The 72,089-nt window shown below is 41.4% G+C and overlaps 1 protein-coding gene and 1 long non-coding RNA gene across 9 annotated transcripts; both read right to left on the reverse strand.

Moving 5' to 3' along the window:
* Positions 1-10,666: 10,666 nt before the first annotated feature.
* IL20RA (interleukin 20 receptor subunit alpha) lies at positions 10,667-46,223 on the reverse strand. Of its 5 annotated transcripts, none has more exons than XM_023254438.2 (7): positions 45,993-46,223; positions 25,685-25,820; positions 19,513-19,691; positions 17,901-18,040; positions 17,196-17,340; positions 14,040-14,179; positions 10,667-11,562 (listed from the first exon to the last, which is right to left on the reverse strand). In XM_023254438.2, exons 1-7 carry the CDS (start codon positions 46,117-46,119, stop codon positions 10,768-10,770), a joined length of 1,662 nt encoding a protein of 553 aa, XP_023110206.2. In that variant the 5' UTR covers positions 46,120-46,223; the 3' UTR covers positions 10,667-10,767. The 5 variants fall into 5 exon arrangements, with proteins under 5 accessions (XP_023110206.2, XP_023110205.2, XP_019686845.2 ...); XM_023254437.2 differs by having other exon boundaries at positions 17,901-18,076; positions 45,993-46,222; XM_019831286.3 differs by lacking the exon at positions 45,993-46,223 and adding an exon at positions 45,479-45,639 and having other exon boundaries at positions 17,901-18,076.
* A 6,150-nt stretch (positions 46,224-52,373) lies between these two features.
* On the reverse strand, positions 52,374-63,891 carry LOC111560531. Of its 4 annotated transcripts, none has more exons than XR_006598326.1 (5): positions 63,500-63,891; positions 59,999-62,131; positions 59,651-59,901; positions 55,020-55,055; positions 52,374-53,887 (listed from the first exon to the last, which is right to left on the reverse strand). It is a non-coding gene; the product is annotated as an uncharacterized LOC111560531 (long non-coding RNA). The 4 variants fall into 4 exon arrangements; XR_006598324.1 differs by having other exon boundaries at positions 60,354-62,131; positions 63,500-63,889; XR_006598325.1 differs by having other exon boundaries at positions 59,651-60,581; positions 62,002-62,131; positions 63,500-63,887.
* Positions 63,892-72,089: the final 8,198 nt, after the last annotated feature.

The following is a 72,089-nucleotide window of genomic DNA, read 5'->3' on the forward strand; positions in this document are numbered from 1 at the left end:
TGCTCGAGTATTTTTGGAGGATAAATGGACCCTAATTTTCTTTTTGATCACACTCCCCTCATGGCCTTAACTTGTCCCCTTTCAATGGGACCTGATTGTGCCAACACAGAAGATAGTACTGCCTCTACTGGATTCTTCATATTAGTTCCTTGACCTTGATTCTTCATTTTAGTTGCTTTATCTCCAGAAATGTCTCATTTTGGGTTTTTTATTCCTTTGCTAGAGATTATATGGAGCTTGGTCAAAGTTATAGTTAAAATTTCTCTGTTGCCTCCTGTCTCTCAACATTGTTCCTCTGCTCTCTATTTCTTTTAAGTTTACTTATTTTCGAAAAGAGGGAGAGAGAGAAAGAGTATGAACGAGGGAAGGGCAGAGAGAGAGAGGGAGAGAGAGAATCCCAAGCAGGCTCCGTGCTGCCAGTGCGGAGCCCTGTGTGTGGCTCGAACCCACGGACCGTGAGATCATAACCTGAACTGAAACCAAGAGTCAGATGCTTAACTGACTCTTGCCACCCAGGTGTCCCCCTCTGCTCTAAGTGCCCGCATTTCCCAAGATTCTATCCTTGGTTTCCCTTTGCAGTCCACACACCTCCTCAGCCAATTCTTCCTCTCATTCTAATTTGTGAGAATGGTTAATTCTTGAGTTCTAGCCTTTCCCCCAATTCTTCAACATATACTTCCAACCACCACCTTGGCATCTCCATATGTACAGGTATCTTAAAATTAGTATTCCCCAGACTAAACTCATGCTTTACTCCAAAATCCTAGCAAAACGAAAACAAATACAAAATAAAAAATAAAAGCAGCCTCTCCCCTCTAAAACCCAAACAACTCACTTTCTCCTTCCATGCTCTCTCTTTTAAAGTAAAGGTGCCCCTGGGCGCCTGGGTGGCGCAGTCGGTTAAGCATCCGACTTCAGCCAGGTCACGATCTCGCAGTCCGTGAGTTCGAGCCCCGCGTCGGGCTCTGGGCTGATGGCTCAGAGCCTGGAGCCTGTTTCCGATTCTGTGTCTCCCTCTCTCTCTGCCCCTTGCCCGTTCATGCTCTGTCTCTCTCTGTCCCAAAAATAAATAAACGTTGAAAAAAAAAATTTTTAAAAATAAATAAATAAAGTAAAGGTGCCCCTTATTCACCATCACACAGTCATCCAGATTCAGTCAATTGGCACTTATTGGTTGCATCAAATCATGTCACTCTCCTGCATAAAACTCTCTAGCGGCTTCCCACTGTCATTAAAATGTTCCCCAAACTCCTTACGGCCACCACAAGGCTCCTGGTCTTTACCTGCCCCCGCCCTCATCTCCTTCCAGGCCCCTCCAGGTTCACTACACCCTGGCTGCCTTCTTTTTGACCTTCCCTTCCAAGTGCAAGTGTTTGTACATCTCAGAGACTTAGCACTTGCCCTTCCCTCCACCAAGAACTCCTTTCTGTATTGTGCCATTCGTGTTATAACTAAAAGCTTATTGCTAAACCCAAGATCACCTATTCTATGTTTTCTTCCGGAAGTTTTATAGTTTTGCATTTTTAAAGTTAGGTCCATGATCCATTTTAATTTTTGTGAAGATCTCTGTCTAGAATCTTTTTTTTTTTTTTTTTGCATACAAATATCTAATTGTTTCAATGCCATTTGTTGAATATATTATCCTTTCTCCATTGATCACCTTTATGTCTTGATCAAAGATCCGTTGATATATTTGAATGGGTCTTTTTGGGGCACTAATTCATATAATTCTTTAAAAAAAATTTTTTTTTAATGTTTATTTATTTTTGCGACAGAGAGAGACAGAGCATGAGCAGGGGAGGGGCAGAGAGAAAGGGAGACACAGAATCTGAAGCGGGCTCCAGGCTCTGAGCTGTCAGCACAGAGCCCGACACGGGGCTCGAACTCACGAACTGGGAGATCATGACCTGAGCTGAAGTCGGACGCTTAACCGACTGAGCCACCCAGGCGCCCCACTAATTCATATAATTCTTAAGATTCATATGTCCCATCAGGAAATATTTATTGAGCAACTGTTATATGATAGACACTGTTGTAGGTGCTGGAAGCATATCAGTAAAAATTAAATAAATAAATAAATAAATATCCTTGCATTAAAAAAAATCCCTGCCTTCATGGAGTTTGTATTCTAGAAGTCAAGTAATATATAACATATGAGAATATTTTTATTTTATTTATTTAATTTTTTAAGTTTTTTATTTCATTATTTATTTTTAAGTTTGTTTATTTTGAGAGAGGGTGACAGAGCAAGAGAGAGAAAGAGAGAGAGCATGTGCCTGTGGGAAAGGGCAGAGAGAGAGAGAGGAGGAGAGAGAATCCCAAGCAGTCTCCACACCATCAGCATGGAGTCCACTGAGGGCTCAGCCCCACAAACCCATGAGATCATGACCTGAGCTGAAATCAAGAGTCGGACACTCAACTGACTGAGCCCCCGGGGGGGCCCCCGAGAATAGTTTTAGTTATTCACATTTCTTTCCCAAGTAAGTACAGCACGCGCTTAAATGCCTGTATCTCCGTTTATGTTTCTCAAAGCGTTTGTTCATCACAAATTTGAGCTAAGTGCTGCTCCCTGTGCAAGGTGCTGGGTATTTGCAGATGTGCCCTTCCCTCCCGCCACTCATTCTGTGTTCATTTCTTCTATCTGTTGAAAAAGCACAATGCAGTTGACCCTTGAACAACGCAAGTGTTAGGGGCACCAGCTCCCTGCACAGTCGAAAATCCAAGTACAACTTTTGATCCTCCCAAAATGTAACTGCTAATAGCCTACCATTGATTAGAGCCCTTACCAATTACATAAGCAGTTGATGAACACGTATTTTGTATGTTCTATGCGTTGCATACTGTATTCTTACAACAAAGTAAGCTAGAGGAAAGAAAATGTTATTAATATCACAAGGAAAATACATTTACACTACTGTACTCTATTTACTGAAAAAAATACGAATCTAAGTGGACTCATACAGTTCAGACCTGTGTTGTTCAAGGGTCAAATGTAATACAATTTTTAGATTTAGGCATATCTGAGATGTCGAGTGCAGTAAGACATGAAATACAGGCTGAATTATACTTCACAGCTCACTGTGATATTTCCAGCACAGAAACTCCATTCCAATGTTAATGGCCTTGGGGTTTTCTGGATAACTGGATGAGAACAGATAATATTTATTCAGATTGAAGGGTCATATAGACAATGTCTTCAAAATGTGAATTGCTCTTTCTTGATCACTTATTTGTACTTCGCGGATATATATTTGTCCTAGTAATATCTAGTCCTCGTCCAGAAGTCAGAAAGAGATTTACAGAAACAAGTTGCCTTCTAAGCCTTGTTTGTGTACAATAAGCTTCTGACAACCCAAAAACCTAAGAAAAAAAAAATAATGAAAGAGGCTTGCTAAGCAGGAGAGCAGTGAAAAGGGAAAATTAAAAAAAAGTTGACATTTTAGGCTCAACCTAATTTGGGGGAAAAGTGAAGGCTCAGAACCGTCTGTCTGGCTGAGAATTTCTAAGCTCCTATGTATCACATTGAAGGAAAGATTGGTTCCCCTTAGCTACACAAAAAAGGCACGTGTATGGCGATTTTTGGAAAAGAATGAGTTACTAGCTAGTGAACTACTTGGAAGAAAAAGGAGAAAAGAAATGGGGCAAATAAAGATGATTCTAAATATTGTTTTTTTCATAGTAGATATTTGGAAGGTGGAAGAGACCTTAGAGACCATCTCTTCCAAACCCTTAGTTCCACGGAGGAATTGCCTCTGCAGAAGTCTTAGCAGCAACGAGCCTGTGTTGGAACGTTTCCTGTAACAGGGAACTTAGTGCTTCATCTGGTCAAGAATTAAGAGCTGCCCATTAATTATGGAAAGCAGTGAACTGAGTTCTAACTTGTAGCAACTCCCAGATAGGTGTTTTAATTCCATTCTCTGAAGCAACAAATGCATGTCTAATGTCCTCATTCACAGGAGGTCCTTTGCATATGGCAGCAATCTAGGCTTCACTAAGTTCTGGATTCCCCCCACCCTTCCCCTTATGTCCTGCCTACTAGACCCTCTTTGAGATGTTTTCTGTTGGTTGAAGCCTTTGTTAAAATACGATGCTCGGAATGAGCATATGTTCCAGAATTTTGAGGGTTTAAACGATGGAGATTTCTAAGAAGAAAGATCAACAAATGTCTTTATTGTACTTCTGTTAAATTTTGGGGGGGAGTAAAGTTAAATGTTTAAAGTTTATCATTATGCCTGAATTAAAGGTGTTCCACTTATAGGTGTTGTTGAGCCTCTGACTCATGACCTCAGGGCGGAGAGTTCAAGCCCTGCACTGGGTTTGAAGATTACGGGAAAACAACAACAACAAACCGTCTGTAACTTCACAAATCTATCACTTTGGAAGCTGGTGGCAACAAGCTGGCAGGAAATATGGGACTTAGGAAAAGCAAACACACTCTATTTGCTAATGATCACTAAACATTTGTAACCAAGGTAAGCTTACTACAGAAAGGAGGAGTTGGCTCAAGTGTAAGGGCAGAGCGTTGAAAAATCCTAACCTTCTTTCTTGCATGCTAAAATCAGTTAACAGAGATCAACTATTAGCTGCTACAGAAGGAAGAGATTTGTTTACACTATGTGATTTTTGTCAGGGTGACTGCTTGACTGCCTGCCTGCCCGAGATTTTATTACTTATTAACTCGTGATTCCCAGTGAGTAGGAGAAGGCGCTTGGATTTCTAAAGTTTGCATGAAGCTGGTGTCCTCATTTTTCTGCCAGGGCTCTGGTATTCGCTCTTTGAATAATGGCAGTTCTCAGCAAAGCCAAGGTTTTCCACGCATGCCCTTCACTGTTCACACCCAATTAACGAACGGTTAATTTCTGGTTTCAGATTTTGGACATAATCAAAACGTTGGATACTGAGCAGCTTTGTAAACAGAATATGACCGTACGTGTACTTGTTTCTGACTTCCAAGGGAGGACGTCTAACAGCTCTCAGCTTCCAAATGCCTGGACCAATGGCACAAAGCTGACACTGATTATGGAACCCATGAGAATGCACAAAATTCAGGAACGCTGGGGCTCTGTTATTGGTTTTTTTTTTTTTTTTTAAACAAAATATTCATACATTAGTGTTTGTGGAACATATATACTCAGTTTAAAGGAGAATTACCAAAGAAATACCCAGTTTCTTCCCATGTTTAAAGAGAACATTGAACCAGTTCCACCAAAGCTCTGTGAGCCCCATGTGCACCCCCAGTCCGCGGGGGAACTGTGGTCCTGCACTTCCACGTTAATCATTTCCTTGCCTTTCTTTTCTTTTCTTTCCTTTCTTCCTTCCATCCTCCCTTCCTTCCTTCCTTTCTTTTTTTTAAGCCCTACCCCAACCTGGGGCTTGAACTCCCCTCCCTGAGATCAAGAGTCGCAGGCTTTCCCTGCTGAGCCAGCCAGCCTCGCCCCGTCTTTGCCTTTCTTTATATACTTTTTACCACATATATATGAATAGTGTTTAATTTTGTAAGTTTTGGGACTTTATATGTAGATGGATTTATCCTCTGTATAGTCTTCTAGGAATCACTGTTTTTTGTTTAAATTTTTTTTTAACATTTATTTATTTTTGAGACAGAGAGAGAGCATGAACAGGGGAGGGTCAGAGAAAGAGGGAGACACAGAATCTGAAACAGGCTCCAGGCTCTGAACTGTCAGCACAGAGCCCGACGCGGGGCTCGAACCCACCGACCGCGAGATCATGACCTGAGCCGAAGTCAGACGCTTAACCGACTGAGCCACCCAGGCGCCCCTAGGAATCACTGTTTTTGTTCAACATGTTTGTGAGAATCATTCATGTTTCATGCATAGGTATACTTGATTCATTTTCATTGCTTTCTCCTGATGATAAATATTAGTGTTTCTTCAAGGTTTCTTTTTTTTTCTTCAATGAATAATACTTCTATGCAAATTTTTGCATACGTCTCCTGGTGCTCTGTCCATTGCTGACATTTATCAAGCACTTATTTTTGCGTCAGGCACTGTTCCAAGCACTTTCAATGTATTGATTTATTTAAACCTTCCACAACCCTATGTGGTAGGTATAATTATTATCCCCATTTCACAGATGAGGGAGTTTGGTCCAAAGAGGTTAAGTAACCTGCCTGAGGTGAGAAGCCCGAGAAGAGACAGGGCTGGACTTTGGACCGAGCTTCTTAGCTACAGAGTCTATCCTAGTCAGTACAACATCCTGATCCTTGTGCTAATCAATCACTCAGGTAATTTGAAAAATTCTAGGGTTTTGTTTTGTTTTTGTTTTCATTTGTTCACGTGTATCTTTGTTAGTCAAATTGTTAGTGAGATGAGTCAATTGTTAGTCAATTTTGTTAGTAAATTCTTTTAGAAGCACAAAGTCAACGAATTTAATAAAGATCCCATGCCTCCCTTTTGGGGGTTGGGATTAAAATTCCCATTGTTTCTCTCCCCCTGCTACCCCCCCCCCCCACTGCCACAACATCTAATATTCTGAAGTATCTGCGTTTTGAATCAATTTCAGAATGGGGAAGAATGTACTTCACGAAAAGAAAGATTACTATGTAAACTATCTTAACTGTATGAGGCTTTGAAGACCAGTGGCTAATTTATATGTCCCACAGATATCAGTTTCAGTGGCAGGCAAATGGTGGATGGTATTTATTCCCATCAGTGTTCATTATCTCAATGGCCTGTGTATGAAAACATAAACATGAGCCATATGTACGTCTTCTGAGTTGGTGGGAAGCCTCCAAGTACCACCTAATCCAGAGAATAACAGGTTGAGAAATCAAAAGAAATCTGCTGGGGAAGTAAGGGAGAAAATACCTCATTTGCTTCCAAATTTAGCAAAGAGTCAGAGACAGGTCTTAGATAGAAACACGGACAGTCATTCCTGAGGACAGAAGGAGCCTCCCTCTACCTGCACAAAGACAACATAATGCAACAGCCTTCACCTCTTTCTGAAGCCTCGATGTAGCAATATGAACCTTAACTTGACATCTTTACTGGCATTCAGAAAGGAAAATCAACTGGAAAATCTGTTACAGACTAAAACTAGCAAAGCAAGAAAGAAATCTCGCAGCTTCTATAGGTAAAGGAGACTGGAGAAATATCAGTGAGAAACATGCGTGTTTATCCAGGCTTAATAGACAAGCAAGGTTGTCTTCAACCACTTTCACCGAAGGTCCTGAAGACTTCAGGAGGAGAGTAGTAGGAGCCAAGCACAGAAGAGGCCAATACCTCAAAGGGCAGATAAATGACCACCTAATAATCAACCAGCCGCTCTGCAGAGGTAGTGATTTTCAGGAAATGACATTTTGGAAAGGTTCAGTTATCTCTAAAGGACTCACGGCACTTTGCTCTTAACTCCAATTTTTGGTTGCTGTTTGACTAAAACAATTTTAAAGCGTTAAATTTAGAAAAAAGAGTTCACAATCTGCCATTTCAACAGTTTCTAGTTTAAGACTGATGCTTCATAAAGGTAATCCAAGCATAGTTAAAATAAGATTGTTATATTTTTTGAGTGAAAAGAGCAAGTTATAAAAGAGTTCAATATGATCCCTCTTTTTGGGAAAAGCATATACCTATAAACATGGAGAGTATCTGGAAAATCCTACACCAAGATTCATCAACCTAGGCACTATTGACATTCTGTACAAGAGAACTCTCTGCTCCAGGGGACTCCCCTGTGCATGGGAGGAAGGTTAGCAGTATTCCTGGCTTCTCCCCTGCCCCTGACATTAACAGCACCTTCCCCCTGAGTCCTGAGGATCAAAAATGTCTCCAGCCATTGCCAAATGTCCCCTGGGGGGTGAAATCATTCCCAGGTGAGCGTCATTTCTCTACCTTAATGTGTTTACAGCAGTAGACCCGGGATGGTAGATCATAGGTAACTTTTATCCTTCTCCCCTTTATTTCTAGTGACTGCACACTGAATATGTGTATTTATCTTCTATAGTGAAAAATAAGAACTACCATTAAAATACCTTTCACCATGGCACTCTTTGGTAAAAAAAATTACGGGCACATGCTTTGGAGCAAGGTCTTTGGAAAAAAAGAAAAAAAAAGACATAAAGCTAGAAGATTTATGGAAGATTTCATGAAGGGAACCACAAAGAAAATAGAGAAAAACAGTTCTTCCAAGAATTCTTCTGCAAAAATTCATCTCCAGACAGGAGGGTGGTAATGTGTGGGCCACAAAGAATTTGATTTGTGATCTGGGTGTACTGATTCACGCTGATGGAGCTCTTTCTTCAATGTTCTCATTAGATTTACCATGCTGGACAGACTTGCGCTCTGGGCTGTACAACTAGTTTTTCTCTGCATTAATTTCCTTGAGTTGAGCTCAGCCCGGGAGCACCAGATCTTTCCCATGTTGTCAGCTGAGGGGTAAGTGTCCCTCTTCACGTCCTTCCTTCCCATACACATGATGTGGCACTAGATTTCACTCACTTTGTAGCAGGTGTATTTTCATTCACCCAATTTAGAATTTATGGCGTGCGGAAATAGAGCCTCTAGTTGTTTTCACGAGGAAAACTTACCCAATGTGGAAGAGGTAGAAGCAACAAAATTTTTAAAATGCTCACTACTTCTGACACGCTTAGGATGGCAAGAGATGATGTAAACGCTACTCAGAATTAGATTCCCTTTTATAAAACCACTGACGATTTCACTCTGAAGGCATAAAGGAGGGAGCAAGTTAATGATTGTGCTTTTAGGTAAGAAAAACAGGGTGAGGCAAACTCTGCCTTTGAGTTGAAACAGTCATGTCTAAATGGCCTTTCTGGAGCCAAGCACACGCTCTGGCAGTTAACAGTAAGTACACAGTGCTCCCTACACACCAGACACTGTTCTAGGTGCTTCTATGGTCCCCTCTTTTCATCTCAAAACAGCCCTAAGGGAGTTGTTACCCTGATTTCATAGACGAGGACACTGTAGGACACAGCAGGTACTCAAATCTTTTATGAATAAAACCAATAAGCCAAGCCATCATCAATCACTTTGTTCTCTGCTTTTAATAACGACTCGCTCTTTCCTACTCCTGAACCTCTTTTACAGTTAGTGTTAGAAATTTGGTCTTCAAAACCAGAATCATGTCTACAGGGGTTGAGAGGAACAGGACACTCTAGTTAATAGGATTATGGTCTAAATTAAATCATGAGCTCAGAAACTGTTTGGATTTGTGGGCAATCTCAAAAGACCACGACTCCAGAACTCATCTCTCCTCCCAGGGTTGTCTGCCTGTGCCAAAAATATAAATAGGCAAATATGGATGATACCTGTTTTCCTGCGAGAGCATCAGTGGATTAGGAGTTCATGATTAAAACAAATATTTATTAAGGTAAAATAATATGATATTGCTGTTCCTCAGGTCAAAAACTGTCAAATGTCTATAATTTTATATGGTTCAACTTCATAGATTCTGTCGTATTTTAATGCATTGGCTGCAGAGTTTAATTTTCTAGGTGAATGGTAAAGGAGAGGAAACTGGTTACTGGAAATTAACTAGGTTGGTAGTGTTTTATAGTATATTTTATTTTTCTTACAGTAAATTGTGTCAAATTTTAATACGTTCTCCTTTACATACTTAACTTCTTTCTTTTGTATATCCTTGTTTGTTTATTGATTTTAAAATTATGTAGATAGGGGATAGTCATTCATACATACTCCAAGGAACCTTTGAGGCATTGCTCATTCAAATAGATTATTTCATATTATAATAGTAATGTAGTGTTTCAGCTGCTAAACATGTTTCAATTTATAGACCACGTAAATATCTTTTTAAGGGCACATTTCCAAGGGCACCTGGGTGACTTAATTGGTTAAGTGCTCAACTCTTGACCTCAACTCAGGTCATAATCTCAGGGTCATGAGTTCAAGCCCTGCGCTGGGCTCTGCACTAGATGTGAAACCTGATTAAAAAAAAAGAAAGAAAGAAAGAAAGAAAAAAAAGAAAAGAGAAAAGGCACATTTCTAGAAATAAATGTACTGTTCTATCACAAAAGGTGGCATTTTCTTTCAGGTTAGTCCCCTACTAAAAAGTGCCTATTAAGTTACTGAGAGGACATTTTCTGACTACAAAATCATAACAATTTATCTTTACACTCCAGAAGTTCTCACAAAATATGAATATGGCCACTTAAAGTAGCCAAAAGCGTGTAATCTCAAGGTCTGTGCCTGATTTGCTCACTCTGAACTCGGATTATTACGACTGAATAGGGGGTTGGTGTCCTTAAATGTGACCAACTGACCACCAACTTAGTGGTATTTGTATGTTTTCAGTACTTCCTCGCTCTGACAATAATCCAGATTCTAAAAGAAGAGTCATATTTCTAAAATGAATGGTCTTCATGAGATATTTTTCTACAGTGCTATATGCTTGTCAAGTGCCCGGAAAAATAATTGCAGAAGTAGGCTTGTTACACAATAATAAACAGAGAGGCCATACATAGCACACTCACCTGCAGGAATTCTTTATCCGATTTGGCAAACATTTTTGAATGCACACAAAAAATGAGCCGGCCAGTGCATTCCAGATACCGGCTCCCCCCCCCCCCATATCTATAAGAGACCCCCATGCATGACCCAACTCCCTTATGAGGCAGGATGAAACCAGTCCTGTGAGAGCAGAGAAGAAATAAGTACTTCTCACTGACAAATCTGAGTCACATTTCTTTTATCCCGCATACTTTATTTTTCAGTCCCTTATACGTTTGCACCCATGTGCCTTGTAACAGTAGGGGTGTGGCAAAGGGAAGTTTGGGTGTCAGTCTTCCATCTGCACATAGAGTCCCCATTCCTCCATAAATTTCAGGAGGTCGGTTTCGTTGTCTTCCGACGGCTTGTCTGGAGCCTGCTCCTCATACAGTCTAGACAAAAGGCCCTCCTCCACGAACTCCTTGGACTCAGGCTGCTTGTCTCCCTCTGAGCCATGTTCAAAGCTAGGGAAGGACGGTATGCACAGCCTGCCGGTCCGAGGGTCCCAATCCACCAGTGTGGTCGACGGCTCTTCCTCTCGCTCCTCTTCTGTGCCCACGTGCTCCTGCAGCAACTGGTCCAGGTGTCGGAGCTGAGGGGCATACGAATACAGTGGTGCCTGGGGGCTCACGTCTGCCAAAGCAGCCTGTTGCTCAAAGAACGTTCCTTGTAGGGACACCTTCTCCTGCAAATTGAGCTCAGGGCCGCCAGGCCCCACACAAACGTCTGCAGCTCTGACATCATATTCGTATTCAACAACTGCCTTCTCGGTGGGTATTGCTCTGCCTGGTGACCCTTGCTGGGTTAGGGAAGTGCCCTGGGTGCTTTCCCCAGAGTCACAGGAAATGTCCACCAGATGTGAAGCATACCCTAAGTGTTTCACCTCCATTTCCGCCTGACGCGGCCGCTGGTCCCCGCCGGGCTCATCCCCGTCCGACCCGTCGTCGCTTTTTTCCACTATGTGTCTCATATCCTTATGAGAAATTTTAGAATCCTCCAAAATATTGAGGGTGATAAAATTAATCACAATTTTTTCAGCAGGTACAAAGAATCTTTTGTCAAATTCATTTCCATAAATCAAAATCTATAAAGAGAGAAGAGAATGGTTTTCACCTTTTCACTTGAGAAAGACATGAAAAACAGCTGTTAAGTAGAACTTATACTGTCATCAGATAGTTTTAAAGACCTATTCTTACCCACTCATGGAAGTGAAAGTTATTCTTGGAATAAACAGAAAGCCTCATTCATGGAGGCAAGAGACCCAAGACACGAAAAAGGCATTGGAAGTGAAAAGTGGTTCCCTGGGTGAGTGTTTATCTGACCCAAGGATCAGGGTGAGACAGTGCCCTTCCCTCCCTGGCTGAGGGAGTTCAGGGGAATTATTTAATTTCTTGAGTCTCAGTTGTTAATTCTGTAAAATCTGGATTTCTGCCACGTGAGAAGTGGTGAGGACCAAGTGAGCTAGTTTTGAAAGTGCTTTGTTAAATATGGGTGATGACGTATTTCTTAGTTAGCTATGGTTCCCCAGGTTACCAGCCCTGTGTTGGATATACTCCGGACATGAGATGTGGGCGGGCATGAAAACTGCATGTAAAAAAAGAAATACGCACATGAGTAGGGATGGTTTTACTCATTCCCCGGATACCACTCTAATCACAGTATAATGAGGCCAAAAAGGGAAATTCATCTGCCTGTTTATGGCAGATAGAGAAGCTCTAAATCGTGTCAGGGAAACTGGTTTGAGATTAAAATTGTGCTGGGGCTATGTGGAAGGTGACTGTTTAGATGGCAAGTCATGAATTATGTGACAATCCTCACTGTCCACCCCATGAAGTGATTCCATTCAACACTACAAAATATGACATTCAGGGGCGCCTGGGTGGCTCAGTGGGTTGAGCGTCCAGCTCTTGATTTCGGCTCAGGTCATGATCCCAGGGTTGTGGGATTGAGCCCCATGTTGGGCTCTGCACTGAGCTTGGAGCCTGCTTAAGGTCCCCCCAACTCTCTCCCTCTGCCCTTCCCCGACTCGCTTGAATGCAAGCGCACGTGCTCTCTCTCTCTCTCTTAAAAAAAAAAAAAAGACAAAATACGACATTCAGCCTCATTCCTTTACAAAATTTTGGTTCCAGAAAGCCACTTGTGATCAATTCTCTTATGAATTTTCCTCCCAGGAAAGGTCTCCCTGTGCCATTAGGAAGCTAACTCTAAAGCCTAAAAGCAGGCAGAATAATAGAAACGTTTAAATGCCAAACTAACAGCTTGCATTGCGTACATGGATGCATTGTGCATATGTGAACATATGTGTTAACAACAGGCAAAGAACCCATTTTATCATTGAAATATGCCCAGCCCTTCAGAACCCTTCAGTGCGCAGTCCAGAAGCATAAGGTTTACTCCTTCTTCTTCTATTTTCTTGCTCTCCTTGCTGTGAATGATTGTCCTGGCCATTTTCCTCCTATGTTTTCTACTCCATGCCTGTCTCTGGCCCTACATCCCACTCTCCTCTTTTATTTTTTTATTTTTTATTTAAAAAAAAATTTTTTTTTCAACGTTTATTTATTTTTGGGACAGAGAGAGACAGAGCATGAATGGGGGAGGGGCAGAGAGAGAGGGAGACACAGAATCGGAAACAGGCTCCAGGCTCCGAGCCATCAGCCCAGAGCCTGACGCGGGGCTCGAACTCACGGACCGCGAGATCGTGACCTGGCTGAAGTCGGACGCTTAACCGACTGCGCCACCCAGGCGCCCCCCACTCTCCTCTTTTAGACTCTCCCCTTGGCTCCCCTGGACAACTGCCACAGTCTCCTAGCTGCTCTTCTTGTTTCTAGTCTTACTCCCTCCAAAGCTGTCTGAGACCCACCATCCAGTTGGGTCTAAAACCCGATATTGACCATGAAGCTTCCTACTCAAAACCCCACAGAGATTTCTCCTTGCCAACAGAATGTAAAATCTGTCTAAGCCCCTTAGAATAACATCCCGATTCTCCTGTCCCCTGGCCCTAACACCCCCTCTCCACTTTCACTTCTGTAGCTCCTCATCAGCAACCGTATGGTTCAGCAAGATCATGTGGTTTTCCAAACATCTGCTCACCTTGGTCCCTGCTGGTTTCTCTGCCAGCAGTAGGTGCCCTCTTACTCCCCTTTCATAACCAAGGCAGGGCATAAAGCTTCTCCTGGACCCCAATGTGGGGTTCAGTGCCCTGCCTGTGTCCCCAGAGTCCTCAGTGCCTGCTTTCATCTTAACCTTCACATATCATTTTGAAATTCGAGTCCTCAACTGAACTTGAACGTCTGGAAGGGCATAGATCATGACTTAATTTATTTGTGTGCCTCAAGACCTGGTCTAATCTGCTCATTAAACCTAAAATCTTTGTCAAAGCTGAGGAATCTTTCTCTTTCGTTATGTTAGTGAGTTAACCTAGTGCCAAAGTGTTTCTTTTTTAATTAATTAACTCTTTAAACTCACCCTGCTTATCAAAGAAATGTGTCTGTTCTAGAGCCTCATTTTCTACTCTGCTGAAAGTGAGTGGTTATAATGACTCCTGCCACACTGAGCACTCACCAAATTTGCTGGGTGTTTCTCTTTGCCAACATGGATATATCTGTACATGGAGTAGCCCATCACAGAAAAAATAAACACGGCAACAGATATGGGCAAAACATACCAGAAGATGATTTTAACCTTCAATGCTGATGTTTGATCTGTAAAAAAAAGAAGAGGGATAGAGAGTTGTGATGCGGTATGGTGGGAAAACATTGGCAATGTCATGAGGCTTTGGGCCGGTTACTTACACTTAGGAATTCAGTCTTATTTATTAATTGAGAAGCTTGAACTAAACGTGATAAGGGGTTTCAGAATTCTTACTCTTTGACAATAGCTGGTCTTAGGGAATCATCTGGACTTACGGATGCCTTAACAACCCCATCAGCAGACATTCCAACATTTTATGTCTGGCTATGAGATTGATGCTGGGTCTTATATATCTGAAGCTAAGTGTGTCTAACATTCAGACAACTCATACACTTTAAGCCAACCCACAAAACCCTCTTGATAGGATCCCATTAAGCTGCCCCACTTTTCCATGTACTCATTGGACTCAATCTTTTCCATAGACTCAGCAGAAGACAGGAATGTATGGCATCATCTTGTGTGTTATTAATAGAACCATCCTCGAGTGGGTTGGCTAGACTTTCTGGGTAGGGAGCTTGGGATGTGTGTAGGGAGGTGGCTGAGCTGCTGTGTGTGAGGATGGGCAGTTACTCCTTTCCAGGTCCTGTTGCACTGTCGGTTCATGATGGATGAAAGTCCATAGGGGACTGGAAAGACCTGGTGAATAGCTTTTGAGAAAGCAGTCCTGGCCCACCATCAATCAGACTATATAGTTGTGAATAGGGCTTATTGTGACTCACTTATATTTGTTGCACTCCTGTAGAATACTAGAAGTTGTGATGGATATTTTTCTGTCCCCATTTGGCTAATCCATGGTACCCAGCTCTTTGGTGAGATATTCTAGATGTTTCTGTGAAGGCATTTTTAGGTGATATTAGCATTTAAATTAATAGACTTGAGTAAAGCAGATTAATGTAAAGATGCAATCTTTATAATGTGGGTGGGCCTTATCCAATCAGTTGAAGGCTTTAATAGAAAAAGTAGTGACCACCTCAAGAAAGAGAGAATTCTTTCAGCAGATTACCTTCAGACAAGAAGTATAACATCAACTCTTTCTTGGCTATCCAGCCTGCTGGATTGCCCAACATATTTTGAGCTTATCTGCCTCTACAATCATGTGAGCCAACTCCCTAAAGTAAATGTCTCCATATATGTATATATATATATATATATATATATATATATATATATGAGAGAGAAAGAGAGATGGGTTCTGATTAATAAAATCAGAGTGTCATAGGAGCTCTCTAATCTATACAGATGTTTGGATACTCTTGATGCCTAAGCCTGAGACAAAGTAGCAAAGTCACAATCCAGTTAAATACCTAGTTAAAGATTGGAAATAGAAGTGTCATGGACAATGAGGGTGGTTGACAATAGCCAGTGGGAAAAGTCCAGGACCAGGTGTCCAAATGCAGGCTCTTCCACCCCAAACAATTCCTGACAAGCACATCTGTCCTCAGGTTCCACATAGAAAGGTGCCAACAGCACAGCGCAGATGTTCAGGTAGCCAAGCGTTACCTGCCCCTACATCAGACTACAATTCAGTCTAGCCCTCTTAATACCACCTCTGGTCTCGGGACTGAACTTGCCCTAATTGAAAACCGCCATGACGACATTGATGGATGGCACTTAGTATGTAACAGCACATGTTCGCCACAAAAAAACTAATAAAATGTGTCTATATTTTAGGGATTGGGGGACTGTGGAGAGCAGAAATATTTTTCAAAGAACAGTCCCCAAAGAGGTAGTATGGCTGGGATACCATGGAAAGGTCGGAACCTGAAATGATGCCTCCTTATTTTGTGACCTTTCTCAGACTAGTGAGACAGGTGGTTCCACCTGTTCCCGGGAAGGATTTAATTGAACCTGTACTTGGAGCTGCTCTCAATCTGCCAGGTGCTCAAACGATCTCCACTGGAAATGCATCCCTACCTCCTGGCCACTGATCAAGCTCTTCGTAAACGGAGCGCTTTTTCCAAATACAAAGATGATCTCTTCAATCTGCTTTGTTTTGCCTTTTGCTTGCTTAGCATTTCTGTTTTATTGGCCACACGGCAGAGCCCCCTTCATTTTAAAGGGGAAGGTATGGTAAGGATAGAGATTCAAAAATAAAGCCTTTCACTTTTGATACGTACTCACAAAATCCCCTTTTTATTCCTTGGGACAGTTTCATCTTGCAATGCGGGCGGTGGGAGGGAGGATGGAAGCAGGGCTCCTGTCACCATTGTGATCCCAGAGCTGGCGATGGGACCGGGTTGGGGGAAGAGGTGTGGCACTTGGCGTAGGCCAGCATGTTTGGAAGGAGGAAATGGAAGAATAATGGGTGAAGAGCCATTCGATGAGGGTAAACTTGAGGGTTTATTTTCAACGTTCAGGCTTTGAGTTCAAGCTCCTCACAACTGTGGGGAGGAAGAAGTAGACAAACACCACGCTCTGAACTCTGTGTCTCCTAAGGGGAATGAGAATCTTCAGGCAAGTGCAGAAAACAGGAGGAGAAGACAAGAGGAAGGAGAGAGAGGCGATGGCGGGGGAGTAACTGCTGATCTGCTGACCCCAGACCCTCCTGCAGCCAGTGAGTGACATCTGAATACAACTTGCAGAGCCTGTCATCTGCATTCCCCAGGGAGAGCAACAACTGCTGTCTTCAAGTGTTTCTAGGATAATGTTTTGTTTCTAGCAGTGCAATTTGATGTTGAAGACCACAGAACTTCTATTGACAAAAGTGATTACAATTAAAAAAGAATAGACGTGCGTAAAAATTCTCAATTGTTATTTTCCCACGGAAGAGGCTTGTTGGCATTGGACACCAAGGGACGGGTGCTGACAGTTCCCCAGGGGGAGCAAACACACCCTTCACGTTGGCCAAGTTCAATGGCCAAGTTTCAATTCCAGGCTGCTCCACGCATTTCTGGTGATGGTTGTTTCTGCCTCTGCCTCAACTTGTTTCTGGTAGACATGGGTTTGTCAAAATCTTGTTTAGAACTGCCATCCTTCGACTTTGATCAGATCTCCTTCGCAGACCAGCTGAGACTTTTTTAAGCTTACCTTTCTGAGTACGGACACACTGCTTCTCAGAAGGCTGAGCAAGGCGAGGGGGCCCTGGGACAAAGGTCTCCACACGCACGCAGTACAGGGTGTCTGGCTCCAGCCAGCTGAGCACCAGCGTGCGGTTGGTCACACACTGGGACCACTAGGGCAGAGGATTGCAAACAGCAGTTAGTGCCACAGAATCCCAGCACCATCCCAGGCAGATAGCTCTAGAAGGAAATAAAACGCTAAGATACCCCTAAATCCTTTGTAATCACTACAAGCTTTTCTTCCGCAACAGTTTGAAAACATCCCTTTCCTTGAGCTCGGCAGAGCATGATCAGGAAATGGACCCATTCTGGGAACAATTCTAAATAATAACACATGGATGGATTTCTTAATCTGCCTTGTCCCATGTTCTTGCTGACATCTTTTTTCCTGCGTGGAATGTGACCGACAGATGTTATGCAAGTAAAAGCTCTCCATCAAAGTGACGTGGACAGTGGTTCTCCATCTAATAGCAACATCAGATCCCATTAACAGAGACTCTGTAAGGGAAACCTGAAGGAAGTTCTCGAGTTTTCTACGTATTGGCTTCAACTGCTTCTTGTATGGCATCTCTTTTGAATATCGTATCTTCTCAGGTTCACATGCGTCAGGCTGCCTGTTCCAGCACTAGCTGCAAAAAGTAATGCCGATGATATGTCCCCATTCCAGGCTTACCGTTCTATTAGACTTAGCATTATATACGGACACGTTGTACTTCAGGTTAGAGTAAATCTGTTGCATGGAAATAGAACTTTCCTCTGGATTTCTCTTCCACTTCTCTGGAGCCGTCAGAACAATAGAAATGGATTTCTCATCTGTAGATAAAGCAACTTCTGGTGGGCCGATTTGTGCTTAAAGGGGAGGGGAGAGGGAATGATCATGTTCAGAGGTAGAAATCACTGTGGATAAAACTACAATATAATCCTACGGGGATGAAAGCCCTACAGCCCACCTCTTAGTTGAGATGCCTCAGAATGCTCTAAGGTGGGCCCAAGTTACGCTACATCTTGAAACGATCCTTTCACACACCCTGACACAATAGTAAAACAGAACATTCAAGTGTTGTATTTACCTAGTTCCTAGTCACATGGGTAAACAGATGGAAAATAGAATTAAAAGTGTTTATGGCACTCCTATGACATCAAATGAAAAGTTGGTGATAAATTGCATTAATATGAACTGTAAGTGGTGAAAATCAGACATGGAGGAATGAACCACTATTAAAAGACCTCTGAAGAAGCACCTGGGGGGCTCAGTCAGTTGATGTCTTGATTTTGGCTCAGGTCACGATCTCATAGTTTGTGAGACAGAGCCCTGTATCAGGCTCAGCACTGACAGCGGGGAGCCTGCTTGGGATTCTCTCTCTCCCTCTCCCTCTGCCCCTCCCCCACCCATTCTCTCTCCTCTCTCTCTCTTTCTCTCTCAAAATAAATAAATAAACTTAAAAAAAGACCTTTGAAGATGTGATTGGAATGACCTATAACAGAGATTCTCAAACTTTTACCACAAAGGTCCATACAGGAAATGTTTTAGGCTTTACAAGCCATGTGATCTTTGTTGCAATTATTACTTATATAAATGTAAAAATCATTCTAAGCTCTTGGTCTGTAGAAAACTGGAGAGGTGGTAGTGCTTCATTTGCCCTCATAGTTTGCTGACTTCTGATCTAGAAGGACACCAGAGGATGGGCTCTGGCCCCAGGACTCGAGGAGCACTTATAAATTTCATGATGTCAGCTCTGAGTGGGTCCTCTACACCTGAGTCAGTAACAGAATAGGAGATGGGAAAATTTAAAAAGCAAATATCAGGATGATGCTGCCTTAATTCCGAGTTACACCTACAAATTACACCATCACACTACCAAGTATCTAACAAAAAGAGACTTAGTTTGGCAATCAGAGCACCTTGAATCAATCTTGTGGACTTAACGCCATGGTTTATAAACCCACAGCAATTAAAAAAAATCTGTCAGTTCCTCAAATTTCATAGTCCCCACTAAATAACCAAACAAAATTGAACTTGGATAATATTGGCATCTAGTGTTAATTTTGGACCTGGGAGAGATCCTAGTGATGACTCAACCAAGCTTCTCATTCTACAGATGAAACTGCGATCCAGTGAGATGAAGCCCCTTGGGCTGGTCATTCTTGGAGCTGAGGGACAGAATGAGAACAGAGCCATGCAGAGCACTGGTCTCGGGCGAGGCTGTCCACGAGTCCAAGACTGTATACTCGACGGTCAGATGAACTGGATATTATCCTTGTTTATAGACAATTGTGTTACTTACTCTCTAAGAATGGATAGAATCGTCCGGTTTCTGCCCATTTGGAACAATTCGTTTCCCAAATGGCCTTAACTTTGGCATAATATTGATGTTCATAATCGGAAGTTTCCACAGAGAGATCACAGCAGGTCCTATTGATATTTCTACATTCGGATTTATTCAGCCATTTTTTTTGCCCATATCTGCTGAGAAAGAAACTGAATTAATAACGAGGTGCCCTCTGTGCTTTACAATAGAGAAAAAAAAAACAGTCCTTATGCAAAACTGAATGGAAGTTAAGGCCTTCTCTGCAGAACAACAAATGTGCCTGTCATTGAGATAAAAAGGAATCCACATTTGCTGCTGGCAATTTTTTTCATGAGCTGTCAGGAACATGAGTCAGAGTTTCTGCAAACACCTTTCTTTTCTGTGAATTATAATGTGGATCATACATTTTGAAAGCATGTATTTTATTATTATTCTTGGGCTACAGTAAAAATTCTACGTATTGTGTGATCAATTCTTCTAGTAATTATCCACGTAAGTCTTTAGTCCGCCATGCCTACAAAGGTCAATTTGATGGGTTGTTTTAAGAAAAATTAGTCATTTTTTTTTCTTGGAAGAAAAATTACCTTGACATTCTCATAAAACTTAAAAATCTACTTGCTATCAAGGGTTCTAGGGAAAATTCACTAGGTAGAAGTGTATGCCACAGTAATCACAGTGATGATGACGACAGTGACTAGGCTGTTTATATTATTTCTCCTTTCCTTTGTTGAAAACACAAAACCCATAGCAAGGAGGGAGGGGGAAATACTTTTAGAACTTTTCAGGTGGGGGAGACTGAGGGATAGAGAGATTAAGTGACGCCGGATGAGCCAGTGAGAGAGACCGGGTTGCATGGGAGGCAATGAAGGGATTAATGCAGGTGTGTTGGGGTTCTAGAAAGCTAGCTGGTGTAGCATGGAGAATGCAGTGGGTTAGGAGTGGCAGCGTGGGGAGCAGCTGAGAGGATACTGCAGTGGTCCAGGTGGAAGATGTAGGTGGCTTGGACAAGGAGAGTGGTGGCAGAAGAAATGACAGGAGAAAAGGAAGAAATGTTGGGAGCCAAGACTTGGTAATTGAGGTGAGCAGGTGAGAGATGAGGGAGATAACGATGTTCAGGATGATGTTTCTTTTCTGTGTGGGACAGTGGTCATGTTTGCCAAGATAAGCAATGCCAAAGAATGGGTTTGGGAAATGTGGAGGACGGATGGGAGGAAGGAAAGGTAACAAGTTGTGTTTCTGCCATGTTGAACTTCAGGTATGTGAAAGCCATCCAGATGCAGATGCCCAGTAGGCCCTGGGGCTCAGCAAAGGGGTGGGAGTGGGAGGCAGTGATTTTGAAACCAATGGCACAAAACCGCTCACTGAAGGCACAGGCGCGAATGAAATTATCATGGAGACAAAGCAAAGCCTAGGATAAAATTCCAGGCTCATCAGGGTTTAAGGGTTGGATACAAAGTACAGTTGGAAATAGCAGCTAAAGAGGCAGAAGGAGAAAGAGAGATCACAGAAGTCAAGACAAGAGTATGTCTTGAGAACAAGGAAATGTCAACTTTATTATGTGTTGACAAAGTTTAAGGGTAGCCTCTCTTTTCAGAATATGGCAACAGATTCGTGAAAGCAAATGTCTCCTGTTTCATAAAGTACCATACATTCCAGAAGGCACTAGAAATACAGGTAAGATCCTGTTGACCAACTTCTCCATCAAGTGGTTACCATTGCCTAAGGGGTTTCAAAACTTTTTGTGGCTGTGAGCCACAAAAAAAAATCTGTTTTATGGGGCACCTGGGTGGCTCAGTTGGTTAAACATCTGACTCTTGATTTCAGCTCAGGTCATGATCTGACAGTTCATGGGATTGTGTCCTGCGTCCGGCCCTGTGCTGACAGCGCAGAGCCTGCTTGGGATTCTCTCTCTCCCTCTCCCTCTGCCCCTCCCCTGCAGGTGCACACTCTTTCTCTCTCTCTCGCTTTCTGAAAATAAATAAAGAAATATTTAAAAAAATTTTTTTACACTGGGACCCGGCTCCCATAAACATACATATATTTAACATACTAAAAACAAAGGTTTTATAAGATAATATTTAAACTTGACTACATGCCATGAATTCCGTTATTTTCCACTCCAATCCTGTTCACGCCATTCCAGTCCCTTCTATTAAAAATAATGCTAGTTATATCCCTCAAAATTGATTTCATGGTCCATCAACAAGTCTTGACGTCTGTGTGGTTTGAAAAATACTGCCATCACTGATTTGATGCTCTCTCCTCAAACTTCCTTATTCTGCCAAGGGCAGGGCAACTTCCCATGACAGAGGTGGGTGGAGGAGAAAATACTCCTTCCCGGATTCTGGACAGTATGCTTTGTAAGTCTTACAAACTGATAGACCTCAACTATTCAATGAGTACTCCAGTAATGATGTTTATGCAGGGCAGAAAGTCCTCTGGAGCCCTCAGTGGTCTCTGACTGGTTTCTGGTAATGGCAGTAAGTGCTTATTAAGTGCTGGGACCCATGCTTAGGATTTGCATGCTTTATCTCATTTAATTATCCTAATGACCCTAGCAGGTAGGTGCCATTATTTTCACCCTCTTGTACAGATGAGGAAACTGAGGCCCATGGAGACAAATTCATATGACTAATAACAGGCGTATCTGGGATTTGAACCACTCTTCCCTAATGCCAAAGCTCGTGCTTTTAGAACTACACGATATTTTTTCGGCATTAAATTCTTTTGGCAGATATAATTTAAACTTTTGTTAAAATTTCATCTTATACTTGGAAACAAGCTTCACTCCAAGGGGTAAAAAGCATAATATGTAACTTGCCCAAGGATACCTGGGTAGGTTCATAGATAGCCTAGCTACAAACCACGGACTGTTGACCGTGCTGCTGCGCTTAGGAGCCTTGTCGGTGACATATGCTACTCTGTATTCCTGTCATCTCTCACGTGCACGGGCATGTAAGGCCTCTAACATGGCAAGTGTCTTTTAAAATACTCACTTCTGAAAGTTGTACCATCTAAACTATTTGCTCTCCCAGCGCAGTGATGACTCTGCCTCTTTTCTCGTTATCCTTTTCTGAATCAAAGGAACATGTAAAGGACAGAGCAAGCTCTTTGCTCCACCTAATAGAACAGGAGGCCAGGGCATAGTCAAGAGCCATTTCTCTTTGCAGGATGATGTCTTCTTTGCTAAAACACCAGCTTCCAGAGAAACTCCTTGAACATGAAAGTGAGATTCTGGATAAATGAGGTCGTTGTGAATAGCAGCTGAAATATTTCACTGCCTTTAGTGGCCAGAATTTTTTTTTTCAAAGACAAAAATGGCTTTCTTTCTTTTCAAATGTGGTATTTTTTAACTCAATCAGAAAAATAGAATCAAGAGAGAGAAAGAAATCACCCTAAAACCTATTAGGCCAAAAGCAGTTGGCATACCTGATTCTGGACGTCTCATGCTTCTCTATACACACGGGAATGATTATATGACTGCACATAACTAGAGGCAATAACTAGATTATACCACGCATATCGTTCTAATCAAAGCTGTAAATTTAACTTGATTTGAACTTGAATAGAAAAAAATTGAAGCGAAGGTAAAGGAATTGCTGTGGTTCATGTGTTTCATCACCACAAGAGACACTAGTTCCTAAAAGATATTTTAAAATAAGAAAATAGTTTATGAAAAATATTGGGAGTTTAGTTATTAAGATGATGAAATATTTTCAGTCTAGATCACATTTAATGGCTTCCTGCTATGAAAGTCTGTACATTTAAAGTTTTCCCCTACCTCCTAAAGTTCCATAAGCACATTTCCCATCACTGTTTAGTCTTAGCTCTTCACTCAGATGGTTTCGGTGTGTTTACCACTCTTTTCACAGTGACAAATAATGTTGTCAGTACTAAATTCTTCATCCAGGTTCATCTTTATCTCTGTCGGACAGATATCATCTTTAGTGAGTGGTTTTCTCCCCCTCAAGAAGGTCTCAAGGGAGTACCATCCTGAGATCTCTCACTTGCTTGAAAATACATCTGGTGAACTTGACAAGAATCCCAGATCACATCTATTTCTCCCTTAGAAGATGTATCGCTGTCTTCTGTCGAGTTTTGCCAGATGGAAATCACCCCACTCCCCCTGTTCCGCCCCACTTGAGTCCCGCTCTTGCTATGATCATCATAAAGTACTTCATTTTCTTAAAGTTCAATAACCTCACCAGGATATGTCTTCCAATGCTTTTATTACATTTTCCTAGACAGAGCATGCATTTATGATGTGTAATTCCAGACAGTAATTATCGCTTTTCAATTATTACTATCAGCTATAGGTTTTTCATCTCTGTAACATTTTTATTTTCCATCTTTTCCCTAAGTTCTTCCCACTTGCCTTAAAAAAAATCTTCCTTTTGTTTTAGAATCTCTTCTTTGTTTGCTTTTTCCTTCCTCCTTTCCCTTCTCCCTTCCCTTCCCTTCCCTTCCTTTCCCTTCCCTCCCCTTCCTTCTTTTTTCCTCCCTCCCTCCCTTTCTCTATCCTCCTTCCTCCCTCCCTCTCTTCCTTCCTTCCTTCTTCCCTCCCTCCTTGCCTTTCCCTTCCTTCCTTCCTTCCTTCCTTCCTTCCTTCCTTCCTTCCTTCCTTCCTTCCTTTCTGACTTACCATTAGAGATCATGTTATATATGACTCAAACTATGAACACTTATTTGTCTGAATTTTTCTCCTTTTTCCATAAGAAAGATTTTCAGGATCTTTTCACTGTTGTCATCTCCCTCTCCCTCTCCCTCTCTGTCTCCCTCTCCTCTTCCTCTTCCTCCTCTTCCTTCTTTTTGTCTTTCTCCTTTGCCAATAATTATGGAGAAATGCTGTGCCAGGTTCTGTGGGACTATTACTCTTTGAACAGGGCCAGCTATTGACTGAATATTTAGTGAATGGGTATAGGAGTGTGGGAAGTCAGACACCTGTTCTCTAAATCAGATCATTCCCTTTGCTGGAGAGCCTGCTCACCCTCAAGTTTTGGAATTACAGGAGGCTGATGTGCCCCATGGCACATCAGTAAGTCACGGTCCCCCTAGGCTGCCTCCCAGCCATCGTCACCTCCCCTCCCTCCTGCACCCACCTCACTAGGGTGACTGGGCCTACACAGTGGATATGTCATTTGAATCCCTTTCAGCTCCTCTGTCTCTGACATTCTGTGGCACTAACTGGGGCTCGTGGGGACACTTCCTCAATTTCTGGTGGTGGAAATCCTTAGATTCCACATCCTAAGACTGTTAGGTAAGCCTCTTAGTACTATGACATTGATTCTTGTATAAAATTATTTTCTACTGTTGAAGTTCAAGAAGATTAGACACTGTCAGTGTCTGTGGTTGTTTTCCTTCAGATTTCACAGTATTTGGCTTATATCCTTCATAGTTTATGGCTTGGGGTTTGGCCATTTCCTCTGTTTCTTTGAAGATGGGCATAGTCTATCTGTTTTGCATTCTTTCTCACTTTCAATGACTTTTGAGGGAGGGATACGATGTGAAAATGTCCGTCGCACTACTATTTTTAATAAGAAGAGCTAGTGGCACAGAATTCTGCACTCAGTTTCACTTAAAATTGTCTGTTAGTAACCGTAAGTTTAGACATTTCAGAGATGATGGATTTCCTTGCTTGCTCAGCTGCAGAATAACATTTTGACCAACTTCTCTCCTCCATTTAAGTAATTTTCCCTCACCTAAGCACCCAATGCTTCTGTCTCCACAAAGAAGTGTTTTTCTTTTTAAAAAAAAATTTTTTAATGTTTATTAATTTTTGACAAAGAGAGAGAGACAGAGCATGAGCGGGGGAGGGGCAGTGAGAGAGGAAGACGCAGAATCCGAAACGGGCTCCAGGCTCTGAGCTGTCAGCAGAGAGCCCGACACGGGGCTCAAACTCACAGACCGCGAGATCATGACCTGAGCCGAAGTCAGACGCTCAACCGACTGAGCCACCCAGGCGCCCCAAAGAAGTGTTTACCTAATTTAATCTAGCAGAACGTCCCAAGAGAATTTAGTATGAAATATCTAAAACTTTTCTTTTTTTCCAAATGCTTACTTAATACAACAGACGGTTTATCTTTGCACAGTTAATAGGTGTCTGAGTCTTATGTGTATAAACTATCAAAAAGGAAAAGAAATAACTTACATGAAATACTGCACAGTGTAAGTAAGTTCAGCTTCTTGTAGACCCTCTGGCGGACTCCACTGTAGGATATTCCTCATGTTTATGGAAAAGAAGGTGATATTCGTAGGCTTAGGTAAACCACCAGAGACGCAGGGAACTGCAAGAGGAGAGAAGAGCTGAGGTCTTAATGGAGAAAAAAGAAAACAAAGTCCCTGTAGTAGATGGTCTTCAGACATGGCCCCCACAAGCCACACCTTCTGGGCCTCGTGTCCTGTGTATTTCCTCCCAAACCTGAGCTGACCCCATGGCTCACTTCAACCAACAGAATGTGACGGAAATAAGTCCAGGACTGAGGCTTGAGAAGGTCTGGCAGCTTCTACCTTTGCCCTTTGGAACGTCCTGAGCTGCATGTAAAAAGCTGGGCTACTCTGCTGGAGAAATCACACGACGAGACCACACAAAGAGGGAGGCATTCAGTGGTCCCAGCTGGGCCCACCTTTCCAACCAGGGGGCCAGAAGGAAGCCACCACGGACGTTCTAGCCCCATCTGCCGTAGACTGAAGCTGCATGAGAGACTCCAAATAAGACCAGCAGAAGAACCAGTTAACACTCAGATTTGTGAGAAATAATAAACTGATTGTTTTAAACTACTGAATTTTGGGGTGGTTTGTTGTGCACCAGCAGATAACTGAAACAATTCCTTTGTTAGATACAGAAAGAAAACTTAGGATGGATGGCCCTGCCAGGTTCGAGTTTTGGAGGTTGGCGTTAGGGGCAGCTTTGCTAAAGTATGGAATAAAGCCATAATTAGAAAATAAAGCAGTGAAAGAAGACAATGCATTTAATTAAATGCTGAAATTTTCACATAACTGTGCTCTAAGAAAACTATGCTAGAGGATTCCCTTGTAGAAGTTCTTTGTAGAGAAATTATAAAGAATTGAGTCACTCCCAACAAGTTCGAAAAGGACGAAAGGCAAGTGGAGGGTAGTTTCTTATAAAAGGATAGTCTTCCATAGGACAAATAAAACGAGGATGATCCTGGAATTAAAATAAATTGAAAAGATCACTGGTAACAGGTAAGAATCGAAATATTAATTTAAAATATTGGATGGGGCGCCTGGGTGGCGCAGTCGGTTAAGCGTCCGACTTCAGCCAGGTCACGATCTCGCGGTCCGTGAGTTCGAGCCCCGCGTCGGGCTCTGGGCTGATGGTTCAGAGCCTGGAGCCTGTTTCCGATTCTGTGTCTCCCTCTCTCTCTGCCCCTCCCCCGTTCATGCTCTGTCTCTCTCTGTCCCAAAAATAAATAAAAAACGTTGAAAAAAATAAAATATTGGAGAGGCTCCTGGGTGGCTCAGTAAGTTAAGCGTCTGACTCTTGATTTCGACTCAGGTCGTGACCTCACGTTTCGTGAGATTGAACTTTGCGCTGGGCTCTGCACTGACCCTGTTTGTATGCACTCTCTCGCTCTCTCTCTTGCTCTCTCAAAATAAATAAACAAATTTTAAGAATTCAATAAAGTAAAATATTGAAGAGATCACAAAGTCCTGGGTAATAAACAATCAGATTTTATAAACAACATATCTTATTAGAAATACACATTTTAGTCATGGAACTTGGAGAGTAACAAATTTTGACCCTTCAATCCAACCTTAGGAAATGAAATTTAGCCTACTCACCAAAGACTGGTCAATTCTTAGCTAAAGTCTCATAATTCTTGTGTAAATTTGCTGGGACTAATTTGGAGAAGGAAATTAGCTTTATCCTGAGGGTAATCATTGGTTAAGATTAGGACTATGCAACATATTATAACTCCACAAACCAAATGAAAAGAAAAAAAAATTCTTCAGAGTCAAATTTTGTCATAGAACCCGGTTTCTAAGCTAAAATAAGCTCTTTAACCGTGTAGCAGAGTAACCAAAATATAGGTGGTTGAGTATGTGTTTGGGTGTATGTGCATATGCTATATACACATATATGCACAATGGCTCCTACTTTTAACCCTGATCATTTTTTAAAATATCTGTTTTATTTTTAAGAAGAAAGTTAAATACTCAAAGAGAAGCCCTATCAGCTGATTACTGTGTGGGTTTGAGTCTGGTAGGAGTAGAGAGGATCTCAAAAAACACAGCCTACTCAATGTCGTCTTTGATTTCTAACCTTTTAACTCTTTGGAACCACTGTGTTTCAACTGGTATTGGCTTTTTTTTTTTCCTGGAGATTATAGGCCATGAATAATTATCAGTGATTTCGTACTGCTCTGTGCTGTCAATAGGTTCTGATTTTTAATCAGATTTTGGAGGATGAAATAGAGAACATGGAGAGGCAGTACCAGGAAATATAGTACTTTTCAACCCTTCAGAAGTGAGGAACACTTTTAACCTAAAAAGCTCCAAAGGGTCTTTTCAGATCTAAAACCTGGAGTTCTATATGTTTATATGACACATACATGTGAAGAGTGGTTAGCATCTTGTAAGAACTAAAATTAAAATAGACCGTGTGTTATAATATCACAGATGGAAAATATTACCAAAACGTGACTTCACAGAACTAACTGATAAGAAACTACAGTATTTGGTTTGTGGCAACTTGAGTTTGGAGATATAAAACACAAGTTATACTAGATATTATAGTCTAGGCACATGTCTCTGTGTTTAATCTATACAAATCTTTATCTTCAACAACACTGATTTCTGTTCATCTTTATTTTTAAATTTATTTTTACATTTTTTTTAATGCTTATTTATTTTAGAGAGAGAGAGAGACACACACACAGAGTGCAAACAGGGGAGGGGCAGAGAGAGAGGGAGACACAGAATGCGAAGCAGGCTCAGCACAGAGCCTGACGTGGGCTCAAACTCATGAACCGTGAGATCATGCCCTGAACCGAAGTTGGACACAACCGACTGAGACATGTTCAGTTGTTCATCCTTAAGTGAAAATAAACAATTGACAGAATTCTCAAGATTTCTAAGACCTACTTTAAAAATTTTTAAGAAATAACCTGGAATAAAAAAATGGATTGTTCCTTCCAATTAATGTAACTTAATTTTCTTGGTCACTGTCACGGGGGAAACAAAGCATGAAAAAGGAGGTCACGTTCTGGTATCCCCCCATCTCTGTCACACCGGGACACAAAATATTCATTGTTATGACATGGTCTGCAAGTTTCTGAACCATTTTTTATCAGAGTAAATTAAGCCATGTAATCATCTTTCTTAACATCTTGACTGTCTGCCTTTATTTCCAGAAATGGATATTTATCAGTTTTGGAGGGGAGGGTTGATAGTGATTTATGTACCTGTATCATTTATAATATTTGTTAATTGTGGAATTTTAATGATTTATCTTTGGCCAATGGACATAGATATTTCTTGCTATGGTGAGGTTTGACCTGGTTTTTTGACCAGAAAAACAGATTTTTAGAAGGCTGTGTTTGAGTCTATTCTGGTGTCTTTTTAGTTGTTGAGTACATCCCGTCTATCAATTTGAAACCACAGTAACACTTAAAGATGTAGAAATATGTGTATCTTCCTTTGGCCTTGGGCTTTAGCTCTTTGTCTCCTATACAGAATACACTGTAGTCAATCCCCCTTATATTGATGAGAAATTTCGGTTCAGTCGTCATTTTATTTATTCATTCAACTAATATTTGTTAGGTGCTATTACAAGTTGAATTGTGTTCTCCCCAAAAAGGATATACTGAAGTCCTTAGTAGTTAAGTTGTTAACTTAAGCAGTTAGGTAGTTAAGGTGAGATCAGACTGGAGTAGAGAGGACTCCTAATCCAATATGACTGGTGTCCTTACAAGAGCATATGAAGACACAGCGACACAGGGAGAACACTCTTTGCAAATGGAGGACTGGAGTGATGCTCTACCAGCCAAGCAATGCCTGGGACTACCAGGAGTTGAAAGAAGCAAAGAAGCAATGTCCTCTAGAGGCTTCCGAGGGAGCACAACCCTGCCAACACCTTGGTTTTGTAATTCTACCTCCAGAACCGTAAGAATAAACGTTGTTTTAAGCCACCCATGCTGCGGTACTCTGTTAAGGAAGCCCCAGGAAATGAATACAGGGGCTACTATGTAGATATCTCGTTGTGAATACAGATGTGTTCCTGACTAGAGTTCCCAGACTACAAAGAAGAGGGACAATGTTAACAATGTACTCGTCGCCGAATGAACAAACATGTACTCGTAAATTTGGTGATCAGGCTATGAAAGGGAACAAGGTTGGAGCAGTGGGTCACAGAACCTACTCAGATAGGGTCTTAGGAGCCAGCTTGGGCTGGGAGGGCAGGCAAAGGCCCCTGAGATAGGAAAAATGTCATCCCAAAAGACAGCTCCTTGGAACGATCAAAAGACCAGTGTGTTTGAGGGGCGCCCGAGTAGCTCAGTCGGTTAAGCTACTGACTCTTGGTTTCCCTTCGGGTCGCGATCTCATGGTTCGTGAGTTTGAGCCCCGCGTCGGGCTCTGCACTGACAGCGCGACCCTGCTTGGGATCTTCCGTGTCTCTTTCTTTTTGCCTCTCCCCCTGCTCATAGTCTCTCGAAAATAAATAAATAAACATTAAAAAGAAAAAGACCAGTGTGTTTGGGAAAAAAGTGAGGAAGAGGAGAGTGTGGCCAAGAAGAAACTTTAGTACAAAGGTGCTAGAGTCCCCATCTCTGCGAGCCCTGGGAAGGAATCTGGATTACATTTGAAATTCAGTGGGAAAGCATTAAAGCCTTTTCACTAGGGGATGCCCTGAGCCTATTTACCTTTCAAATAGATTACTTCATTCCTGGGGGGAGAAAAGATCCGATGGGGGCAAGAACAGAACTGGAGAGACCAGCAAGACCATAATTACAGCAGTCTTAGTGAGGAAGGATGGGCTTGCCCCCAGATGCTGGCTGTAGATATGGAGATGGGGGGGGGGGGGGAGGCAGCTCACAGCCCTGTTTTCAAAGTAGAAACAACAGGACCTCCTGATGAAGCAGAGCTACAAGAGTCTCATCAGCAACAGCATTACTATGTTATGAAAGCTAAATTAACAAATGAGGATTTATCAAGGAATACTTGCCTTTTATCTGTTTTGATGATGCAAAGTGTAGAATAGAAGTAGAATTAAAAAATTTTTTTTAACATTTATTTATTTTTGAGAGAGAGAGACAGAGCATGAGCGGGGGAGGGGCAGAGAGGGAGACACAGAATGTGAAGCAGGCTCCAGGCTCTGAGCTGTCAGCACAGAGCGGGACGAGGGGCTCGAACCCATGAACCGCGAGATCATGACCTGAGCCGAAGTCGGACGCTTAACCGACAGAGCCACCCAGGAGCCCCTAGAATCAGCATTTTTTAAAGAAGAAATGGCACACTTTAACGAAAATGATTGATAACTAGTGTTTTCTTGGGGTTTTTAAATCTTTGTGAAGGTTTTAGGTACTATGTTTGTTTCAAGTTTGGAAAACGTAAAGAAGACACCCCTGAGTAAACATTTAAATTGCCGTAAGTCATTTTTCTACTCTGCCAGTACTGATAAGATAATTTATTCAACACAGAAGTGAAAATACGTCACACCCACATTAATATCAGGAGTCATGTGCCAGCTTATGGGTAACAAAAGCATTTTTTTTCCACATAGATTTATGGCCTGTAAGTACAGGTCCGATTCCCTGACATTCCGTCCGTTTCACATCCTAAATCATAAAGCTGTTGGACTGGCACACGGAGTTTTCCAATACCTTGTATAGATACAGGTCTCAGGTGTAGTGCAGTGGTATGTAACATTTTCTAGTGGCCTCAAAGCTAATCCTACGTCCCTGCAAGAATGTTGCAGTTTTAACTATATGCCTCACAGTAAAAGATATTTCCATCTTGCTGCACTGTGGGAAAAGCCTATGCATAAATTAGTGCCTGATGAACACCCACCAAACGTGGTGAGGTTTTCAGAGCGAACTCACGAAGGGTCAGGGTAATCAGGCTCAGGGTTATCCAAACCTCTGTCTTTGGGGGCTGAGGCGTTATGACTTTCCTCTCATAGACTGTATGTTCATTCAGCAGTGAGCAAAACAACCAGGCTGTAAGAGGCTCAGCAGTCAAAGGCATCCACCTCTGGTGAGTTCCCCTTTGGGGCCATTCAAGTTTCTCAAGCCTATGACTAACCAGGGGACCTCAGCACAGAGGATTCCCGGCCCAGCCTTGCCCAGAGACAGTCTCCAGTTCCCAGTCCCCTCTCTCCTTCTGAAGCTGGAGCAGAGCGAAGGAATCACCACGCTCTGAGCTGTTGGACACTGGACTCCATGACTTACAGTCTTTGTAGCCCCAGTGCCTGGTGAATGAATGCTTTTGAACTGAACTAAGCAGGGGCTGGTGGGACTCACATAAATCCTGGAGACGGGGCAGGACCCAGACGCACATGTGCACTGAATGGGGATGGAACACCCTGAACTGCCAAATCTTGGTGGTGGTACCTTGAAACAGCCTTGGTAAACCTACATTGTACCCGGGGAATCATCACCAGCAGCAGACACTCCACAGATGATTTTTCTTAATGTTTAGCTTTATTTTTGAGGGCGAGAGAGCGAGAGCGAGAGAGCAGGGGAGGGGCAGAGAGAGGGGGAGACACAGGATCCGAAGCAGGCTCCAGGCTCTGAGCTGTCAGCACAGAGCCTGACGCGGGGCTCGAACTCACGGACCGTGAGATCATGCTGAGCCCAAGTCGGATGTCTAACTGACTGAGCCACTCAGAAGCCCTTCAACAGATCCTTTTGAATGAAGGAACAGTCGCCCATGCATGACAAGTGGCTGCTACCTATTGTATCTTTTGAAATAGGAAAATACCTTAATATGTTTGTATCAATCCTTTCTGTGGGGAGTGAGGGTGAAAGAGGTAAGAAAAAGCACCAGAGGGTGATTAACTAATTTCGGGAAGCAAAAGCTGTAACTAACTCATCCTGAACACACCAAGTGAGAGCCAAACAGCATTGCTGCTTTGATGCACTGGTGCAATCCCTTAGATATTGTTCTAACGTCACCATGCCGAAAGGAAAGGCAGATTTTCTTTTGTCTCAAGTTGTAAATCATCTCTCCTGAAAATTGTTAACTCCTCTCTCTTCTCCTCCTTAATTATATATCAAGTGTTCTTAAAAATCAGTCATCTAACAACAGCCCTTAAAATGTGAGTCAGGAACTACGTACCCAAGAAAAGTTATGCAGCTGTCTATAAAGGCGAGAGCATGGTTCAGTGTTAACATTAGTTCCTGCAAACTTGATGATTTTCCCTTAACCGCCGTCTCCACTGTTACTTCTCTACTGTATCTTTGCCCACTCTCTGCCAGATGTGTGTGCTCCCTCACTTTTCTAATAATAGTGTACATTATATAGGGCGGTCGCTGGCCCTCTCTCTCTGGCTTCTAGTAATTGATTATGTGAGTTGGTCAGAGAGAAGTTCTAAGGGCAAGAGTTCTAGAGCTACACTGGGGTCCACTCCCTTCTCTACCACTTACCAGTCGTGCATCCCCAAGTTCGTTATTTATGTCTGCACCTCAATTTCCTCTTTCTAAAACAAAATAATACTATCTGCTTCATAGGCTTGATGGGATGATTAAATAAGATTCTTTCCAGGGCGCCTGGTTGGCTCAGTCAGTTAAGTGTCCGACTTCAGCTCAGGGCATGATCTCACGGTTCGTAAGTTCAAACCCCAGGTCGGGGTCTGTGCTCACAGCTCAGAGCCTGGAGCCTGCTTCAGATTCTGTGTCTCCCTCTCTCTCTGCCCCTCCCTGCTCACATTCTGTCTCTCTTTCTCAAAAATAAATAAACGCTAGGGGCGCTTGGGTGGCGCAGTTGGTTAAGCGTCCGACTTCAGCCAGGTCACGATCTCGTGGTCCGTGAGTTCGAGCCCCACGTCGGGCTCTGGGCTGATGGCTCGGAGCCTGGAGCCTGTTTCCGATTCTGTGTCTCCCTCTCTCTCTGGCCCTCCCCCGTTCATGCTCTGTCTCTCTCTGTCCCAAAAATAAATAAAAAACGTTGAAAAATAAATAAATAAATAAACGCTAAAAAAAAAATAAGATTCTTTCCATAGACCTCTTGGAACAGTGCCCGGCACAAAGAAAGAGCTCAATCATTATTAGCTCAGTGTTGTCCTCGATAGTTACTATTCTCACTTTACAGCTGAATAGACAGAGCCCCAGAGAGGCTGAATGATTTGGCCATGGTTATTCAGCCATTTGGAGGGATCCCTTGGTTGAGTTCAAGTGTTCGGACCATGACTGGGCTCCTATAGTAGGCCACTTGCCTACTGCCTTTCAGAAATGATCCTGAGAACACAGTTGCAGGAAGAAGGGATTGTATGATCATTATAGATTTTGCATGTCATAGATGATTGCTTCTAAGGAGAGATATAAGAAATTCAATGAGGAAAACCCAAGTATTTCTTCTTCATTGAAGCTTTTCCTGGTGAAACTGTACCTAGTCATATCATTCATTCAACATGTTTACTAGGTACCCACCGTGTGCTAGAAAGAGTGCTGACAGGCGCTAGAGCAGTAGAGGAGAGAAACACACAGAAGGCCCTGCTCTCAAGGAGCAGATAGGATCTGAATCTGGGACATGATCCATCAATATATACTTTCCCTGCCAGGTATGTGAACATTTATGTGGATGAGTGATGCATAAGTCATACAGAAAAAGCGGTGTTATTTCTTTATGGCCACACCTCAATAAATAAATTTATGTGCTTAAACATGTTTTTGACTATTGCTGTCGGTTCTTGATAGCAAGGAGGACTTTAAGGTCGAGATGACTTCTTAAAATAAGGAGATTGGAGTTGACCCATCAAAGACAGTGTGCATCTTCCACGTAGTTCCTGTGGGAGGGTTTATAATTATTGCTAGGGTACTGCTCAGCTCATGGCATTTAGGGCACACTTCCTTTCAGCTATAATTGTTTTCAAAGATAACTTACAAACATACGAATATTTCCATCTCATTTTTTTTTTATAATCACACCTTGTTTTTGCAAAACCATAACCTGACTTCTCATCTTGATTACCCAGGTTTGTTGGAAATGGCTTGGAACGCGTTTGAAAATTAAATCCCATCTCCAAGATGAAGGTTTGCCACTTAATGGGTTATTCTGACCAATGCATGCAGGCTCTACCCGGAACTCTGAAAAGAGGAGCTTAAGAAATACACTGTTGTGAGATATTTTGTGCATCGCCTTCTAAAATGCCTATTTTGAAGACACCATTACTTGAATATGTCAGCCCTGCTGTTAGAAAACCAGTTGCACTAAATTATATCACCTCTCATATAAATGTCTTCCATTCGTTTTTAGAAATTAGCCTTTTAAAGACAGGAACTTGATTTTCTCCACATTTTGTGATCTCTCTAAAGTAGCTGGATTTGTAATAATGAACATCAGAGTATCTGGAAAAGTAAGGTAGATTCAAATGTGGGTTGGAGTCTATACTACTGATAACTTGCCTCAGAAAGGAAATGAAAGTAAGAAAAGAGTCAAAGGCAAACCATATGGGACCACTAAGGTATTAGAAAGAATAGCTACTGGGAATTCCAAGTTGAATCAGCAGGTATTCATTAACTATCATCGACTTTATTGTTCAAATCATTTTCGCAACTAGTATTTCTTTATATTCTCACGGAAGCCATTCTTTCGTCAATACCTTCATCACTTGAAATTTTCAGAGGGAAAATCACCAAGCTAAAAATGGGGGGGGGAAACATGGAAAAAGTAAGAGAGTTTCAAAAATAATTGGTGGAAATTTGGAAGTAGTTATTAGTATTTGCTTCTGTTCACTGTAGACTGGAATTTTGAGGGAAATGAGGCTGATTAGTGTGGTCCCAATTGTGATCTCAGATTTTCCTGCTGAACAAGACAAGGATGGGAGCAGACAGTAGCCATCAAAAACAGTCAGGTAAATTTTTTTCACTAGGCTAGCTCTCCTCTCTATGACAGGTAGATGCTTTGATATTTTCGAGAATGACTAGAGTAGGGTTGAATTACGCCTTGAAGTTGTGTAACTATATGCAATAAAATGAACGGACGTTGCACGTGCTGCTTAGGCCACACTGAAGATCAGCTCTTTTAGGTCCTTAACTGCCACAAGATGTAAAAAAAAAAAAAGAACACTGGTGATGAGAAAAGCAGAGCAACCATGAAGAGGCCGCGCACAAGGAAGAACCAAAGGCACCGTTGCTCTCACAGCCTTGGAACTTGTCCATGAACAACTGAGTGGATCAATTAAGACACTGCCTTTGCTCGCTAAAGCTAACAGGGCCTTCAAAGGACTGTGTTGATTAAGGAAGTGGGAAATAGCACCGAGGACAGAAGCCCCAGCTTGCAAAACCACAGCTGTAACAATTGTGTCTTTTGATAATTGTTTGTGGTTTGATTCAGTATTGCAAAGGGCCCCACAGACCACAGTGACTTGAGGCTGCCAATGACCTTGAAGTCAGGCCGTCCTACAGCTCTGAAGCTTCCTACTCCTGCCCACTTTTTGTTTGTTGATGTGTAGTTTTCTTAAAAAAAAAAAAAAAAGAACTGAAAATATATAAGAAAGAACTGTAGGTGTGGAAAAAAGAATATTAACTATCTGGTAATTTATAGACTGACTATGCTTAGAGCAGGATTTAGCTTTTTTTGGTTTCCGAGTGAATATAAAAGTTATGTTAACACTATACTGTTGCCTATTAAGTGTTCAATAGAAATAGAAATGTACACAACTCAATTAAAAATATTTTATTGCTAAGAAATGCTAACCATCCTCTAAGCTTTCAGCAAGTCACAACCACTGATCACAGATCACTGAGAACTCTAAGAAATATAACAATAACTGAAAAGCTTGAAATATTGCAAGAATTATCAAAATGTGATACAGAGACACAAAATGAACAAATGTGGCTGGGAAAATGCACTGACTACCTGCTCGACACAGGGTTGACACAAATCTTTAATTTGTAAAAGCTGGACTATCTACAAAGTGCAATAAAATTAGATATGCCTATATTTTCCTGCTAAAATCTTAAATGAAAAAGACCTTAATTTATATTGAATGATATTATTTTATATAATATGGATGCCAGCCTACCTAGAACTATTTATTGAATTTTGTTTTCCCTAAAAGCATTTAAAAAAATTTTTTTAAATGTTTATTTATTTTTGAGAGAGACAGAGACACAGCATGAGTGGGGAAGGCAGAGAGAGCGGGAGATACAGAATTTGAAGCAGTCTCCAGGCTCTGAGCCATCAGCACAGAGTCTGATGTGGGGCTTGAACTCATGAACTATGAGATCATGACCTGAGCCAAAGTCAGATGCCCAACTCACAGCCACCCAGGGGCCCCTAAAAGTGTTTGAAGTATTTGTTCATAGTAAGACATTTACTTTGAAATCTCATTGCTTTTCTAATGTATCTTTTCTCAAGTAGGGCAAATGTGAATTGATATATATATATATATATAAAATTATATATACATATATACATATACATATATATATATATATGTATATATATATATATATATATATATATATACACACATATATATATATACACACCAGCAACTCTTGTAAGTCTCAGTTTAAAGGACCCTTTTTATAGAAAGCCCTGCCTGACTTCTAGACTCAATTGGTTAACTTGTTCTGTGCTTTTTTTTTAAAGTGTTTTTTTTTTTTGAGAGAAAGAGAGACAGAGAGAGAGAGAGAGAGAGAGAGAGAGAGAGAGAATGAGAATAAATCCCAATCAGGCTCCATGCTGTTGGCACAGAGCCTGAAGAGGGGCTTGAACTCACAAACCGTGAGATCACTGCCTAGGCCGAAATCAAGAGTCAGATGCTTAACCCATTGAGCCAAGGCACCCCTGTGCTTGTAAAGAGCTTGGTTTTCTCAATTCTGGCATTTATACTTTATTTTCTTTAGGCTTATTTATTTATTTTGAGAGAGAGAGGGAACAGGAGGGGCAGAGAGAGAGGGAGAGAGAGAATCCCCAGCAGGCTCTGCACTGTCAGCACAGAGCCTGATGCAGGGCTCAAACTCACAAACCTCAAGATCGTGACCTGCGCCAAAACCGAGAGTTGGATGCTTAACAGACTGAGCCACCCAGATGCCCCTGGCATTTATACCTTAATGTAATTACCTGTCTGAGACCAAAAGCTCTGTGAAGAAAGAGACCTTGTTTTCTTGTTCACCTCAGTGCCTAGACTTCTTCCTGATATATATGAATGAATGACATTGCATGAATAACAAGTGTTCAAAAGAAAATTATTTAAAAATCACAGTGTGTTAAGTTATATATTAACTCCTGGAAACTCCAAATGGATGCATGGGCTGTTAAGGTAATTCTTCTTCATTAAATCTGATCACCTCAGCTACCTTATCCCCCTAAGTTATTTGCTCCTGAGCTGAATGCAATATTCTATTTTGCACTTAGAAACTATGAGTTAATTTTTAATAACAAAGTAGAGCATTTAGTAGATAATTTAGTGGGTCTTTTGAAACACATATACTTTAATCAAAATTGGAGGAGGAGGGCTGGCTTGGAATTAGATGGATAGTTAACCTGAAATATGAAAATGGTCCTTGTTGGATCAAGGGTGAGGATTTTGTAGTTGAAGTGCCCCTCAGAGAAGCCGGAGGTAGAGATCTGAGGAGAGTGAGCCCCTCTGCTGAAGAAATTTAAACTTCACTGTCTTTATTACATACCTATTGATGGCTTTCCCTTTTTATTTTTATTGAGGTATAATTGACATATAACATTATCTTCGTTTTAGGTTTACAAAATAAAAATTCAACATTTGTGTATATTACAAGATAGTGGCTCTCTCTTATGTTCATGTTATGGAACATACAAGAGAAGACCTCGTCTCTGCCTTCAACATTCTCAGGGGAGGCTTCCAGGCATGACGCTCCCAGGAAAGTTGTCCTTTGGCAGTGGCCATGTTGAAGAGGAGAGCCACTGCATGGGGATGAAAAGGTCGCTTTTCTCCACTCTAGAAGCCAAGCCCACGGATCCTGCCCTATGAGCCTGTGCTCACTGCCCTGTGAGCCTGTGAGGGTATGAATTCAACTGTGCCTCCCAAAAAAAGTATGTTGAAATCCTAACCCCCAGTACCTCATAAAGTAACTGTAATTAGGTATAGGGTCCTTGTAGAGATGATCAGTTAGAAAGAGGTCATTAGGATGGGCCCTAATCCAATATGGCTGGCATCCTTATAAAAAGGGGAAGTTTGGACACAAAGAGAGAAGATTATGTGAAGAGACAGGGAGAGTGCCATGTGAAGGCAGAGAATTGGAAGGATGTTCAACAAGCCAAGGAAGGCCAAAGATGGCCAGCAACCACCAGAGGCTAGGAGAGGGGTCTGGAACAGATGTTCCCTCACGGCTCTCAGAAGGAGAACTGCCCATATCTTGATTTCAGACTTCCAACTTCCAGAAACATGAGATAATAAATTTACATTATTTTAGGCCACCAATTGGTAGTATTTTATTATGGCGGCCTTAGAAAACTAATCCAGGAGGTGTCATTTGCTCACTTCTATCGTTCCTCAAAAATGAACACGATGCTTATTGAGGAGAATGATAAATTCCTTAAGGGCTGCCGAACCTCTAGAAAGTAAAGATGAGGGGACTGACGTAGGAGATCATTTAAATGGGGGAAATGATGGAAACAAATGCTTTAACTAGGACGACGCAGTCACCAAAAAAACCCTCATATCACCAAAATACAAATGTAACTGTATGGGCTGGAACTCTGAGGAGGCTGAATGCATAGTATACATGTTGACAATCTGGAAGTATAAGGACAACTTACTGACAAATCTGTACATGAAAAATTATGCTATTTCTCTGTGACTGGACGTAAAGCTGGCATTTGGCAAAGGAGCGTGTGTCTGTGCGGAAGCCGTTTTGTGGCTCAATGTGTAACGCGGTGACCATCACAGGCAAAAAACAGAACCAGAGTCGAATAGATAATCAGCAAAAATTTTCTCTCCAGGAAGAGGTATCCAAAGACCCCCATCGCAGACCTCACAAGCTCTAGATGAAACATTACGCCATAGTTCCATCCTCTATACTCTGAGAAGCCAACAGAAAGGAAACCACTTTCGCAAAGCGAGATTGTCTTCATATGAAAGTCTGAGTTTACATGAGGGGTCAGAGTCTGTGTCTCCTAGGAGAGGAGAACAGAGAAAACGAGGGCACCTTATAGGCATCAGGAACCCTGTGTTCACCAAGAACCTGAAGCTGAGTTATTTAAGAACAAACACGCCAGGTGTAGGGCTTCGGATGTAGTAGACCAGCCATGTCATCACGGTCTACGAGGAGGCAGCCTGGGAGCTTGCAGACAAACTGGAACACACACATACTAGAAAGACCAGGAGAGAGAGGCTGGCATGACATAACAGGGAAGGTGGTTAGCGGAGAGGAAAGAAGACACAGATGGCTACATTCAGTTACCTGCACAGCTCATCCCGTATGGCCTTAGCCGCATACAGCGAGCACCAGGAATGGGTGAAGGTCAAAGAGATTAAGAACTTAGCTCATTATATGGAAGAACATTTTCACGGTAGGAAGTCTGCGATGACAGCACATCCCGCCTTGGGTGCCATGCAGTGAGTTGCCCGTAATGACAGGTACTCAAATAGCATACAGGCAATGACCTGGAAGTAAAGCCACCAAGGAGATTCACTGGAGAAGCAGCTGGATGGGACTTGAACGTCCTCTCACCCCCAGGTTTCTATACCCAAAGGAATTCTGAAGCTAAAGCAGAGGAAGGATTCAATTTTAATGTCTCCAGCCAGCAATTTTTTCCTAAAGTTTTCTTGTCCTCCAATTCTATAAGTAATTGACACATCCCGGAATTGGTTATAGTGATTTAATTCATTTTTCTGGTATCAGCACTTGTGCCAGATAATCATAAATGTGGACCGAGAACAAGTAAGAATGCTGTCAGAATATCACAATCATAGCATGAGTGTAATGTTAGTAAGATGGGTAAAATGATTGTACTCGTTAAAATACATGCTACATCAAGCTGCAGCTGATTCTAAGATGTCTTTTTCTTTTTTTTAAATAATCATGGAAGCGAATATGCCAGTAATACCTGGTAAAGCTGTGCAAAGAAGAAAAAGATGCAAATAGAAAATCATTTTAAAAATAACATGTATGTAACGAAAGGTGCTTTTAAGCAAAAAATGCAAATTTACTGAGTAGTATTTTGTGAAAAGTACTATGCCGAGCACTAGCAAAGGCAACACACAGATAGGCAGTTTTATTTATTTAAAATATTAAAATAGGGGCACCTGGGTGGCGTAGTTGGCTAAGCATCGGACTCTTGATCTCAGCTCAGGTCACAATCTCATAGTTTGTGAGTTTGAACCCCACACTGGGCTCTGTGCTGATGGTGTGGAGCCTGCTTGGGATTCTGTCTCTCCTTCTCTCTGCCCCTCATCTGCTTGTGCGTGCTCTCTCTCTCTCTAAATAAAGACACCTTAAAAAATTAAAAATAAATAAAATAAAATGTTATAAAAATAGCATAATGTTTTATGTTGAAATGCTTATGCTAACGTATTTACTTTATAATACTAATAATTCCATCTACCTATTCCTTTGTCCAGAGTTTATGTTTCAATGGAAAATGTATGTCCTACCCATGGCTCTGACAGCCAGAGCTATACGAAAAGTTACACTCAGAACTGTCACGCCCCCCTCATCCCTACCCCCTTGTTCCTATACCACACCACCTGCCAGAGGTAACAAATCTCTTTACTTATTCTCTGGAGTGTGAATACTGCCTTTCTTGAATTTATTCTACAGGAAGATCAATACATAGTTATAGGCAGTGGGTGCACACATTTTGAAGACTGAGGCTGATGATGTCTACAGCTACATGCTTGGATCTGAGGCACATGATATTCTCCAGACAGGCTGGGGATGAGCCTCAGCTGATAAATGTGGAAGCCATGCAAAGATACAAGAAATTGCCTCGTGTCTGCTCCAACGTAACAGTAATTGCAGTGAGAATCCCTGCAGACACCATCTTAACCAAGTGATCAAGGTCAACACCACCACCAAGAAGACATTGATATCATAAATCCTTGGCTATGATGCACTGAGAAAGACAACACAATTTGCTCAAGAGGAATAACCTCACTCTAAACATGAAGAGACATCAGATGAACCCAAATGGAGGGACATGTTAAGGAAAAGATGGCACTCCAAAGTGTCACGGGCATGAGGAACTGTTATAGATTGGAGGACACAAAGGGGACAATGACAGCTAAATGTAAAGCGGGATTCTGGAACAGAAAAAGAGCCTCAATGGAAACATTGTTGAAACGTGAGCATGGTCTACGGTTCAGTGAATGTATTATATCAAAGTTAATGTCCGGGTTCCAAACATTGTACAATGGTTATGTAAGATGCTAAACTCGGGAGAAACTGGGTAAGGGATTTATGGAAACCCTTCTGTTTCTGGAACTTTTTTTGTAAGCCTCAAATTATTTCAAAAGGAAAAGCTAAAAAAAATAATGAAGGGAATTTTGTTAGTTCACCGGAATCGTCTGTGTGTGTACAAATAACTTCTCAGTGAAACAGAATACCCAAATGCTGCTGTGTTGATATCAGAGAAGAGACACTTCAACAAATACCTTCACCGTGCTAATTATAGTATATTAGTTGTAATAAGCATAGATAGGTGTAGTAGTAATATTTAGACTGTAATCCAAAAGCTCCAAAACTAAAGTTAGGCTCATTTGTTCACAGACATAATAAACTCCATATTTTTTTCTTTCTTCGGGGATTTTGGGGAGATCTCCTTGATGAAGGCATATTGAAGGTGAGATGCCAAGTGTGAGCAAGCAGTTAGCTGGGGCTAGAGTGGGTAGGAGCACTCTAGCAGAGGGAACTACAAGTATCTCATTTCTCTGAGATGAAAAGTGGTTTGGCTTTGTTCTAGGAACTGGAAAAAGGCCAGCAGAGCAGGCAGTAAGCGGTGTGAGGTAAGGCTGAGAATCCGGGAGGAGTGGTCCACAAAAAACATTGTGGGGGAGGTCAGAATTATTCTACAGCAATCGGGGCACCTGGGTGGCTCAGTTGGTTAAGCGTGCAACTGTGGCTCAGGTCATGATCTCCGGGTTCATGGGTTTGAGCCCCGCGTCAGGCTCTGTGTTGACAGCTTGGAGCCTGAAGCTTGCTTTGGATTCTGTGTCTCTCTCTCTCTTGGCTTCTCCCCTGCTCACCCACTATCTCAAAAATAAATAAACATTAAAAAATAAAAAAAAATAAAAAAAAAAAAAACAAATCATTCTACAGCAACGGATGCCCCCGAAGGGCTTGATGAGAGGGGATACGGGACCTTGGAAAGTTATTTTCTCCTGCTGTCTCTTACTGGCTTTGAATGCTTTTTATATAATGCTGACTACAGTTCTTTATGTTCACTGAAGAATAAGTATGGGAATGGGCTGCCAGGGCAGAGTTTGAAACGTACAGGAATAAACTTCCTGGTGAAACTTCTGTCCCTGGAGAGTTTAGAGAGTGAAACTGAGCGTGTGTCACGCTTGCATCACAGATGTTCTGAATTCCATTAAAAGCTTACCTGAAATGAAATATAACTATTTTCCCAGAGTGTTGATGTCTTTTTCTCTCACTCTGAGTGTTTGGTATTATACAGTCTGACCCAAAGCCTGAGTTGGGTGAATGAATTTTTGTGCCAAAAAGTTCAAAAACTTAAAGTATTCACCTGCCCAAGAGTGGCAATGTCATCCAACCCTTAGAAAGCTCACATTGTTTGGTGCATATTGTGGTTGATCCATCAGGATAGAGGTCACTCGCTATTAAGAGGTAGGTACGGTATCTAAGTAGCTTCTAACCTGCTTTTTCCAGCGGTCCTTAGGGTACCTGAGGACCCAGAAGAAAATAGCACCTGGGTCTCGTGGATCAGAGAAGAGTTTCATCTGGGCTATGTCAAGCCGAGAATATTACTGCCTTCTGTTGTAAGTCCCCAACCCGATTATGGAGCACACTTTATGTCCGTCTTTGATTACAGAAACAAACAAATTCCTGTTAGTTTAAGCCTCAATATTGGCGTAAGTCAGGAGCAGTCTCATCCCGTTGAGCCTATGTAGGAAATAACTAGAAAATAATACAATACAAAATCATATGATAATATATTATAAATAAGTTTATAAACACAAAATAAAATAACCATAATTTTATTTTTTTTTAATTTTTTTTTCAACGTTTATTTATTTTTGGGACAGAGAGAGACAGAGCATGAACGGGGGAGGGGCAGAGAGAGAGGGAGACACAGAATCGGAAACAGGCTCCAGGCTCTGAGCCATCAGCCCAGAGCCCGACGCAGGGCTCGAACTCACAGACCGCGAGATCGTGACCTGGCTGAAGTCGGACGCTTAACCAACTGCGCCACCCAGGCGCCCCAAAATAACCATAATTTTAAAAAATAACCATAATTTTTGATCAATTTAGGATTTAGACGAGAAACGCTTGGGGGTATAAAATCTATTGTTGAAAAATATTACGTTTTGGAATTGTATTGAACTTCTTGCATGTTTACTGAAGCGCAGTTGACACACAATGTTACGTTAGTTGCAAGTGTAGACACAGTGACCCCACAAGTCTATAGTTACGCTATGCTCACATGTATGGCTGCTGTCACTCTACAGTGTTATTATAATACCACTGACTCTATTCCCTGTGTGGTACCTTTTATCCCTGTGATGTGTTCATTCCATAACTGGAAGACTGTATCTCCCCCTCCCCTTCACCCATTTTGCCCATTTCCCAGCCCCCCTCCCTCTGGCAACCATCAGTCTGGTCTCACAATTTATGAGTCTGTTTCTGCTTTTCGTTTGTTTCCTCATTTGTTTTATTTTTTCAGATTCCACACACAAGTTAAATCCTATGGTATTTGTCTTTCTCTGCCTGACTTATTTCACTCAGTGTAATACTCTCTAGGTCCACTCATGTTGTTGCAAAGGGCAAGATCCTATTTTTTTAAAATTTTCTATGTTTTTATTTATTTTTGATAAATAAAATAAATAAAATTCTTCTTTTTTTTGAGTGTGTGTATGTGTGTGTGTGTGTGTGTGTGTGTGTGTGTGTGTGTGAGAGAGAGAGAGAGAGAGAGAGAGAGAGTGCACAAGTGGGTGAGGGGCAGAGAGAGAGAGGGAGACACAGAATCCGAAGCAGGCTCCAGGCTCTGAGCTGTCAGCACAGAGCCCAATGAGGGACTTGAACTCGTGACCCACAAGATTAGGACCTGAGCTGAAGTCCAACGCTTAACCTGCTGAGCCACCCAGGAGTCCCTAGATCCTATTCTTTTTAATGTCTGAGTAATATTCCCATGTGTGGTGTATGTATGTGTGCATCACACCTTTATCCATTCATCTACCATGGACACTTGGGTTGCTTCCGTAATAACTGTATTATTGCACATAACTTTTTATTTGACTACTAAGAACACTGCACTTTCACGGACAACTTTCTGCATTCACTGTTGTTCAGCTCTGGGTTAACAGTAAAAGTTAAAAGCCTGAACCACGTCTCTACAAAGTACAGTATTCTGGGAAGCTTTGCTGGTTTTAATTAAAAAAAAAAAAAAATTCCAGATATCTTGCTTTAAAAAAACATCTTTTTCTTATATATCAGAAAAGCAGAAGAAAGAAAGAAATCAGGTTAATGAATCATCCTGGCTTACTGGATCCCACTTGGTAGAATTTAAACTTAAAAAAACACAGCAAAACACATTTCGGTTACCTTATGTCAACCATAGAAGTTTTGTGATTTCCGAAACATCAAAGAGCACTTACCTGTACAAGGTCCTAACCACAAAGCGGGGGAAGAAATGACGTGCTCAGGAGAAGTGATCTTATTTTAGAAACACTGCCGCTTTCTAGACCCTGATCTTTCCGCGCAGACCCTTCCGGGAGTCCGGTATAAAGCGCCGTGGTCACCGCCGGCCCCGGTTGGCCCCTGTTAAAGGGCGGCAGGTCGGTGCGGGCGAGGGCGCTGCGCGGGGTCACCGGCGCCCAATGCAGGCTCCGAGCTGTGGGTTCCACTCAGAGCCACCACTGTCACACTTCCTCCGCCTCCCTGCCACCCGCGCAATGGAAAGTGTGAAACGCTCGGTCCTGCAAACTTGACTCAGAAGCAGGCGCGCGGCGGGCTGCGGCGAGTTTCTCCGGGGGCTCGCGGCGCAGACCCCCAGGCCGAGCCAGCGCGACACCCGGCCGGCGGACGAGCCGGTCGGCGCTGCGCCGTCTGGGGAACCGGCCCGGGAACGTCCGCGTCCCGCACGGGGCGGCCCCGCCGCCACCGACCTACCTGCGCATCCCGACGGCGCGGCCGCGAACAGCAGCAGCAGCGGCGGCAGCAGCAGCCGCAGGGCCGCGCGCCCGGGCGCCTGGACCCCTCTGGCCGCCGCCCTCGCCGGGGGTCGGCGGGCCCACATGGGCGGCGGGGCTGGGTCACATCCCCGCGGGCGTCCCGCAGCCTCCCGCGGCCCCCTCGAGCCGCGGCCTCCGTCGGCGCCCGGCACCCACCGCTCGGGCTGCGCGCGGCGCTCACGGTGGCCCGGCGCCCGGGGAGGCGGTGCCGCGGCCGCGCCCCACCCGCGTCCCGCCCCAGCCCAGCCGCCAGCGCGATCTCCAGTCCCCAGGCACGCAGCGCCGAGAGCCTGACCGAGCATCCAGGGCCCCAACCAGCGAGGGCACTGGTGCAGGGAGGACCTCACTCCGGGGAGGAGAGTGAGGGCGGCGCAGGGAAGAGGGGTTCTGGTGTTCGGGCCTGACTGTGACATTCCTCTGAATGTGAACTGTGGGAGTTCAGTACCGGAAGAATGAGATGGACGTTCATCTCTCAACATACCGCCAGGCACTCTGCCATGCATTGTATTTGATTTCACGCAGTCCCCACCACCCGCAACTAGGTACTGTCCCATTGTACAGAAGAGGAAAGGGAAGGACGACGTAGCTGCTTGAATGAAGTCTCCAGGCTTGTCAGCAGTGGCCTGCAGATGTCCACACAGGCCGGGTTCTGGGTTCCAGGCTCTTCATAACGGGATGGTGGGGGGTTGAAATTAAGAAACGTGTGCAGGGGCGCCGGGGATGGCCCAGTCCGTTAAGCCTCACAATCTGGATTTTTCACTCAGGTCCTGAGCTCAGGGTTGGTGACATGGAACACCCTGCGGACTCTGCTGACAGTGCGGGGCCTGCTTGGGATTCTCTCTCTGCACCCGCCCCCCGACCCCCACCCTTCCCCTGCTCTCGCTCTCAGAAAATAAATAAATAAAACATTAAAAAAAAAAAAAAGAATGTGTTAAAATAGTTGAAGTAGTATAAAGAAAACCTGAGAGCCAGTCTCAGCTCTGGTCCTTAAGAGGAAGTTGTAAAGGCTGGGAGATGTACCCAGATGCACCAAATTAGATCCCTAAATTTGGATCAACTACCTCCATCCTAGAAAAAAGAATCTAAAGTAATTGAAAAGAAAGAAGTCTTTTTGCTGGGAGGAAGTGAGAGGTCGGCCAGGATTTTCAGAGTTCTCTAAATATGTTACTTCCTTCTCCCCGAAAGACTTGGAAACAGAGGCTAACAAAATCCAGGTCAGATCGTCCCTTTGGCTGGGACTTCGGCCATGTGATGCAGAAGCTGGGACTCCACCTAAACGTTTGTCAGCCAGGTCCTTTAGGCTCCACCAATAGGGGGCGCTGGAGGCATGCTGGCAGCCAGGGGAGGAGCCAAGGGGCCGGGCTTCCTATTGGCTGTTCTTGTCCACACTGCCCCACCGTGTCCCTTCACCCCAGCAGGAGCTTCTGGTTCCACACTCCCAGAATCAGCCTCGTTCTGCCCCCACAGAGATTCCAGCAATGGGCTGACAGTGCCCATTCTCAGAAGCCAGAGCTCCAGTTTCCGGGGTTCCTTTTCCAGGATGTAACCCCCACATCTTCCCCTTGTTCTTTCTGCCCTGGGTGCTGAAGTTGCTTTTGTAGTTACTTTCACTGCCTCAATCTGAGAATCCCCCCTTTTACATTTTTAGTTCTCCAATATCTGTTTCATCAATTCTACAGAGCACATTTTTTTTTTTTTTCCTGTTAAAATAACTGGTATGGTTTCTGATCTCCTGGTTGGGTCTTACTGATTCAGTAAGATTTAGGAAGGACCGAACACTTTAGGAAGGACTCCATGTGAGCAGGACATCATCAGCATTGTTGTGAGTTGCTGTTGTTCTTATTAGCCACAAATTATATTAGTATAGCTTCATCCTTATTTTAAGTCTTGTGAGTTAATGTGACATATATTTGCCACAAAAGTATTTTGGGCCAAATGATTTTTGGTATCTAAGGTTTAGGACTTGTATGCATTTCTGTTCAAATATGAATCGTTTGTGGCCCTAAAGGGGCTAATGCAGAAAGGTACTAGCCCTTCCCTTCTTAACTTGAGCAGTAACACTTCGTTGTTTCTCCACTAGGGAGTGGAAATGAGTAGGGGTCCTTCCCCGTCATAAGCGGGCTACCCTTTGTTTGTGAACCAACAGCCTTCTGTACATCCGCCTTCCCTCTGGCCCTTCTCAGGTTCCCCTTTGTACTTAGCAGCATGTCAGAATCTCACTGGTTTCCTACCTGTTATCAAATTCACCACTCAGTTGATGCCTGTGGTTTTTGTATGATGAGTGTGACCTAAAAAATTGCTGAGTGTTCAGTTGATGTTTCCCATGCATTAAATTAAAGAGTGTAGTCATGACTCCTTTTGTTTGTACCCATGACCTGGAACTCAACTTAGGGAGTTTCCTTTGTACCTTCAAATTCTTACCCTCTTACCCACCCTGTGAAAATCAGGAAGAGACCGTCCAGTACCCTCCCAGTCGAAATCTTCCCAGTCAAAATAAATCCTAGTATATCCTTCAGATGATTTTTGAAATGACTCAACACATCCAAACTGGTATTTTCTTCTACTCATGAAGATTACAACCTTTCTGGGTTTTTTTTTCCCTTTGGTGCTTTATATCTTTTATTAAGTTTTTTATTTTAATCCCAGTATAGTTAATACACAGTGTTATATTAGTTTCAGGTGTACAATATAGTAATTCAACAATTCTTTGCATTACTCAGTGCTCATCATGGTAGGTGTGCTTTTAATCCCCACCCCTCACCCACCCCCACCTCCCCCACCTCCCCTTTGGTAACCATCAGTTTGTTCTCTATAGTTAAGAGTCTGTTTCTTGGTTTGTCTCTTTCTTTTCTCCTTTACTCATTTGTCTTGTTTCTTAAATTACACATATGGGTGAAATCATATGTCATTTGTCTTTGACTGACTTATTTTGCTTAGCATTATACCCTCTAGATCCATTCATGTTGTTGCAAATGGCAAGATTTCATTCTTTTTTTATGGCTGAATAATATTCCAGTGTGTGTGTGTGTGTGTGTGTGTGTGTGTGTGTGTGTGTGTATGCCACATTTTTTTCATCCATTAATCTATTAATGGACACTTGGACTGCTTCCATAATTTGCCTATTGTAAATAATGATAATAAACATAGAGGCCCATGTATCCTTTTTTTAATTCAATTTTTTTAATGTTTATTTTTGAGAGAGAGAGCACACGAGAGAAACAGAGACAGAGCGTAAGCAGGGGAGGGGCAGAGAGAGAGGGACACACAGAATCAGAAGCAGGCTCCAGGCTCTGCGCTGTCAGAACAGAGCCCGATGTGGGGCTTGAACTCATGAACCATGAGATCATGACCTGAGCCGAAGTCGAACCCTTAATCGACTGACTCACCCAGGTGCCCCTGCTTGTATCCCTTTGAATTAGTGTTTTTGTATTTTGGGGACAAATACCCAGTAGTGTGATTACTGGATCGTAGGGTAGTTCTATTTTTAACTTTTTTGAGGAAGCTCCATACTGTCTTTCACGGTGGCTGCACTAGTTTGCATTCCCACCAACAGTGCACAAGGGTTCCTTTTACTCCACGTCCTCGCCAACACTTGTTGCTTCTTGTGTTTTTGATTTTAGCCTCTCTGGCAGTGTGAGGTGATAGCTCACTGTAGTTTTGATTTGCATTTCTCTGCTGTTGCATGATGTTGAACATCTCTTCATGTGTCTGTTGGCCACCTGTGTGTCTTCTCTGGAGAAATATCTAGATGACAATCCTTCTTGCCATGGCTTACCACCTACTGAGATCTTAATTTTGTGGAGTCTGATGTATGGGATTTTAGGCTTTCTGATCAGCACGGCTATAAATCAATACCCTGCACCCTGAGCCCTAGTGCTAATACCACAAACAAAAATACAAACTTTTTCTATTCCAGTTGAACTCCTAAATAGTTTCCAGGGATGATACATCATCAGCACTATCAGCACCATTAGGTGAAGTTATTGAATTCTTACCTTGAGCTAGGTAGTATGCTAAGAATTTTGCACTTACCACCTTACAACAATGCTAGGAGTTAGTCACATTACCCTGAATTACAAAATGAGGAAACATGCTTGGACAGGTTGTTCACTTAATAAACGACAGAACTGGGATCTGAAGCCTGGTTAATCTAATTTCAAAGTCTGTGTTTGTAATGACTTCCTTATATGCCTCTGCACTTAAGAAAATAAAGCAAATACATTTACCAGGTGAACTGCAAAATAACACACATACGAAGATGTATACTTACTAATTTATGGAAAATGCAACATTGGTGTGATTTCCATATTGTAAACTACATTGTGAATGGAAACAGATGCCCGTTTTTTAACACTCAAGTATGGCCAGGGGCAGGTCCAGAGCGTACTAAGAATCCAAAAGTAAACCTGAAGGTTAGAGGGCAGGCCATTTTGGGGGGAAAGGAGGAAAGGAGAGAGTCCGGGGGAGATAGTAAGCATCCAGGACTAAGGAGATTTCTGAAATCCTTTTAGTCTACTCTGCTGTTCTCTGTGGATATTTGGGACCCCTGACAATGTTTACATTATGCTGTCTGCTCAAATCTAAATAATATCAAATAGTTAAAATCTTATGGAATCCTATCTCATCAGATCTTCCTCCAATTCTTTCAAAAAAATTTTTGAGAAGTGGTTTACACATTAAGATTTTTTTGTAGTTGTTAAGTATAATACACATACAGAAAAATGCACCAAGACAGATGTTACAGTTCAATGAGTTATCACTAAGGGAATACGTTGGTAAGCATCACCCAAGAAATAGAACAATGGTAACTCTACATGGGCTGTCCTCTTACCCCTTCTCTTCTCCCCAAAATAATTCAGTGTGCATTCCATTGTATCTGGCTTCTCTTACTCAACATTATGCTGAGAATTATCTGTTACTGCCTGTAGCTTTAGTGCAACACTATAAAGTTATCCATTATGTAACTATACTATAATTTATTTATGCATTTTATTTTGATGACATTTAGATTGTTTTCAGTTTGCAGCTATTGGCAATAGTGCTTCTTGGAACATTTTTTCTTTCTGGAACATTCTTATTTGTGTCTCTTGCCTAGGTGTACATATTTCTGGCAGGTACATACCCAGAAGTGTAATTACCAAATCATAAGACAGACATAATTTCTGCTTAAGTAAATAATGCTAAGCCTGTTTTCCAAAGTGGTTATAACAATTTACACTGCCATCAGCAGCAAATGACATTGAGGACTTTTTCATAAGTTTATTAGCCATTTTGGATGTACTCTGTGTCAAGGATCTGCTCCTGTTTCTTACCTATTTTTTTTATATCATCTCTTTTATGTTTTTTTTTGTTTGGAGAAATTTGTTACATATTCTGAATATTAAGCCTTTGGCAGTTATATATTATATAAATATTTCTCCCCTTATTGTGGTTTGCTTTTTTTACTCTCCCAATAGAGTAATAAAAGTTCTTAAATGTAATATGGTATAATTTACCAATGATTTCTCTTATGGTCATTGTTTTTTGTGTCCTGTTTAAAAAATGTTATTCCGCCCTAAGATCATGAAGATATTCTTCTAAGTTCTTTTCTGAAAGCTTTATTGCTTTATTTTTCACATGTAAAATTATGATCTGCCTCGAATTGATTTTTATATATGATTTAAACTAGGGGTTCAAATTTTATTTTTTATATGAGTCTGACTGTCCCGGCACCATTTACTGAAAAATCATCCTTTCCCTAAAGCATCATCTTCTTCATAAACTAAATGTCGTTCATTAATGCATCTGTTTATAGACTCTGTTCAATTGGTCTCTTTGTCTATTATTTTGCCAAATCCTACACTACTTTAATTATTTTATTTTTTTCCTTTCAGTCCCTCTACTTTGTTCTTATTTGAGTACCTTGCCTATTTTTTGCCCTTTGTATTTCCACGGAAATTTTAGAATCACTTGTTAATTCCCACAAAACAACTGGATGAGGGTTTGTTTTTTAAAGTTTTTTTTTAATTAAAATCATAAAATCATAAAATAAGGTGCTTAAAGCACACTAGTCTTAACTTTTCATACATGCACAACCATGTTACTAACCTGAGATCAAAATCTAGAGTATTTTCAGTGTTCCAGAAGATTCCCTCCTGCTGCTTCTCATATACCTCCCAACAGGAACTCACTGTTTTGACTCTCATTACCATCTGATTAGTTTTGACTGTTCTTGACCTTGTTGTTAGGAGAACCATACAGTATGTATTCTTCTGTGTCTGGCTTTTTTTGTTCAACATAATGTCTTTGAGATTCTTTCATGTTGTCCCATGTATGAGTAGTTTTGTTTTGTTTTGTTTTGTTTTTAATTGCTAGGAGTGTTCCATGATAAGTTGTTAATGTCTGTTCATTTTTATGCCAAAAGCAAATACCAGGTTTCCAGGGCAGAGATCAGAGTTATTAGTATTACCTACAGCAATAACTGCGTCTGTTCCCTCGCTCCATTCCTCTCTCTCTCTTCTGGGGAGACGTGGTGAGAGCTAGGTGGGTTCTGTGCATGCACTACAGGAGAGGAAACCCAATATTATTATAATCTGGAAGCTTAGATTGACGACACACTGCTTAGCTGCTGTCCCGTCTTTCTGAGAGAGGGAGAGAAACTCTTTGTCTCTAAGGTTAACAAATACTTTGGAGAGTAAATGAATTCTTTCAGGAAGGCAAAGGGGAAAGTCCCTACCTTGGACCGCAGACATTTGGCTCTGGAGGAGGTAAGTTTTATCATCTTCTGAATGAGAACATATGGCTCCAGGTCTAACCCCCTTGCAATTGTAAGGAGCAGATGAGTCAAGGAAGAGGAGACATTCTATGGTGTGCCTTTTTCCTTTGCTTAAGAAGACAGACTGTCCAGAAGTTGAAAATATTCATGGATCACTGTTTCCCTGACATTCCGTTATATGAATTTACCACATTTGATTTGTCCATTCTTCTGTTGATGGGCCTTTGGGTTATTGCTTGTTATTGGGTTGTAAGAGTCCTTTATGTATTGTGGATATCAGATATGTATGTTGCAAATATTTTCTCCCAGTTCATGGCTTGCCTTTTAGTTTTTACAATCATGTCTGCAAGAGCAAAATTTGTAATTTTGAGAAAGTCTATTTTTTCAATCTTTTCCTTTATGGTTGTGTTTTAGTGTCTCATCTTCAGAAATCTTTGTGTATTCCAAAGTTGAAAATGTTTTCTAGAAATTTTGTAGTTTTACCTTTTACAATTAAATCCACAATACACTGTAAGTTAGTTTTTATGGATGCTATCAGGAAAAAGTAGAGATTAATTCTTCATCTCAGAGATTAATTCTTTATCTCAATTATCCTTTATTTCTGTTCTATTTGTTGAAAAGATTTTCAGTCCACGTGAAATTGCTTTGGTCACTTTTTTTTTTGGAAATCTGTTGACCATATGTGTATGGGTCTATTTCTGGATCTCTATTCTTCTCATTTATCTATTTGTTTATTTTGAGACGAATACCACATTAAAAAAAATAAACTTTTTTGTTTTTATTTATGGACTTTTGTACAGAAAATTTGCAAAGGCAGTACAAGGAATTTGCATACTTCTCACCCAGTTACATTACCACAGTAAATTTTCTAAACTAAGCAAGTCACACTGGCATATTACTGTTCAGTAAACTTCAGACTGTATTTGGATTTCTCTGATTTTTTTCCATTGCTCTTCCAGGATCCAATGTAGGGTACCATGTTGACATGTTTCCTCAGTCTCCTCTGGTCTGTGATACTTTCTCAATTTTTCTGTGTTTTGCAAGACCATGGCGGTCTTAAGGAGTACTGGCCACGTATCCTGTAGAGTGAAAAAATATCTATGGGTAAATATTAATGTGAGAGTTTAGCAGGGTTTCTAGACATGAATTCAATTTCCTAAAAACAATTGCATGTCTACACACCAACTAGTAGAATGTATAAAATTCTAATGAGTGACATCGAAGAATATTTTTCTAGACAGAGAACTGTAGATTGTGGTTATGGGTTGAGAAATCAATATCTGTTAAAATTAGGTCATAGATACAATGCAAAACCAATGAAAATTTTAACAGATTTTTGTGAAAGGTGATTATAAAAGTCTTGACAAGGTGATTATAAAATTCATGTCAAATCTCAAAGGTCCAGAATTAGTAAAGACATCTTTCCAAAAGTTCAGATGGGAGGACTTGCCCTTTCACGTGTGAAGAGTTATTATAAAGGTACAGTAAGATCATGCGGTAGAATAAAGGATCAAGGAAACAGTCTATGGAGTCCAGCATTTACACACATTTGATGAAAGAGAATATTTTAGATGAGTGGGGAAAGAATGGGATTTTCAGTGGATGGTTCTGGGAAAATTGGTATCAGCAGGTTTGTTTCTTCTGAGAGGGGGAGTAAGGGGGAATCTGTTCCAGGCATCTCCCCTAAGCTTCTGGTGGTTTGCTGGTAATCTTTGGTGTTCCATGGCTTGTAGATACATGACCCCAATCTGTTAACCTTGTGCCACATCACCTACAAAAATAATTTGAGGTGGATTAAAGAAAGAGCTGTTATAGGTTAAATGATGTCCCCTCCCCAGTTCTCAGAAAATGAACTAATTTGGAAATAAGGTTGTTGCAGATGTGAATTAGTTAAGTTCAGATGAGGTCATACGGGAGGAGGATGTGTCTTTAATCCAATATAACCGACGTCCTTATAAAAAGGAGAAATTTGGATGCAAACATGCACACAGGGAGAAGGCCACATGAACATAAAGGCACAGATTGGGGTCACGCATCTACAAGCCATAGAACGCCAGAGGTTACCAGTAAACCACCAGAAGTTTAGGGGAGATGCCTGGAAGAGATTCCCCCTCATTCCCCCTCTCAGAAGAAACAAACCTGCTGATACCTTGATTTTAGACTTCTAGCTTCTGGAACCAAGAGATAATAAATTGATGTCATTTAACCCACCTTTGTGACGGCAGCACTAACAAACCAATCCAAGAGCTGTGAAGGCAAAGCCAAAAAAGATTTTAGAAGACAGTATAGTAGAGTATCTATATCAACTTAGAGGAGGAAAGCATTTCTTAAGCATAGAAAGCATTAACTATAAACAAAAAAATTGATGTTTGACTACATTGAAATTAAGAATTTCTGCTCCTCAAAAGGCAATGAAAGAGAGTTAAGAGACAAGCTACAAATTGTAAGACTATATATGCACCATATGTAGCATAATGTATCATATATATTATATAGAATATATATTATATATACATATATTCTGTATACATATATAATACATATACATATTATATATAATATACATGTATGTATACAGAATATATGTATATATATATTTCTGGATACTAAACAATTTTCATTTAATTTCAAAGAACACTTTTCACTAAGAGATTTGTGATGTTTTGGTCATTTCTTTTCTATTCTGAGGTTCAGAATTACTGTGGAAAATGGAACACTAGTCCTAGAAGAAACAATGGCTTCCGGTAGGGTTTATAAACACCCACAGAAGTTATGTTCATCAGTACCATACCGAATGGTGGCAATAAAGAAGATGAAAATTCTTGAAAATATTGAATGACCTTGGCATTTATGATCACCAGAAAGTTCTCAATGCAACAACTGTTGGTATAATAAGTCCAGCCGGTGGTTGCACCTGCTGGGAATGCTAATTAGCTAGAGTATGTTAAAAGAAACCAAAGACTCCTCTTTTCTGGTATGGAAAGACAAAGCACAACACTAATAATTTGCTTTAGTCCAAATCCAGAGGTAGTCTGGCTTTACTTGGTAGTAGCATAGTTCCCTCTGCTGGGTAATTTAGGGAATTCAGATCTGAAGACTTTTTTAGGTTGGCACATAGCTCATTGCAGAGTTTTTATTTCAAAAGGAGAGACCAAGATAATACTGAAGAAGAATGAAACTGGACAAGTTGCACCAAGATATCAAAGCTTACTGCAAAGCTCTAAATTAGTAACTTAGAATTCATTAAAATTAACAACTGCTGTTCATCAAAAATACTGTTAGAGAGTGAAAGAGCACAAGCAGAAGGTATTTGCAACGTATATGCATGTGGAAAGAATGCAGAAAATGTGAATAACCCCTACAGACCGATGAGAAAAAGGTAGACCACCCAATATAAAAAGGGGCAAAAGTTTTAACAGGTACTTTAACAAAAAAAAAAGCGATTAAAATGACAACAGGCCTTTGAACATCAGCCTCATCAGTCATCAGGGTAACACAAACTAAAAGTGCAACGGGATACTAATACCTTCCCAATATGATGGTTAAATGATACCCAGTGTTGGTGAAAAGTTAGAGCAACCAGGACTCTCATATATTGTTGGTGCAAGTGTTAAATTGGTACAGCTACCTTGGAAAACTGTTTAGCAAAACTGCTTCTAAAAAGGACCGGGTTCAGGGATAGATGATCTGTGTAGTCGCACGGGGCCTGAAGCTCAGCAGAGCTCTATTGCATGGTTTAATGCCCTGCTGGCCACATCTTGAAATTCTGAATGATTTTTCTCATTAAACGTGCTTTTGTTTGTCTGTGTTTTGTTTTGTTTTGCTTTGTTTTTGGTAAGTGAAGTCTTGTCGCGAGTAGGGACCATGCACCTGAGCAGGGAGGTAGCTATAGCCTGTGGGTCTGCCATTGTTCTTTGCTGCCTCAGTCACCTACAGCATAACACCATGCGGGCGAGCACCAAATTCTGTGCCGCCCACGCCTGAGCGGTCACTCAAAGGAGTACAGGGTGCATGGGTGCTGCTGACATCCCCAAGGAGCCTCGTTTCCACCAGAACCAGAACTTGCCCTGAATGTAGATAGAAGGCAGTGCTGTTTTCAGAAACATGAAAAACCAAAGAATCCTGTCATATCCTTTCTTACTGATGTCACTTCCCTGCATTAGCCAAACACATATGCTAGAAATAAGAACATGGGAGGAAAGGAAAAGATAGGGCAACCTACAGTTCTTTATCCTTTTAGTCCTTCTTTCTCACCAGTAGGCGGAGGGTAGGAAGTGTTGGTATAATGTGCACATACCAAGAAACAAAATAAAAATATCAGATTTAGGGGGTGCCTGGGTGCCTCAGTCGGTTAAGCTTCTGACTTCGGCTCAGGTCATGGTTCATGGGTTCGAGCCCCAGCATCAGGTTCTGTGCTGACTGCTCAGAACCTGGAGCCTGCTTTGGATTCTGTGTCTCCCCCTCTCTCTGCCCCTCCCTGCTCACACTCTGTCTGTCTCGTTCTCTCTAGCTTGAAAATAAACATTAAAAAAAATCTGATTTACAAAATGGAAGAACATAAGGGAAGGAAAACAAAAATAATATAAAAACAGGGACAAAACATAAGAGACTCTTAAATATAGATAACAAACTGAGAGTTTCTGGAGGGTTCGTGGGTAGGGGGATGGGCTAAATGGGCAAGGGGCATTAAGGAAGGCACTTGTTGGGATGAGCACTGGGTATTATATGTAGGGGATGAATCAGTGGAATCTACTCCTGAAATCATTATTGCACTATATGTTAACTAACTTGGATGTAAATTTAAAAATATATATATCTGATTTAGTTCAATGCAGCATTTTCAGTGTTCTGTTAAGAATGGAATCCGTATGCACGTACAGCTACGAAATACAAACTGTGTAATTGCAGTGATTCTCATACAGATGAAATGCTTTTACATTTGCATTTAAAACTGCCAATGAACAGTATAATGGGGAATGGTGAAATCCATGCTAATATCTAAACATTTTAATTTTTCTTTACTTAAAGAGACATTAAACGGCAAATAAAAGAACACAACAAGTTGAGAGAGATCGTGGAAAAGAGGAAAGAGTTTTATGTTTTAGTACCTCGGATGGCACTTTCCCCTTACCTTTTAAGCAAGAAGCCTTGCATTTTCATTTTGCACTGAGCCCTGCAGATTATGTAGCTGGCCCAGTTTATGAATCAGTAATTTTAATCCTGGAGACGTACTCAACAAAAATGAATGCTTACTTTTGCCAAAAGACACGTATGAAAATGTTAGTAACAGATTTATTCATAATAACCCCAACTGAAAAATAACCCAAAAGTTTACCAACAGTAGAACATATCAACCGTATATGTATATATCTATACTAGAATACTAGCATGCTAACAATACTGGCAATAATACTAGCAATGAAAACAGATTATTGCAACAAACAGCAATATGAGTGAATCTGACAGATGTGATGTTGAACAAAAGAAGTCAGACATAAAAAGAGTATATACTCTGTGATTTCATTTATGAGTTCAAAAAACAGACTAAACTAAATACATGCATAATGACGGGCAGAATAATGATTACCTTTTGGGGGTTGTGAGAGGGAGGGAAAAAGAGAGACTTCTGAGGCGCTGGGAATGTTTTATATGTTAACCTGGGTGGTAGTTAAATTTATGCGTATGTAACATATGTAAAAATTAAGCCAGTTGAACCCTTAAAGATATGTATAAATCACGCCTCAAAAAGAGGGAAAAGGAATAAATTATCTTTCTCAAAATTGTGTCCTTATTATATACCATGATAATTGTGAAACTTTCTGCATTGCGTGCGTGTGAGAGAGAGAGATACAGAGAGAGACAGACAGACAGAGGTAATGCCCTTAGCTACCACTGGGTGGCCTATTGTTCCTGTTCCTGTTGAGTGCACTTGGGTAAGAGACCTAAGGAAGCATGTATCTGTCTACATTTCCTGACTCTTTGCCTTTTCATTGACATAAACTGTTTGTAAGTAGTGGCATTTTGTTATTATAGGGCACTATTTTATTTTAGGTCTGAATTCCTGATTCGAAGATCGCCTGTAATTAACTTTTGCACTCTTCTGTCTAAAGTGTGCAAGTTGAGTTTAGGGTCATAGCTTAGGCGTTCATGTATAATTGCTTTCCTGTATAATTATTTTTATTATACTGATGATCTCATTTTCTTTAAAAAGTTTATTTATGGGGCGCCTGCGTGGCTCAGTCGGTTGAGCGTCCGACTTCGTCTCAGGTCATGATCTCACGGTTGGTGAGTTCAAGCCCCGCGTTGGGCTCTGTGCAGACAGCTCGCAGCCTGGACCCTACTTCGGATTCTGTGTCTCCCTCTCTCTCTCTGCCCCTCCCCAGCTTGTACTCTGTCTCTCCCTCTCTCAAAAATAAATAAACATTAAAAAAAAATTTTAATGTTTATTTATTTATACTTGAGAGAGAGAGAGCATGAGTGGGGAAGGGGCAGAGAGGGAGACAGAGAATCCCAAGCAGGCTCTGAACTGTCAGCACAGAGCCCAATGAGGGGCTTGAACTCATGAACCAGGAGATCATGACCTGAGCTGAGGTCGGATGCTTAGCCAACTGAGCCACCCAGGCTTCCTGTGATGATCCCATTTTTAATTTTCTCTAGAATCTTGATTTCATATGACAGTTATTTCCATCACTTGCTTTTTTCTATGTTTGGAATGTTCCTCCTCTGACATACACATTATCTGACCCTTAATTTCAGGGTGCTGCTCAAATGTGCTCAGAGAGACCTTGTATGATCACCATGCCAAATAACACCAATCCCCTTGTCAGATTCTATGTTCTTACCTTGTTTCTCTTGTTTCTTTTTCCCCCTCCTTCCTTCCTTCCTTCCTTCCTTCCTTCCTTCCTTCCCCCCTCCTCCTTCTTCTCTTTCTTTCTTTCTTTCTTTCTTTCTTTCAGCACTTAAGATGACTTGAAATGTCTATATATGTATGTATATTACTGTCTTGTCTTCTCCGGTAAGAATGTAACCTCCAAGAGGGTAAGAATTCTTCTGTTGCTCACTGCTTGGCACCTAGTAGGTACATGATGACCATCTGTTGAAGGAATGACAAAGCTTGGTCTCAAAACCAAGAACAAATATAATTTTGGAATTTTACATTTTCTCATCTGTTGAACATTAACATCTCTTACATTTTTGATGCAATTTAAAACATTGCAACTCTGGCGAGATGAATGATTAGGCCGAAAGAAAAATCCAGAAATGAGGAAAGATAAATATGATTGGTAGAACCCGGTTGGTCTGAAATGGGAATCTTCCTGGAGTTTCAGAGGGTTCCGAGGTTGGAAGGACAAAGCCGAAGTGAGCATCTAGGGAGAAGAGTGAGCCTCATCCTCGTGTGCACCGCACGCACGTCAGAAATGCACCCCGCTTGCCACTGGATGTCACTGTTCGCTCACGCTCTGGAGTGGGGTGTCCTCCCTAGTCCCTCTGTGCGTGAATATGTAATGTGTTAGTTTACAACCGTGACAGAGGGCACGGACTCACCTGTGCAGGCTTCCTCAATATGGGACCACTTACTGTTCCTCCATAAAATTGATGTTCGGTTCTGAGCGGCACAGAAAGGTGTAGAAGACGTGAGGGATCTCGAGGGCGGCTCTCCACTCGGGTCTCAGCCTTACAGCCAGGCTCAGGAGCAGGAACGCATATGCCAGGAGGAACAGAAGTGCCATTTATCTTTCATTCAAGAGTGACTGACTCTTCTACAGGCCCAGACTTGGAAGCAAGGACAAGGAGTTATTTGGGTTTCACAACTGGTTTAGATTACATTCGAAGATAACTCTAAGATCCTTCCATTAAAACAAAACAAAACAGGAAATGACAAGTAGGGCTTAATGAGTAGGTCATGTCAGAACATGACAGTTGCTCTCACTTGAAAGAACTTAACAGCTCGAGGTTACAGCCTGACTCAAAAGTGTATCTTCAGCCAGTCCCATTAAGCTGTTCAACCGAAGACATTACCTGTTTGCCTCCCATACTTATCCACACATAGAAACAATAAAGTAGGCAAGTTGCTACAGCCTTCTGACCCACTGCTTCCCTCCTGCCCCTTTAAGCCTATACTCATATTTATCCTTCATATCAAGGTATAAATATAGGCATTTGCTATGCCCCCATTAGGAGTATTTCCTTTAAAACTCACTTATTCAATTGTTCAACAACTATTTATTGAGTACCACCTTCTAAGACTGAGCACTGTTTTAAGAGCTGGGGACACAGCAGTGACAAAGGACATTAAGTCTCTGTTAACAGTGGAGCCCACCTTCTAGTGTCTAAACAGAGATTAAAATCTTAAACTAAAGGGAAATGGCCCAGGTTGTTTCTGTTGACGTCAACCAGTAAGTGGAGATGCGTTGGCCTTCCCATCACCCGAGAGGGTGGTTTGACAGCTCGGTGAGTGAAGAAGGCTCTAGAGAGAATCACCGCATCCCAGCATGGGCCACTCCATCTACCTTCACGAGTGCACGGACTCACTGCACAGACCTCTTCACAATGTGGGATCACTTACTGTTCCTGCACAAAACTGACTTTGGGTTCTTGAGCAGTGCAGACAGCCTTTCCTCCTGTACATTTTCGTTCTCTCCAATCGGTTCACAAATAGCAGAAGAGATTTTTCTTTTTTTAAGGCAAATCTCTTCTTGTAGCTTTCTTGCTTCAAACCCTTCAGTGGTTTATCATCACTCTTAAGATAACAACAGTCTCTATTGTGCTGTGACTTGTCCCCTGCCTTTGCCTCCAGCCTCATCTGGTTCCTTTCTTCCCCTCTTTCATTTCCACTCTCTAGAGATTTATCGGCCACTCTCAGTTCCCCTCAGTGCCAGGCACGTTTCTGTACCAAAGGTTCTGTAGATGCTATTTCCTTTGTCTGGAAGGCTCTTTTGTAACCATTCTTCCCCCTCACACACATACCCCTTAGTGTTGGCTTGAACTCCAGTCACTTCTGCAGTGAAGTCTGTCTCCCTCGATGAATCAGGTTTCCCCTATTCCGTAGTCCTGATAACAGGGATGCCCACTGCACCTCTCAGATGCCTGAGCCTGTGCACTGCCTTTCCTGTCATCCTATCCCAGTTCACCATCGCTGAACCCTTTGACGGTTGACCCATACCATGTACCAGGGTATCAGTTTTCTACTTACCACCCTCGGTGGGGTCCTCATTGCCGGCTGGCCAGTGGGCAATCTAGCTCCAAAATCCCATATCAGAGTCTACTTCCCCGAAACCGTTGCTGTAACCAAGAGTCTTTAGTTGGGTCCTCTGGAAAGAGCTCTGAAATGGAGACTTATGGTTGGTTGTTTATTGGTGAATGCACCAAGGATCGACACTGGTGATGGACTGAGGAAAGCAGTCTGGGTAAAGTGGGGCTGAGGTGTGATGTAGTTGTAACAGAAGCTTCAGCCAGCCCCATCAGGGGCTCTGGAGCCAGGAGGGCCCTTTACAGTTGTCGCAATTGAAGCAAGGGGCTGCCGGGCTTTGTAACTCTACCTCCGTGAGTCACTGGGGGGGGGGGGGGGGCAGCTGCTCCAGAGGGAAGCATAAACCTGGGTAAGGCAGCTTCTTTCAGCCAAGAACAGTTCCCTGGGAAGGACACACCTATGACAGCCAACACCTCTGGCAGCAGAAAAAGGAATATCTCAGTCTGAAGTGTAGATCTGGTTGGTACAGTGTGACATCCATTCTGGCAACGTAGTCAGGCTATTCACACATGGGGCTTTAAGAAATCATTGATGGGCTCTTTCATTTCTGTGAAACACAAACCTGCTTCCCTGAGCTGATCCTACTTTGTTACTCTCTTTGCTTTTAGAGTCCATCTTCGTTGACATATTATCTCTGCCTTTTATTGCTTTGAACCTAGAGCACAAGTTTCCCTGGTAGAAAAGGAAAACTTGACTGGAAAGCTTTCTATATACCAGACACAGTGCTGGGTACTTTAGGTAGGTCCTCTTTTCAAACACTAAGCTTTATTAGTGTTTTCTCCCAAACTCTGTTGAACCCTTAACTACCTCTTTGTTTCCCCATTTTATTTCCGAGATTTTCGTAAAGGTGTTCTAAAATTTCGCTTTGAAAGGAAAACTTCTAGTGGTAGTGTATATACTAGACGCAGTAATAAGATGAAAACTAGCCAAAAAGTGGCAAAAGGTATTTTACCATTATATTTAATATATTATGAATTACTTCATCATTTTTTAAGTTGCTAAAACTGATGCATCCTTACCACTTAACATGAACTTTGCCATAGCAAGAACTTTTAATATCTGCCTTATACGTTTTTGTATGTATATTATCTGCAGATCTCTGCAAACAATAATTGCAAACAGGAATGGATTTTTAAATGAATGATTCCACAGCTCTCCAGAGGCATGCTAAATCCTATACCGTGCATTCTATAATTCTGAATGGGACATTTGTTTCTAGCCCCTTGTAGTCCCAACTGTGTAGTGAAAATTGAAATGTATATCACCTGGATTGCCATAATATTCTTTTGTCTATTGACCTAATATTTTTAAAAACGTTGGATCATTATATATATTTTTTCTTTTTCATTTTTAGAAAGAGAAAGCACATGCAAGCAGAAAGGAGGGGCAGAGGGAGAGAGAGAGAATCTAAACAGGCTCCAGACTCAGTCCGGAGACCTACCTGGGGCTTGATCCCGTGACATGATCCCACGATCCTGAGATCATGACCTGAGCCAAAATCAAGAGTCCCCTAGATCGTTATATGGTGATCTTAGAGTCTGTTCACTATTTTTAGCTGTGTTTCCATATGAATCAGCTATTCCAATAGTCAGTCTAATGGGATTACCACAGGATGAGAGGTAGCCCTGGTGACCAGAATCTAGTGTGGGTTCTAGAATGAGCCTCTGTGTTCTCTTATGTGAAAAAGAGCTAATGTTTATATCAGATAGTGCTGTGAGATCAGTTAAGAAAACCTATGTAGAAGAGCTTTGAAAACAGTGAGATTTTAAAATCTTGTTATTATTACTAAAAAGAAACATATAAGGAGAAAGAAATGTAAAATACACTAATTGACTGTGTGCTGTGTACCAGGTACTTTATACAGATTATTTCACAACTATGCTAAGGGGCAGGTATTATCATCCCATTTTAAGGATGAGAACACTGAGGCAGAAAGAGCTTAAATAACCTCTTAAGGCCACTGACTAGTAAGTGTCTGAACCATGATTAACGCTTAGTTTAGGATTCCAAGCCTTTCGTTCGCTTCACCAAAGTTGGTTTTCAATTAATCGTGTATAATCTGTGCAGATCGGTTTACTACTGTAAGTTTTTCCATCCCTTCTCCCGCCCATCTCTTTCCTAGTCATCTCCAGTAGTGCTCCTTGAAATCTCACGGAGGCAGTGGGTTACGATGTAAAATCTCTTGCTTTGGGCATTGAGGTTTACCTTGTCTCTCATATTTGTTTTAGCTCAAGAAATCTGAACTCGAGAACGCATATTACCACTGCTAGTCATGTGTATCTTTCTATATCTAATTTCAGTCCTTGGAGGGAAGAAATTGGTTTGACGATGCATCTCACAGGTCAGTTCCAGAAGGTCAGGAGGTGCAAATGAGCTGAGCTGTTGATTCAGCTGAAGTAATTCTGATGAGCACATGCTTGCATGCGGGTCTATAATGTGGTTCATCTCCATAAAATCCCAAGCTTTATGGGTTTGAAAGCATTAACTCATGTCTTAGGAACATCCCACATAGATTATTATAATTCTTGGTATGCTGCCTGACCATCTGCTTACCTACAGGAATTACAATCAGATAGAATGGCCCCGCTCAAATCTAGGCTCAGAAAAGAAATATGAGAATACCTGAGTCTTTTTGTTTTGTCGAAACAGCACTATTTTTGTACACCCTGCCCAGCATAATAATAAAAAGTATGTTAACTTGGGATTTTTTTCTTGCTTCAAATTGATTAGAGTAGGAACGTAAAGTTCTCTCTCCTCCTCTTTTTTTTTTTATGAGAATGTATCAACGATCTTATGCAGCATGCCTGTAAATTAGTGATATTTAAATGCTTGTTGCCTTGTATTCTACAAAGGTGTCTACCTAATTTCCGTTTGCAGATTTAGCTAAATCACAGGGAAAAAAATTTATGGCAGCTCTATTGGGTCACCTAGGCATGGTTTTAGTGGAAGAAAGGAAAAATGTGAAGCGGAATGAGCAGATTCTCTCTATTTCCTTTACCTCTGATAATGAAATATTAATTTTTTATGCACTTTGATAGCTAAATAACTATCAGATAGTTACTTAGATAGCTAAGTAACTGACAGGAAAAACTCAGCATACTCCAGCAAAGAGTTGGTAGGACCTAAAGAATGTCATCGTTATTAAGACTATAATGAGGGGTCCCTGGGTGGCTCAGTCAGCCAAGCATCCGACTTCAGCTCAGGTCATGATCTCACAGTTTGTGGGTTTGAGCCCCGCATTGGGCTCTGTGCTGACAGCTTGGAGCCTGGAGCCTGGAGCCTGCTTCGGATTCTGTGTCTCCCTCTCTTTCTGCCCTTCCTCTGCTCATGGCTTGTGCTCTCTCTCTCTCTCTCTCTCAAAAATGAATAAACATTGAAAAAAGTTTTTTAAAAAAGACTATAATGAGATTTCTGTGAAAATCATGATGATCAAATATTCATTTCTTAGTTGCATGCAAACAAGATAAAAATACTAAATTTCAACTCCCCTCATCCATTCCTTTCTTCACTTGATCTCATATGATCACATGACTATCTGGGTACAAAATCCGGATGGAATCCATTTAGTATGAGAACTACATTTTTCCCGTTATTCTATTATCATTTTTTTCTACTGTGGCAAAGACTGATCAGAACACACGTGCATGTGAAAGTGATGTCATGACTTAATGCCTATGTGGGTTAGTTATCTCCTATCCATCGCCAGAGATTATACACTTAACCTATGGGGCCACTGGAAGAACCAGACGAAATAGTGTAAATCTGTGATCACTCTGGGATCATCAAACCTCAGAACGATCCCTGTCTTCTCTTCTTCGCTCCTCACTTTCTCCTCCTTTCCTAACTTCCACAAATATTTTATTGATATACTCTAAGCACTGGCAATTTACCACACTTGAGGACGCGAAGAGGAACAAGCAGACACAGTACTTTCCCTTAGGAATATCACAATCTGTCATATGATTTCACTCATGTGTGGAATTTGAGAAACAAAACAGATGAATATAAGGGAAGGGAAGTAAAAATAAGATAAAAACAGAGAGGGAGACAAACCGTAAGAAACTCTTAAATTCAGAGAACAAACTGAGGGCTGCTGGAGGAGGGTTGGGTGGGGGGACGGGCTAAATGGATGATGGGCATTAAGGAGGGCACTTGTGGTGAGTGTTGGGTGTTGTATGTTAAGTGATGAATCATGGGGTTCTACTCCTGAAACCATCATTATATTGTATGTTAACTAACTTGGATTTAAATTTAAAAAAAAATTTTTAAAAGGAAGATTACACTCTAGTGGGTGAGATAGACATTAAACAGCTCATTCATGTCACCAGAACCCATGACGTTACATTTGTAGTAAGTGCTATGTCTAAAAATTCCTGGATGCTGTGGGGGGAAAATGTATTAGTATATTCTTTCCTTTTTGAAAAAAATATTTATTTTATTATTATTTTTTTTTTGACAAAGAGAGAGAGAGAATGCATGCACAAGGGAGAGACAGAGAGAGACGGAAAGAGAGAATCCCAAACAGGCCCCACACCCTCAGCAGAGCCTGAAGCAGGGCTGGAACTCACAAACCTGGAGACCATGTGCTGAGCTGAAACCAAGTGCTTAACCAACTGAGCCACCTGGGTGCCCCTGTTTTCTTTTCTTTTTATTAGTATTTCCTTTTCTTGTTTCAAAATTGAAATATAATTGACATATAACATTATGTTAGTTTCAGGTATACAACATAATGATTTTATATACATATACATATATATATATATATATATATATATATATATATATATCTCAAAATGATCATCAAAATAGGTATAGTTAACATCCATCACCACACAGTGTTTTCTGAAATGAGATTATTTCTTTCCTATTTTGCTGTCAAGAAGAAACATTCTGGAATTCAACAAGCCATTTCTTATCACTTCTTTTCTGTTCTTCTCTCTACTTCTTAACCAGTCCCAACAACTGCCCATTGGTGTTTTGAGGTAATGCAATTTTATGAGAAAATAGTCATAGTTCTAATGCCTTTGCATAGCCCAAATACCATTACATACCTTTGAAAAGGACAATTTAAAAATCATATTTTATGTTTTCATTCTATTTTTCTTAGACATGACTCTAATATTGTCCTGCTTGGGTATGTGTATTTTTTCAAGTATTGCTAACTTCCACCTGAAGACAAAAGTCTGATTTTTATCAAGGCTCAAAGAACTTCAAAGAGTTTTGTCCTTAAAACAATGCTGGTAGGTAACTAGGGTGGGCTGCAGGGGGCACCGGAGGAGAGAGGTGTTTTGGTGTTGGGACAGGGCTTGTAAAAGTAGGAAATGGATTGGCGCAAACCCTAAGGGCCCGAGTTGTGTGTGTGTGTGTGTGTGTGTGTGTGTGTGATTCTGGTACTCTAAAGTTTGGCTTTGAAGTGTAGCTATGGAATTCATTATCTATTGGTTTATCCTCCTCTTGGTTTATTTATAGAAGTTTTCCCAGTGTGTGCCTGTGAATATTTATTCTATGGGATGTTAACAAGTGTTAATGTGGGGGAAAAAAAAACACAACAACAAAAAGCCACAAAACTGTCCATGGTCAAATAAGTTTCTTTACTGCCAGACTTCTCAGAAACTTTAAACACCAAGGCACATTGTGAATTATCAAGAGAGGAATCATAGACAGTATCTATTCAAATTTATTTGATAATTAACCTTGTTTTTATAGAACATCTTATAGGAATTAATACTGCCTGGAATGAAGTTTGGGAAACAGGCTTAGATTACTTTCTGAGTAAATTGATTCTTTTGAGGATACCAGTGGATGACGAGGAAGATGTTTCATAACCTATAGAATAGTAGAAAACAAATTAAGTCTGGATTAAAGTGTTGTTATAGATAATTTACAAAATGGCTCATTCACAGGGAGAAAATCACTGATGATCAAGAGTTACTATGATTTAATTTCACAAAGGAATGATGAACATGGGTACTAGTGTAATTTTTTACATACATTGTGAAATTTGGCAATTGCAACTTGTTCCTAGGTATTTTAGGATCAATTATGTAAAGTAGAATCATTATTATTTTGTTTCTTTCAACCCAACACAGCTGACTTTTAAAAATTCTAGATTCACTCATTTGATTTAAGTAGCCCTAGTTTGAAGTATTTCCATCCTTCTTTACTGCAAATGAATTTCCTGGTTAGGGTATGGCTTCACTGGAGATGAATAAAAGGCAAACATAACTGAATGCTGCATGATTTCATAACTCTGTAAAAACATATCGACCAGTTTGAATTGGTCTATGAAGATCTCTTTCTGTTTATTTCAATCCCAGCCTTCCTAATTACTCTAGCTCCTGTGTTCAGTCAGACTTTATGGTGTCTCTTTTTGGATTCTAATTCCAAATTCCATTTCCTAATTTATTGATAGAGGTAAAAACTACAGTTGTACTTCTTTTTTTCTCTCTGGCATCTGAAAAAAAAAGTTTGCCGTATTTTCTGAAACTAGATTCTTAAATCTTTCTTTATCATCCTTTAACTCATTAGCCACTTAGTAAGAAACTTAACAGATAAAGTAGAAACATATTTCAGCTGATTGGAACCATCCCTGTTAGGAGTTAAAAAGAGGACCCCAGCTTACATTCCAGTGTGAAGGTAGGAGTTTCTTAGGTACTAGAATTGAGGAATGGATTTAGACATCAAAATTTTCATTTCCACCATAGCGTTCAAACAGAAATCTTGTTTTAAAAATTAAAATGCTCTAAAATCTCTGCTCAGAAAGTGTACCAGATGAATAAATTGTTATAATACATTTGCACATAATGAAACATTGTCGAACACTGAGTAATGATGGGAGAGAAGTGGAGTTTAAACTCACCTCTGTCCTAGGATGTTCTCATATCAGTCCTGGGATATGTCCCATATCATGGGACATTCCTTATTGTCAGTTTGGATTTCAAAGTCAGCTCAAAAGGAGGATTTCTTTCTTCCCTTTCTTTCTTTTATTTTTTTAAAGTAATTATCTATCATTATGATATAATTATGATTGTAATATATTGATTTTTAAGATGTAAAGAAAGCCATTTATTCAACAACTGTGGGTGGTTGGGTATCTGATGTACACCGTGTTCTCTCTCTTTTTCTCCTATCATCTGAGCCAGGGAAACATCTCAACACAAAGGGAAGGCATCCTCTTGGTGTTGGGATGCACACAGCAGCCTATGGAGCATGTGGCTAGGACAGTGGCTTGGGAGAGCTATGGTTCAGAGAAGGTGAGGGCTCAGCTAGTTTCATATGATCATTCATTAATTCAGTTATTCATTCAGTGTAGACTGAGCATCTACGGTATGCCAGGAAATATATTTGCAAGGTCAGATCCCTGAACAATTCAAAGTCAAGCTGATGCTGAAATTGCTACCCAGCGATAGGAAGCCTGGACATTGCCTCGGGAGTGACTTAGCACAAACAGGTAGAGGATTTTTATAATAACATTCCAAACCAGCTTTCGTTCTCCCCTGATGTTGAGGCTTCCAGGTATTTAAAGAGCTGGTACTTTAACGGTCTGGGTAGAGGTTTTAATTCAACTGGGACGCTGGTTGCAGTTAGTTCATGGGCAATTGAGGATAATGCTAACAATTTCCTACAATTATTGAAACATTATACTTTAGGAAGAGCTCTCATAGCAATTAATTGATTTAGCCCTTATAATTCTGTAAGGTAGAAGGCTCTGACCTGCCGATATCACATATGGAGTAACGATCAGGATCATCTGACTACATGTCCGTTCTCATCTCTTTCCCCAACTTGCCTTCCCAAGGCTTCGAGAAGGGGTCAGCCAACTACAGCCTACGGGCCAGATCTAGTCTGCGGGCCAAATCCAGCTGTTTTTGAACAGCCCGAGCACCATGAATAATATTTATATTTTTAAAAGATTGTAAAAATAAAGACTAATATGCAGCAGAGTCAGTATGTGGCCTGCAAAACCTAAACTATTTACCATCGGGCTCTCTTAGTCCATTCAGGCTGCCACAACAGCATACCACGGACTGGGTGGCCTCTAAACAAGAGAGATTTATTTCTCACAGCCCTGCAGGCTGCAAGTCCAAGATCAGGGTGTCAGCACAATCAGGTGAGGGCTCTCTTCTCAGTCACAGATGTCTCCTGTGTCCTCACAGGATGGAAGTGGCAAGCTAGCTCTCAGAGCCTTTTTAGAAGAGCCCCAATCTGATTCGTGAGGATTCCATGACTCCTCCCAAAGGCCCCTCCTCCTAATAACATGACCTTGGGCATTATATTTTCAACATATGAATTTTGGGGAGGACACAGACCATTCAGACCATATAGCACTGCCCCTCTATTTTAGAAGTTTGCCAGCTTTTGGATTAGCGGCTTATGCATGGGTCTTCATGCTCTTTAGAGACGATTGGTATCATTCACTCTGAAGAAAAAATTGGAAAAATTAATAGTAATCCAAAAACCTGTCAAAATTCTTGGACATAATCTTAAAACCAAGCCAGAATGGGCCTGCTGAAGAGTATGAAGAATGGCAGCTTAAAAATGCGTTACACCTGGGGCGCCCGGGTGGCTCAGTCGGTTGAGCATCCGACTTCGGCTCAGGTCATGATCTCACAGTTCCTGGGTTCGAGCCCTGCCTCGGGCTCTGTGCTGACAGCTCAGAGCCCAGAGCCTGTTTCAGATTCTGTGTCTCCCTCTCTCTCTGCCCTTCCCCCACTGTCTCTCTCTGTCTCAAAAACAAATAAACATTTATAAATAAATAAATAAATAAATAAATAAATAAAAATAGGTTATACCTGGCCCTGGACCAGTAATGTGTCAGAACTTGCTTGCGAGAGCTGACTGTGCATGTCTGTTCCTAGCTCCAAATCTAGTGACGTCAACTTGGTAGCTTGACAAGGTCACGAGGGAAGTAATTCCACCACAGAAATTGGCAAGCTCTACCACTTGGGACCTTTTCTCCCCAGAAAGCTGGCTCTGATACATTTCCCAGTAACGCCTCTAAATACACGTTATTTGATGTCTGAAGTCATTTATAGCCCAAGCTGATGTACTCATTCTGGTAATAAAATGACTTGAGTGTTTTAATTTCATAGAAGCTAAATTTTGACATGATACTGATAAATTTTCTCAGAACCCAACTCATCCATGTAAGGGGAATAATACAATTCACTACACTGTTGCCTTGTGAGAGTTGAATGTGTTAATATTTGCAAATATTCAGGAAGTTTTCAAAGGTGGAACATTTAACGCAGTGTTTACACATTCTAATTATGCTATCAGTGTCAGTCTTCATATCCAAATTCCAGCTCTGTGGAACAGAGCACATTCGGACAAATCGTATCTAGGTCCCATCTGGAGACAACTTTGGCTTGGAGTCAGAAGAATGCACTGTTCATCCTGTTCCCCCCTTTACTGCTTTGCATCTCAGGCAAGTCAACCTCAGTATGGCTGACTCTACCCATTTGTAGAAAGAGCTTAATGTCACCCATCTTGCCAGTTGGCGGGAGGATGAGACAAGATAATAGATGGGGAGGCACTTTGCTAATGGTAACACGTCACGCAAACATAAGGTATGATTATCTTACAACAATAAGATATTGAAATGCGTGTGGTAAGACTCAGCCTGACATTCTGTTGAAAAGAAGAAATAAATGAGTCACATCTTCCTTTGCCTCTCACCCGCTTCTGTCAAAAGTGGTGAATCACTGGCCAAAAATGTAAATGAGACTGTCATAAAGACTGATATGGAAGTTTTTATTCCACTTCAAGAAGCTCTGATGGCACTCTGTGTTATAGTAAAACTAACCTATTGACTAGAAACCAAGGTATTGAACTCTACTGCTGTAGAAAATAAACATGTATCTCTTCAGCATAGTTCACTTATTTTTCTATTATGTAAAATATTATTTTTATTAAAACATTATCTTTATACTTTAAAAATATTAGTCGTGTCATGCATTTGCAAAAACAGTTTTATATTGACATATTTTATTACTGTTGCAAAAGTTGGTGAAGAAATTTGTTGTAAGAAG

This window comes from Felis catus, chromosome B2, assembly GCF_018350175.1.
Source record: "Felis catus isolate Fca126 chromosome B2, F.catus_Fca126_mat1.0, whole genome shotgun sequence".
Classification (NCBI taxonomy): Eukaryota; Metazoa; Chordata; class Mammalia; order Carnivora; family Felidae; genus Felis; species Felis catus.

Coding starts and splice junctions, on each gene's coding strand:
- IL20RA (XM_023254437.2), bottom strand. CDS start 46,119: ATGTGGGCCCGCCGACCCCCGGCGAGGGCGGCGGCCAGAGGGGTCCAG. Junction 19,692..25,684: donor TACACTGTGCAGTATTTCAT/GTAAGTTATTTC, acceptor CTTTCTCAGCAG/ATATGGGCAAAAAAAATGGC. Junction 11,563..14,039: donor AGAAACACCCAGCAAATTTG/GTGAGTGCTCAG, acceptor CTCTCTTTATAG/ATTTTGATTTATGGAAATGA.